Source organism: Homarus americanus, unplaced genomic scaffold, assembly GCF_018991925.1.
Source record: "Homarus americanus isolate GMGI-L3 unplaced genomic scaffold, GMGI_Hamer_2.0 scaffold56009, whole genome shotgun sequence".
NCBI classification, from domain to species: domain Eukaryota; kingdom Metazoa; phylum Arthropoda; class Malacostraca; order Decapoda; family Nephropidae; genus Homarus; species Homarus americanus.
The window spans coordinates 4,518,383-4,590,471 of NW_024739542.1; the positions used below are offsets into that span (position 1 = coordinate 4,518,383).

General features: G+C 42.7%; 2 protein-coding genes across 5 annotated transcripts; one reads left to right on the top strand and one right to left on the bottom strand.

Moving 5' to 3' along the window:
- Positions 1–10,071: 10,071 nt before the first annotated feature.
- Positions 10,072–42,106, top strand: LOC121874894. Its single transcript, XM_042379219.1, has 3 exons — positions 10,072–10,334; positions 40,397–40,537; positions 40,920–42,106. The coding sequence occupies exons 1-3, from the start codon at positions 10,107–10,109 to the stop codon at positions 40,995–40,997; spliced, it is 447 nt and encodes a 148-aa protein (XP_042235153.1). The 5' UTR covers positions 10,072–10,106; the 3' UTR covers positions 40,998–42,106.
- A 15,568-nt stretch (positions 42,107–57,674) lies between these two features.
- Positions 57,675–62,994, bottom strand: LOC121874895. Of its 4 annotated transcripts, none has more exons than XM_042379222.1 (5): positions 62,925–62,994; positions 62,157–62,507; positions 60,074–61,348; positions 58,862–59,064; positions 57,675–58,397 (listed from the first exon to the last, which is right to left on the bottom strand). In XM_042379222.1, the coding sequence occupies exons 3-5, from the start codon at positions 61,326–61,328 to the stop codon at positions 58,287–58,289; spliced, it is 1,569 nt and encodes a 522-aa protein (XP_042235156.1). In that variant the 5' UTR covers positions 61,329–61,348; positions 62,157–62,507; positions 62,925–62,994; the 3' UTR covers positions 57,675–58,286. The 4 variants fall into 4 exon arrangements, with proteins under 4 accessions (XP_042235156.1, XP_042235154.1, XP_042235157.1 ...); XM_042379220.1 differs by having other exon boundaries at positions 62,901–62,979; XM_042379223.1 differs by having other exon boundaries at positions 60,074–61,361; positions 62,901–62,979.
- Positions 62,995–72,089: the final 9,095 nt, after the last annotated feature.

Sequence of the window (72,089 nt, forward strand, 5' to 3'; positions counted from 1 at the left end):
AAAAATCACGAGAAATCACGGCATTTAGCACGCCTCTAGGCCACTTTGAGTTTCTACGAATGCCATTTGGTCTCAGAAATGCCCCACTAACATTTCAAAGAATGATCAACACCCTGTTTGCCGGACTAATTGGTAACACAGTCTGCGCTTATTTGGATGATCTAATAGTAGTCAGTAAGGACGTCGATTCCCATCTGATTAAACTGCGTGAAGTTTTGGCCAAACTTTCCACAGCAGGCCTCAAAATAAAACTCTCAAAGTGCGAGTTTTTAAAATCCAGAATCCATTTCCTTGGTCATGTAGTCGACGGTGAGGGAATACACACAGTTAATGATAAAGTCAAAGCTATATCTCAGTTCCCGCGTCCTACCTCAAATGATCATGTGCGTAGCTTTCTCGGATTATCTGGTTATTATCGTTCCTTTATCAAGGACTATGCAACATTAGCATCGCCCCTAACGAGGTTGCTCAAAAAAGATGCAGTGTTTATATGGGATGCTGAACACGAGGAAAGTTTTACGGCATTGAAGACAGCGCTAACCAATGCCCCGGTTCTAGCATTCTCAGACTACACTCAACCTTTCACTCTCTGTACTGACGCTTCCGGAATTGGAGTCGGAGCAGTGCTCATGCAAGAGGACACGCGTGGGAAGTTTAGAGTGATAGCATTTGCAAGTCGCAAACTAATCGATGCTGAAACACGTTATTCGGTGACGCATTTAGAAACGTTAGCCGTTGTGTGGGCACTTAAGAAGTTCAAAGACATTATCTTTGGCTACAAGATAACTGTTTTTACTGATCATGCGGCAGTCACCGAACTGTTCCATGGCAGAAACTTATCAGGCAGATTAGCACGCTGGTATCTGACAATTCAAGAGTTTGACCCCGAATTTAGGTATTTACCTGGGAGGGCGAATGTTGTCGCCGACGCTCTGTCGAGAAATATAGCACCAGTAATGCCTGTATCAACATTCACTCTTTCGCAGCTGGAAGATGAGCAACGACGCGACCCATATTGGTCAGCTGTTATTTTTGCTCTCGAATCGGGCGAGGATGTTAAACTCCCCAAGTTATTTCTACCCTTAAGTCAGTTTGAATTACGACATAACATACTCAATAGGACGAGAAAATCTCCTGAGGGTAATGTGTCTCAAATAGTCGTACCTGACACGTTGTGCAAAGCAGTAATGACATTGTTCCACGATGTCCCACAAGCAGGTCACCAAGGTCGTGATAAATGCTTAGCGGATTTACGAAAGAAGTATTTCTGGAACACTATGAAGAAAGACATAGAATTACACATAGCTAATTGTTTGGCATGTGCTCAACATAAAGGATCAACAGGATCACCTGCCCCGATTCTACAATATCCTACACCAGACCGTCCGTTTGACACAGTCGCTGTTGATGTGTTACAACTCCCAATGAGTCATCAGGGATCAGGATACGTCTTAGTGTGTGTGGATCATTTTTCCAGGTTCGTGGTCTTGGTCCCACTAAAAAGCAAAACGGCCGAAGCAGTAGCCTATGCATTAGTGATGCATCTCATATGTCCATATACTACGCCTAAAGTTCTACTCTCTGACAATGGAACAGAGTTCAAGAGCATATAGAGCATATATGTGCACAATATGGAATTAAACAAACTTTTGTGACAGCTTATCATCCACAGGCTAATGACCTTGTTGAAAGAACCAATCGTAAAATCCTAGAAATACTGCGTCCAATTGTTTGTGGTTTTCAATACGCATGGGAGGATTGGTTACCGCAGGTTGCAGCGTCGATTAATGGGTCAGTTAATAGCTCTACGGGCAAAACACCCTACTATATTGTCTATGGTACAGATAAACGTCTGCCTTACGACATCCTTACAGAGGCGCCATACCCGGTATATAATACGGATGATTTTGCGGCAAAACAAATTCATGTCTTTACAGAAATTCATAACCAAGTACGATCACAGCTAGCGGCGTCACGCACCGAAATGATCATCAAACAACATAAACATGCTAAACCTATCGCACTGAACGTTGGGGACGCTGTTATGTTACAGGTACCTGAAAGGAACTCTAAACTTTCGGCGAAATTTTCTGGTCCATTCCGCATAATCTCAAAAGAAGCAGGCAACAAATTCAAAATATGGAAGCCTAATGCACAGATCGCAGATGTCGTGCACGCGGATCGTCTGAAGAAGACCCAGATAAATGTCTTACCTCAAGTTGATGATAATGTGATTGATACATCCTTACAGACTGTTCAGAAGCAAAATGTTCCAAATGACTATTGTATGAAACTACATTCTGCGAGTAGAAGTTAACTCGTACTTTCGCGTCAGATGGAAAACGTCGACGGCCAACTACAATCAGCATTGGACATTCTTCATGGTCTCAGCACAGCTTCGATGAATTCGACAATAGTTTCATGGACGTTGTCGTTCAGGCTGTATCTCAACAAAATCGTGTTATTTCTCAAACCTTTCACGCGATTACTGCTCTAGAATCAAAGGTTAATGCAATCATAATGGAGTCTAACCAAGTTTCGAGGATTGTTACTAGGTTACAGAAGGCAATCCCGACGTTAGAATGGCTCCTTTACTTCACAGAATATTTGCATGCTGCTGAAATTTCAGTTCATAAAATTGTAACCTCTAAAAATGAACTAATAGACAGCATTGTAGATGCCGGGATAGGACGTGTGGACGCGAAGCTTGTGCCTGTGCAGACGCTTCTTGAAGCTTTAAAAATAGCCAAGTTGCAGTATCATTTAACTCCGATTTTCAATGACAATGAGGTTCAATATTATTACCCACTGTTGGAGTCAACCCTCACGCACAATGCAATTCTGATCCACATTCCTATGCGAGGGCAACATGAGTTTAATGCATGGCATTTAGAACCCTTCCCCTGGTTTGTGAACGACACACTGTATACCCTAGATAGGCCTAAAGAACTTTTCTTAGTAGATGAAGAATATTCATTGTTATCAATAGAGGATTCTGAGGTACTGTCACGGTGTAAGTCGTCTTATCTACACCTACACGTATGTCCAGCCTACATGTTTGCATTTATTCCTGCTGCAGAGGGAATATGTGAATTGGCAGTCATACAACCAAATGTACGCACAGCGTTAGCGCACTGCAGTTATAGGCCAGTTAGTCTAAAGACTGTGTTCCACGCTCACCTTCACAATGTACAGTATTTGTTCTTTCCAAATCTCACTACTGTAATTTAAAAATGCCAAAATGGTGTTAAGCAGCTAGTTGTGAAAGGGCATTACAAGGCTCCTGATTACTGTGAAATCACTTGTAGTACATTACGGACCTTGCCTACTCATCAGCATTTTGCGTTAAATCGAAAACTCAAGTCTGCTTTAATTCCACTTCCTATAATGAATTTCACTATCAAGGATATTCAAATAGTATCAGAGAAATTAAAAGTTTTAGCTTTCTTGAACGAGACACATTTTGCTGATTTGAATAATAACTTGCCATTTTACCTGTCACGGGAATTTGCACTACCAAGTCTTACTATTCCCTCTATTCTGTTAATTCTGGCAATTATGTTCCTGTTCTGTTATTACAGGGCAGTATCATCCAAATTCAACATTGTTCATAATATACTAACCCGTACGACACAAAAGTCTAGGTCCCCTGTAGTAGAGAATACCCCTACAGTAATATCCCCAGCTTAGTGTCTACATACTGTTTATAACATGGTTAGGGTTGTCTAGGTATGTACTGTACTCTGTGAGTTATTTAGGCCTCACGGAGCTCGAGCTGGTAGGTGACCGAGCGATGTAATAGGCCCCTGTCTCATCAACAGAACGTATTATATAAATGGGTCAATATATCTGATATTATATTCAGATTCACCACCCTGTAACTTTCCACTGTCTATGAGTAAGACATGAGACGGCCACGTGAGCGGGCAACTCACCCAAGAGGGCGAGACCCATAGCTCAGCATTTATGTAAGCACGCACTGAGATGCCCTAAGCTTCAGTAGCTCACCTCAACTCATATCGTAAGGACGTGACCTAACGTTTATTATACATAAACGCCGTCCCCTTCTCATTCACTCCTAGACAGTGAGACTTACGGTTGATATACACTCAGGAATTATATATACAACCTTTTATAATAAAACAAAGGAACTACCGTTTGGGTTTCGTTACTTAAAACCCAAATATAAATATGTGTGAACGGACTGGTTAATTGGACAAGCAGCCGATTCAATATCCCATATGAAAAAATATGGATTGTTTAGTAATAAACAGTTTGGCTTCATTTCCCGCAGGTCAACAGTCCTACAGTTGATTAGGCATTAGGGTACTAGACAGGTGGACGGAAATTATCGATGACAGTCAGGCTGTGGACATAGTGTATTGTGACTTCATGAAGGCTTTTGATAGAATACCCCACAAAAGACTATTAGAAAAAGTATCTAGTTATCGCATTGATGGAAAATATCTTGATTGGGTAAGGAATTTTTTAACTAAGAGAAAACAGAGGGTTGTGGTATATGGAGAAGTATCTGACTGGAGAGAGGTCACTAGTGGGGTCCCTCAGGGTTCTGTCCTCGGCCACCTGCTGTTTGTCCTTTTTATCAATGACCTGCCTGAGGCAATTAAACACGACAGTGAAGTATATCTATATGCGGATGACACAAAGATTTTTAGGAAAATAAAACGAGATGAGGATTGTGATATGCTGCAGGAGGACCTGGATGGGATCAGGGGTTGGGCTGAGAAGTGGATGCTGAACTTTCACCCAGAAAAAAGTAAATACATGAGGATAAGAAGAACGAAAGTTGCTGATCATGGATATCATATGTACACCACGATCAAGAAGACCACTGTAGAGAAGGATATAGGGGTAGTCATCGATGATAAGCTGACGTTTTCTGACCATCTAGCTGAGAAAATCAACAAGGCTAATAAAATAGTGGGCATTATTAGAAGAACTTTTGTTCATCTGGATGCACCTATATTCAAGGCTCTGTACACTGCTCTGGTTAGGCCACACCTTGAGTATGCTTATCAAAATTGGTGCCCATATCTCATTAAGGATAGTGAAGCAGTAGAGAATGTACAGAGGAGGGCTACCAAACTAGTACCACAGATCAAGGATTTATCTTATGAGGAAAGACTAAGGAAATTACAGTTACCGACACTGGCGTACAGAAGATCTCGTGGGGACCAAGTGGAAACATACAAGATAGTGTGTGGCATATATGACCAGGCATGTACAGCAGGAATGTTCCAGATGAGGGAGGCTGACACTACCCGGGGGAACTCAAAGAAGATCTACAAAACAAGAGCGAGGCTAAATCTCAGAAGACACTCGTTCACGAGTAGGGTTGTCAACAACTGGAATGGGTTACCTGAGTGGGTAGTGAATGTGGAGACGGTGGAAAAGTTTGAAGCAAAATTAGATAAATACTGGAAAAATCAACAACAAGTATACAATTATAGGGCACAAATATCCGCCACACACAGCCACCGTCTGAGTAGAGAAGAGGCTATTGAGCCCCTTCCAAAAGATCAGCTGTGAGTATCTGTGAGCATTTATTTTTTGTTGGCATCCACTCATGCATACAGACGTCTATGCATGAGTTGTTGTTTGTCTCTCGCGAAGAACCGTTTGGGGAGTCTACAGTAAATGCGAGAGTTTACTGCTTTCGTCCTGTTGTACGTATTGAAGATAACGTGAAAGAAATTATTAAAGTTCTTCCAGCAAGACCTTGTGTGAGTGTCTAATAAGATGGTGATCTTATAAAGGTTTCACAAGTTTGTTATGGGGGATTTTTTTCCACAAGTTTGCCAATAACGAAGTAAGACTTAGTGGTCCGTAATTACTTGATAACGATTGATTATCTTTTTTTTTAAAGACAGTTTAGACGTTGACAAGCTTTCTATCTTGTTAGCTGTTACCTAGTGAACGACTTTTTTTAATATTTCAGTAACGAATTTCGATGTTTCATATGCTATCTCCCTCATCTTCTTCCTTTAACCCATTCTTGAATATGATTGTCTTCTCCACGTCCCTGTCTTCAGCCTACTCTACCCTCATCCCAATATTTCGCATGTCTCTCCCAACCAGGTCACTCAACATTAACTTTTGTTCTCCACTTGATTTCCTTCCCCTGAGTGGCTCATTCCAGGCTCGCTTGGTCGCCATCTCTTCTATCGTCGAGCCACAAGTCAAAGCCCATTTCAGCTATCTCGTAAAACTTATTAAACCTGGTAATGTTATGAAGTTTTGTTATTTCTATGTATGCCTGTGTCTCAACAACTAAAGTCTTAATCTAATATTCAGGTGATACTAATTATTAACTTATTTTACAAGAGTGACCAAAAATTGCTCCTAGCTTCATTAACACGGGGAGGTGATCATACGCTTGGCGGCAGTGACGTGTGAGCTGTCGGGAAAGTAAATCTCTCAGTAGATCAGTCAGAAAAGGCGTTCATAGGGTTAGCTGACGCTGTAAATATGATTTGGAAACTCGCTGAGGTTAATACCCTGACACTAAACAAGTCGCTGAAGTTAACACCCTGACACTAAACAAGTCGCTGAAGTTAATACCCTGACACTAAACAAGTCGCTGAAGTTAACACCCTGACACTAAACAAGTCGCTGAAGTTAATACCCTGACACTAAACAAGTCGCTGAAGTTAATACCCTGACACTAAACAAGTCGCTGAAGTTAATACCCTGACACTAAACAAGTCGCTGAAGTTAAGATGATGAACCTGGGTGAAATTGTCCCAGAAAATAAGAAAACAACGTCGTTGATCAGAGGTAAAATGGGGAAAAAAATACGAGAAAGCTCTGACGTATGTCCCTGGAGAAATTACTTGTACAGGTCATGGAGGTATCTTGATTAAATTGACTATATTCGGTGCCTGAGTTCGACACTAAATGAAAGAAAGAGTGAAATAAAGAGATCGAGAGGTATAGCTTATAGTTATAACAAGAACGCTTGAATAACGGGTTATCCTTATCATCCATAATAGCTAGAAACGGTGTATTGGGTGTAAATTTTATACAGAAAAACAAACAGATCAACAAATTAAACATAATTATTTTGTGAGAGGAACGAATGAAGCTATACACGGGTGAAACTAAAAGGACGTGATATGGTAAGAACTATCCCTTAAGACGAGTTGTAAATAGTCAAAGAAAATTAATGTTCACCCAAGTTTCTGAGAGATAACAACAATATTTTATCTTAGTGACTCAACGATACGATGTATAAGAAGAGATAATGAGCACTAGTAAACTTATGTACACAAAGTAACCTTTTTACTCATACACGTTACTCTGAAGCGAGTATGATGATAACATTTAGTTCAATCACCAATTAAACCCTTGTTTAATTTAATTTGAATGAGATGATCGATTCGTGGGATTATTTTTCTTCTTTTCTCAGATTTGTTCTCAATATTTTTTAGTTTGACGTTAAATCATATTTTTGTTCGCTAAAAAAGATGTGGTTAGTTCGAGTCCTGGCTTTGAAATATATCAGTTAATATATCACTCATAAATATAAGCGTAACCTGTCAGGTTGTACAAATTAACAAGAGAGATAATCACGAAAGTTAACATACCAGCTTCACAAACTTACATATCACCTACATAACAGAAGGCAGTGTGTAAAAATTAACTCAATGCGTTAAAAAAAACTTAACACACGTTTTAGAAGTTAACATATTACCTATATTAACACCGCTACTATTAAATTTACCTTCTTATACATACAATGAACCTAGGTGTCTAGTCTTTACGTGATCACTTTTGTTTTATCCAGGACGACTTGAGCTAAAACCTTAAAAAAAAATTACTTATATATTTACACTTTAAACCTCTAACTATACAAGTACTACACTGAGATGAATGAAGTGCCCAAATTAAAACATTAAAACACTATCACCACATCAAAGACATAAACATTATTAACCCATCAACATCAAGATACTAAAATCTGTCAACGTCATTCCAAACACAAGATAAACAAGAGTTAGCAAGAATCAATCACCTAACCTGCACTTACGAAAAGAAAAACAAAACACATCTCGAGCGAAAAACATCCACCAGACAAGTGAGGAAAGGCGAGAGAATTTGAGGCTGACTTAACACAAGTGAGAAACAAAATTCAAAAACAGAATCGACTTGCTATAATACTCGGCTCTGACCAGCACAAATACCAAGTTTCCCTAGGGAATAGAAAATACCTCGGTATTTTATTCTCGTTTACATAAATTCCCTTATTTTTTCCTCAATTATTACATATGTTTTGACTTATTCATTAATTTATTTTTTCTTCTTATCTAAGTGTTATTTTGATTACAATAACAAAAGACAAAAGAACATCGCCATGTCTTGTGTCAGCTGATTCTTCAGAAACAGAAGACTATCGACGGTAAACACGGGATAAAATACTCCAAAACTTCCCCGGATATTCCCCCCTGGGTGTACAAGGCGTCTTTTATTGTCGACTTATAAAGCACTAGCTAACACGGCTGGCTCCAGGGGCGAGTATGGTGTATACTTACTGTATGTATAAATTGTATGAGGAAGAAATTTACAACTATTGGGTTGGATGTTATCGGGACGATTTTATTTTCTTTAATATTTTGGCTAAAGGAGTTAGTCGGGGTCGACAGTTTATCATATCTATCTATCTATCTATCTATCTATCTATCTATCTATCATGTCAGGACTATGATATAACCCTTTGATGACAATGGTTTAACCTAAATGGATTATGATTTAACCCTTGAGTACTATCATTTAACACTTTGATGAAGATGGTTTTGCCCTTTGAGAACAATGGTTTAACTCTTTGGTGACAGTGGCTTAGTGTTCTGAGCTTGAAGGTTTAACACTTAAAGGATTATCATTTGACTGTACCCATTGACAATAAGTTTTAACCTTTCACTAACAAAGAGTTTAAACAGGTGTTATCTGGTGTTATCCTCTTAATGTGAACACAAACACTTGATACCTTTTTGTTGGTACGCAGAAAACAGCTAAAGTTTGTAGTTAATTCACGCTAAATATTTATTTTTGTCTCAGGGAAACATAACGGATCAGTAAAACAATATCTGGGAATAACCCAACTTAACGCAGTGTAATGTACTTAAAGGGCTGTTTCGAGCTTGCTTCTGAAGGCTGTGGTAGCGTTTGTTTTGTTAGACTAAGCTTTAGAGAGAGAGAGAGTCACCTGCGGTGCTTCAGGCATGTGAGTCAGGTGGGTCTTTGTGTTCCTCGCAGACCAGAGACCGTCTGACCAAAGGGGGAGAATTCTTTTAGCTTCAGACTAACTGAGTCTTTCTTCTATTTTTTCAGCGACCTTTTGAAGTTTTTTCTTTTTATCGTGAAAGAAAGTGTCTTAAGTTTGCCCTGTGTCTCGTAGCTGAAAAAAGGAGATGTTTGAATTATATTTAATGAAAAAACAACGTAAGTAAACAACTATAAAAAAAATATTTCAAAATTACACTTAGTACATAATTAGTCGACACGGCGGGTTAAATGATTTTGGAAATCTTGCCTCGGATTCTAGGTTAAGGGGTTCGATACCAGCGGGGAGTAATGTTCACATCAAGTGTTCACTCTGCCTCACACGGACTTGTGATGGCCAGTCTTATCTTAATGTTGTTCTCAGAGATAAATAAGTAAAGGTGACGTTGATAAGCTGTCTTTAAGGTGTCATTTCAGGGGTTTATGTATTTAAAGAGAAGATGATAATGTATAAATGCTTTTTGGAAAGTGAATAGTTTGTCTATTTGTGTACAATAGGCGTTAATATTTATTTGATCTAATAAATTAATATATAAGTGAAAATTTAAGGTTAGGAGAGAGGCACTATTACTAGAACACAGGCTGCGACATACATTCGCCAGGCTAGAGGTCGCCCACACCGACCCATACCCTGCGTGTGCCAGACTGGCCACGCTCACCACCTGTTGCGCAAGACGTGCAGGGGCGGGAGCTTCGGCGACGGGGGCGTGGCTTGTTGGGTGGCGTGTGGGCGTGGCCTAGCTGCCGTCCTCTACTACAATACGGCGTGACGCCCCGTAGACTGCCACAGTTCTCCGTGAGCCATCATGTTCGTCAGGGTAGGAACCAGTGGGACAGCGACAACGACCGCCACCAGTCTTCCCCTCCTGCTGCCCCTCCTGCTGCCCCTCCTGCTGGTGGCGTCCGCAGCCGCACGCGTTCCCCAGCAGGCACCACGACCCCAGTATCTAGAGGTGGTGAGGCCCGTCCTGCCCAACACGGCCCTAGAACCCTTAGGGTCGCTCCAGGACGCACCCCAGCAGATCGCGGAGACGGTGAGTACCTGAGTGTTGTGGGGCTTCATTGATAAATTCTACAGGTGTTGTCATGAGTTAAAAGGTTCTAGACAGGTGTTGTCAAGAGTTAAAAGGTTCCAGACAGGTGTTGTCAAGAGTTAAAAGGTTCTAAACAGGTGTTGTCATGAGTTAAAAGGTTCTAAACAGGTGTTGTCATGAGTTAAAAGGTTCTAGACAGGTGTTGTCAAGAGTTAAAAGGTTCTAAACAGGTGTTGTCAAGAGTTAAAAGGTTCTAAACAGGTGTTGTCATGAGTTAAAAGGTTCTAAACAGGTGTTGTCATGAGTTAAAAGGTTCTAGACAGTTGTTGTCATGAGGTACTAAAGACAGTCTTCAAATGGACAGACGGCTTACCAGGAAATTTAGACATTGAAATAATAATCCTTGTCATAATATTTGAAGGATTGAACAGTTTCCTTCTCGTGCCATAGGGGCATTCGGTCAATAGGTGTCCTGTATGTCACGAAAAATCGACATACTATTTACTGTAACCTACGAACGATGAATTAACTATAAGAAATAGTCTACGATTATTATATTATGTTAGGGTTAGATAGATTAAATTTGGTCTGGTATGTTCTGCGTTTTAAAAGACCTTCATGAGACGCCGTATATGTATCTCTTAACAATATTGGAAGAAAACACTCTTGATTAGATTTTGTTTTCGTAATCGATGAATCTTCTTCCGTCACCTCACTCGAATTAAGTGGAAGATAATGCAAAACTTTTATTACACAAATTCAGAGCACAACATTATCCGCTACAATTGTAGTTTGGGAGTAAAAAGAGATAATGGGAAATTGAGAACAGGCAGACAGATAGACAGACAGACAGACAGATAGATAGACAGACAGACAGACAGACAGAGATAAGAACAGACAAACCCACAAGGACAGGAAAACGGACACACAAGAACAGATACCCACGCGCACAAACAGACAGACAGACACATTCACGAAACAGACATATAGTTACATTCAAAGACAGACAAGCAGGTAAACACACGGACAGACAAACAGGTAGAGACACTGACAGATCATACAGACAGACAGACAGACAGACAGACAGGCGGAGAACCAAGTTAATAAGAACAATAAGAACATAAGAATGGAGGAAACTGCAGTGGGTCTATTGGTCCATACTGGGCAGTCCCATATACACCCAACCCCTATCGCTCACATATCCACCCAACCTCTGTTTGAAGCTACCCAGCGTATTCGAGTTAATGATGATGGTAACTTGTTCCACTCGTACACTACTCTATTTACAAAACAATTCATACATGTGGTGTTATCTGTAGGTTATTCGAAGGACAAAACTAGCTCACCGATGGTTTAACCCTTTAAGGACGATGGTTTAAACATTTGAGGTCGATGGTTTAACATTTGAGGACGATGGTTCAAACCTTTGAGGACGATGATTTAACCCCTCGAGGACAATTATTTAACCCTTTAAGGACGATGGTTTAAACATTTGAGGACGATGGTTTAAACATTTGAGGACGATGGCTTAAACCCTTTAAGAACAATGGTTTAAACATTTGAGGTCGATGGTTTAAACATTTGAGGACGATGGTTTAAACCCTTTAAGGACGATGGTTTAAACATTTGAGGTCGATGGTTTAACCCCTTGAGGACAATTATTTAACCCTTTAAGGACGATGGTTTAAACATTTGAGGTCGATGGTTTAAACATTTGAGGACGATGGCTTAAACCCTTTAAGAATAATGGTTTAAACATTTGAGGTCGATGGTTTAAACATTTGAGGACGATGGTTTAAACCCTTTAAGGACGATGGTTTAAACTATTTAACAACGATAGTTTAACTCATCGAGGAAGATGATCTAACCCCTTGAGGACGATGCTTTAAACTCTTTAAGGACGATGGTTTAAACAATTGAGAACGATGGTTTAAACCTTTGAGGAAGATGGTTTAACCCTGTAAGGACGATGGTTTAACTCCTTGATGACGATGGTTTCAACCGTTGAGGACGATGGTTTAAACCTTTGAGGGTGTTTAATTCTTTCAAGATGATGGTTTAAAACCCTTAAGGATGAAATTTTATACAATTGTTCTCAAAGATCTGGTTAAGCATTATTTAACCCAGCGACCATTTGGGAGTTCATTTGACAAGCCGGGGGGTGCTGGTGGTAGAGTGGTACCGCACTTGCCTTCGCAAGCGAGATGTCACGGGTTCGATTCCCGGGCCGGTGGAAGTTGTTTGGACATACTTCCTAGCCCCCATTAGTCCCTGTTCACCTAGCAGTAAAGTAGGTACCTGTTGTAAATCGAAAGTTGTGAATTTGTATTCAGGGACAAGTTGTTGGAGCTTCCAATAACTTGATGACATAAACCAATGACTCTTTAGGCTTCTACGCCCTTGACTCATGAGACATAAAGGCAAGCATGAACTTAGCATGCTTCCCTGTTGGGCGCTGTAAACGCTTCTGCGCTTCACCTTACACAAGGATGTAGGGGAGTGCCCAATAAATAATAATAAAAAAAAATAAAATATTTGACAAGCCGTTTACGACAGGGGCAGTGCCAGCGAAGGCGGGCGGCCGTTCGCTTGAGCTGGTGCTGTTACACGTTTTACGATACAAACTATCATGAAGGACCATAGGATGTTCTTCACTATACTGCGTGTGTGTGTGAATACACAAATTGTAACACTGAAATTCAAATGGACACACACACACACACACACACACACACACACACAGATACTCTTACACTCACACGCAGAAGCACACACAATCTCACTGACACAAATTCAGGAAGGGACACTGTAGGTAGGATGTAGTGCTGTACACTTCATTATATTGTGTGCTGATACCGGCAACACAAAGGCCATGTTGAGGGGATTATAGTTGACTGTCAAATGAGAGTCTGAAGCGATGATGATGATGATGGTAGCAAGAATGATAATAAAAACTATAATACTTATAATATACGACTACAGTTACCAATAATAATAATAATAATGATAATAATAATAACAATAATAATAATAATCCACTCTAGGCCGGCTGGCGGGACTCGAATGAACAACAAGAACATTTATACAATATTTCGGCAAAACTTTGGTCATATTTTGGTGAAGTTTTCATAATATCGTGGAGGTAGTTTGGCGATATATATTGGCGATCTCTAAGCGACATTTTCAAGCTCAATCGTGATTTGCATAACTACAATGTGGGCTAGAAATTTATGGCATCTGGTCTCAATCTTTTAAAACGATGTCAACAAAGCTTCATGCTGTTTCCACTATTCATGTTTTCCAACTTCCTAAAATGGCCTTTTTTTTCAGCATTGATTGAAATTATGTTCAAGACCGGTTTTTTAAGCCATTTCATACAATTTATTCTTTAAGTTATTTTTAATCTAAATTCTAGGTTACATCGTTTCAGAAACTACTGTTAAGAGAGACGCTTAATAAATGACAGATTCCAATCGTTTTATCAGTCTACGGTCTTCTGTTTAACTCATTTATCGCCCACTACTTTCCTTCAGCTTTCTTTTCACTATTTTCTTTCTATGTACTTTCCACCGATTTCTCTCTCACATTCGAACACTCAGTAGACTAACATTCAAACAATAATACGCGTACGACTTTAACATTAACCCATTGAGGACTCTGGTTTGAGGGTCTAGGCATTGTCCTCAAGGAATTGCAGGTCCTACGGGTAAATCGAAATTCATCATTCACACAGCAAGAATTTAAAGCGATAGTAACATTCAGTATATGTAAAGTTAAACATTCTATAGATAAGTTCCGTCACCTTTTCAACATTCTAATTATTTGTATAAAACGCGAGTTCTGTAAACATTCATTTGATAACAGCTTGTTCCACTGAAAAGCTAAATATTTCTCGTCAAGGATATGAACTTAGATGCCGTTACGGTGAGGATAATGTGTAGTTTATACTTTACATTCACTCGGTTAGGATGAGATAGTGTGAATGTCTTGATAATATTCGGGTAGGAACTGCATAAGATTGTGGGGTCAGTAGAATGTCTATCTCTTAATAACATTCACACGGGAACTCAAACCTTCATGTGAAAAACTGATATTTATCTCATGGATGTGGGAAGAACATACTAACCAACATAACACACACTTCACTGGTTAAGTTACGTTAGGTTTGGTTGGTTCGTTTTACCAGTTTTTCTAGAAGTGGATGATGATTCCTCGGCCGCCATGATAAGATCCATGTTTACAAGAGGATAACTAACACCAGGTATGCAACACTGATCTGAGATTAATAGGTTTTCTTCAAGGAACAAAAACTCGAAAGTGGATACTTATTACGAGTCACTTAAGTAAACTATTTCTTTAGCTGAGTATGAGTCTTCTAACTTTACACTTTACATTAGAATTTCAAAAGCCGCTGCTCTTACCAGTACCCAACACGTAAGACAGATGGTGTAGCGTTAAGTGTGAAGGGCGACCACCTGAGTCTGACCATCCTACCTACTGCAGATGGTTGCCCAGGTATGAGTTATGGACGAATCAATAGGTGTTTGGCGACCTCAATGACAAACCCAGCCTAAAGTGGTCCTGGCTGGCACACTGAATGATTGGTTGTGGGTGTGCGTCGTCAGTTACCGGGAGGAGGCGTGAGTCGTCAGTTACCGGGAGGAGGCGTGTGTCGTCAGTTACCGGGAGGAGGCGTGCGTCGTCAGTTACCGGGAGGAGGCGTGAGTCGTCAGTTACCGGGAGGAGGCGTGTGTCGTCAGTTACCGGGAGGAGGCGTGTGTCGTCAGTTACCGGGAGGAGGCGTGTGTCGTCAGTTACCGGGAGGAGGCGTGAGTCGTCAGTTACCGGGAGGAGGCGTGTGTCGTCAGTTACCGGGAGGAGGCGTGTGTCGTCAGTTACCAAGTGGACTGAACTCCCAGCAGGCGTTTTCCGGTCACATACTCCGTTCTACTGAAGACTTTGGGGTAATGACTTATCGAATGTCAAGAGCTGAGATTCGTCTGGGTTCTCTCTACTGTGACGTAGTTTGTTGTTGTTGTCTTTGGTGTTACGCAATTAACCCCGGACACAAAGACGTTGGACCACCACCCCCTTCCTCCTCACTTCGCCACTACACCTATCAAATTAACCTTCACTACACAAACTTATTTCACCTGAACGATAACTAGTAAACAGAACTGTCCTCCTCTCCCGAAGTTCTCATCTCCTTCCAAGTGTCACTCGAAAACACTTCACTTAGATTAGCTTCTCTCCTTAAGTTAATACTCCAAAGTATCTCTTCCGTTTGATGTCTTCCTCTACGCCTCTCTGGGTTAACTTAGAAGAACTGGAGTGTGTGAAGGGGGGGGGGGAGTTCGTTATCTGTGTTTGCCATTTTCTATATGACAGGGGATTCAATACGCCCGACGTCCCATAATGGCAGAGTGTCGACACATGAATACTAAGGAGTCACTGTGTTCGGTTGGTTTCCTGTACTCGACCGCGTTTGCTTCCTCAACAAAGGCAGAATATGACGGGAAATTAGACAGGCATTAAGACAGGAAATTAAAACAGGATATAATATAGGAAATTAGAGAGGAAATAAGATAGGAAATTAATAGTCATGAGCTAAGGTCACTACACTTGGACAGATTACTGAGGTGGGCGGTGTAACTCCACCATCAGTTCAGCCACATACTCTCAACCTAACCTAACCTAACCCAACCTAACCTAACCTAACGATGACAACTCCCCGCCAAGGACTAACCTAACCTAACCCAACGACAGCAACTCCCCGCCAAGAACTAACCTAACGACAGCAACTCCCCGCCAAGGACTAACCTAACCTAACGACAGCAACTCCCAGCCAAGAACTAACCTAACGACAGCAACTCCCCGCCAAGAACTAACCTAACGACAGCAACTCCCCGCCAAGAACTAACCTAACGACAGCAACTCCCCGCCAAAGACTAACCTAACCTAACGATAGCAACTCTCCGCCAAGGCCTAACCTAACCTAATTTAACATCAACAAGATCAAGGAACAATTTTATGTAAAGCAGATAAAAATGGTCCACATATCAGGAACCTCAACAGGCAAACGGTCAGAAATATAACTAGATCAGTACTACACACCAGGAAGAACCCCCAAGCCTTGCGAGGAATGTGTTATGTGGTGGTGATACTCTCTCTCTCTCTCTCTCTCTCTCTCTCTCTCTCTCTCTCGCTTTCTTGGTTGTCTCATTTCTCGTGCAATTTCTCTCTATAACTTCTTTATCTCATTTTACTATTTATGTCTCTCCTTTTCTCTGACACTTTCTATTTATTCTTTCTTTTTCCACCACTTTTCCTTCTTTCTTTATTAATGTTTTCTGAAAATATATAGAATTCTTTATTTGAGAGAGAGAGAGAGAGAGAGAGAGAGAGAGAGAGAGAGAGAGAGAGAGAAAACAATAAAGAGAGAATTACATAGACAGAAATTTAACTTCATGTATATACAAATTAATAGTCACAGCCGTTGAAGTTTTAATGTTATTACTACACTTCAACACCCAGGGTCTTTTAAGTACGTAATAATGTTAGTAATTACACTAGTCCACCAACAATTAACTTTTAAGAAATATAACTACATTAATATATGTATGAATATTTGAACAAATTCATTAAAGATTATCTTATTTCAGTTATTCATCTATTTTATTTTAGTCTTAATATTTTGGTGTTGTTTTCATTTCAATCTGATTTGTATATTATTATTATTATTGAATTAATTAGTTACTGTGGTCAAGAAAACACAATAGGTGGTATTCATGGGACCTTTTCTCGTTACGATGTGTCAACAAGAAACTTCAGAAGACTCGTTTGATGATTCGAACTATTATCGTTTCACTCGCCAAAGCCAAACATCAAGATTTCAGTTCCCAGAACTCTTCTTTTACGCGCTAAAAAGACAAAGACACACACACACACACAGAACTCAAACAAAATAAGAGCCATTTCTGTTTCATTGGTTAGATCAAGGCGGGAAGGAGGTAGAGAGAGCGGAATAACTCAATCACTGGAGGGGAGACTGAAGAGACTGAATAGTGTTTTCGACGAGTACATCCGAGGTTTCTTTTTTGGCCCTTGTTGTCTTTGAAGCCGTTTTAACCTTTCATTTTTCATTATAACCATTGTATCGTCATTTTTAAACATTGTATCGTCTTATAGATTTTTTCTGTAGCCTTATACGTAAACATATACTTGTGGATTGTGATCCAGTAAACATGGCGCCTCAGATGACTTATATAGGGGTTAATGGGTCGGTGTAGATCACCATTAATTCCGGGTTAGTTTGTCGACGACACTACTGAGACCAGAACCACGAAGGTCACAGAAACAAAGTCCAAATTTAACTACAAAAAATACACCGACACCTCCTCAACTAAATACCTTCACTAGTCACCAGTAAGGCGGAAAAATCAAGGCAGAGACTTTACCTATACGTCCATGTGTCAAGACGCCTTAAGAAATACCATTAACAATTCTCCTTAAATCTGTATAATTATATAAAAATGCGTTGTGTCTGTGTGTCTGTATGTTCCTTATATATATATATATATATATATATATATATATATATATATATATATATATATATATATATATATATATATATATATACATGGTTTCACATAGCACCTACCCGCCACGTCACAGCCAAGGTGGGGGAGGACATGCACACATTCCCCATCTCAATCCCCCTACCAACACTAAGGAGGTTGGCGCCCCCCCCCCGGTTATGGAGGCACATAATGAAGGAGCAGGTCACGGCCCAGTGTGACCTAACACACAGTGGCTGTTGTGTTCACCGGGAGGAGACGGAGGTGATTTGGAAGAGGCAATGAAGTGAAGAGTATAGAACACACACACACACACACACACACACACACACACACACACACACACACACACACATATGCACATCTATATCACTACACGCACGTCGTCACTCGAAGCATCTGTTCAAGCTTTGTGAGTAATGTTTACTCGTGCTTCTGAGTCAGTGAAACATATCGTCTCGTTTTGAATGAAAGAGCGTGTTGATTTTTAAAGGGACTCCCAGTGGTTCATAATGCTTTGTTTTCTTTAACAAGTTGATTTACTGATTTTAACGTTTAGGTTGACCCTTAGTGACCCATAACATATTGACAGTAAAACTTATATAAATGTGGGCTGTATTGTATTATATGTTGTATTATATAAATTACAATACCCGAATTAACTAGATAATCCGCAACTAAACTTATCTTCCCACGTGTTGGATGGCACTCCTATGTCCTCCTCTGAGTGTACAGGTCATCACCCAGCCATCAGCGGACTTAACCCCTGTACCTCACACCCGCCAGACGTGTTAAGTGAGCTCTGTAAATTACCTCCTATATTCTCTTGTAAACGGAGCAGGTGTTGTATTAACTCGTTATTGATAACCATAGAGTGTTATCTTCTTAAAAATATATAGAAAAGCCAAATAGTGTAGATAATGACGAAAATGACGATGTTATTTACTTAGACTTTAGCAAAGCATTTGACAGAGTACCGCATCAGAGGCTTCTCAGAAAAGTTAAGGCTCATGGTATCGAGGGGAAAGTTTTAAATTGGATAAAATCATGGCTCACCGATAGAACGCAGAGGGTCAGCGTAGATGGTGTTAAATCTGAGTGGGGGCGTGTAACCAGTGGGGTTCCCCAGGGGTCAGTACTAGGCCCACTCTTGTTCATAATCTACATAAACGATCTAGGTACTGGGATCAGCAGTGACATAAACAAGTTTGCGGATGACACCAAAAGAGGGCGGCAGATTAATTCAGGGCAGGATGCAAATGCATTACAGGAGGATCTAAATAAACTGCAGGGGTGGTCTGAAAAATGACAAATGAAATTCAACACCAGCAAATGCAGCGTACTTAATATTGGAAGAACAAATACTGACGATGTATACAGCCTTAACAACATCAACCTAGAGAAGTCGACTTGTGAAAGAGACCTAGGGGTACTTGTAAGCCCGGACCTACGGCCTAGAAAACAGTGCGTTAATGTTCGAAACAAGGCAAGCAGAGTATTGGGTTTCATATTTAGAAGTGTAAGTAATAAAAGTACAGAGGTCTTATTGCAAGTATATCTTGCGCTAGTCAGGCCGCACCTCGATTATGCGGTTCAGTTCTGGTGCCCTTATTATAGAATGGATATCAATTCACTAGAGTCGGTGCAGCGAAGAATGACGAAAATGATTCCGGGACTTAGAAACCTTCCATATCAGGAGAGGTTAAAGAAACTTAACTTGCATTCCCTAGAAAGACGAAGAGTGCGGGGAGATATGATAGAAGTATTTGAGTGGGTGAAAGGAATCAATAAATGGGATATAGATAAAGTTCTTATAATATCCGAGCAGGATAGGACTCGGAGCAACGGATTTAAGTTGGATAAGTTTAGGTTTAGGAAGGAGATAGGAAGGAACTGGTTCACTAATAGGGTGGTGGACGAGTGGAACAAGCTTAGCAATTTTGTAGTAAGTGCTGGAACGCTGGAAAGTTTCAAAAGGAGGCTAGATAGATTCATGGATGATAGAGAGTGGTAGTAACTCTCGACAGGAGCTGCCATGCATAGGCCAACCGGCCTAATGCAGACTCCTTATTTTCTAATGTTTTTACTCTTGGGTAACTACAAGAATTACAAGGTACCAGTTAGAAGGAACAACAACCAGTACAAACTATAGAATTCATAAGACAATACTTGATTGTTTTCTTCATATGATTCAGAGGAAAAGTTTCATTAGCTCGCAAAATCTAAGAGACCTCCATATGAATTTATAAAAGTTGACCCTACCAGTCCTACTGATTCAGAAACCACAAACCAATTTGAATATTGTACAATTCATATATAAAACACTACCACTGACGTAAACAGGACAATAACAAACTCGGGGTTTATTAATTATGTCCAACGGGTCGAGTACTGTAACATAACTTCAAAATGCTTTGATTTAATTTAAAGAAGGGTTGTGTAGAGGAGAAAGAGTGAGAGAGAGGGAAAGAAGAGAGGAAGCTGAGACGGAAAGAAGAGGGGGAGAGGAGAAGGAAAGTGTGATAAAAATAGAAAGATGGGAGAGAAGGAAGAGGGGGGAAAGGAGATCGTAGGTAGAGATATATGAGAGAGAAGAGTATGGAAGAGGAAGAAGGAAAATGGGTGTAGAGGAGAGAGAAAATAAAAGTTAGAGAGATAAAGGAAGGAGGAGGGAGGGAGAGGAAAACAGATGGAATGAAAGAGAGTTATGGGAATAAAGGGAGGAGTGAATAAAAGCAATAAAAAATAGTTTAATGAAGACGGAGATAGAGAGTGAACGGTGAGAGAATGACAGGGAGATAAAGATAAATTAAAAGATAAATCAATTCATAGAAAGAGAAAGAGAGAAGCAGAGAAAGGGTGACAGAATTAGACACAGAAAGAAAGATATACTGTATAGATAATGAGAGAGAGAGAGAGAGAGAGAGAGAGAGAGAGCACGTCGTGGGGGGCTAAGAGGTAAGCTATATAACACACAGGGGGGCGAGGGAGGGAAGTAGTGGGGGAAGGGAGGGGGGAGGGGAGATGAGGGTCATGGAAGCTGTTGTTCGAGAGAGGGAAGAGTAAGGGGTAAGGGGAATGCCACGATTGAGAGAAAGGTGGGGTGTATGACTCTCCCATTCCCCTCCCTATTCCATCAAATCCCCACCCTTCCACCTCGTCAGTTCATCAGTCTTTCTACGTCCTTTTAAAACTAAAAATGTATATATATGTACATTTTAGGGCTTAGCTTCGGAATGTTTGTTTTGTGCTTGTAGCAGCTACCATCACCCAGAGATGAGCTGTACTGCGTGATAACGAGAGTTCACAAATATTCGCTCCAAAAGCTTGGCCTTCCGCTGCCCTATTGCTACTCGTGAGCTGATGGATAATTTGAGACGATCAGCACGAGCATTGAAGTTTTCACTGAATAGAATATTGCCGGGCACTCTCAGAGCACCTTTCCAGCCTACCACCTTCGAAATACAGATTTAACTGCAATGGCTTTTAACAATAGTACTTGAATATTATATTTCATTAAGTACTCGCTAGGCTATTATATATATGTATGAATTGCATATTTTTAATCGTTCGCCTCGCGCAGTCATTAGTAACCATTGCCAAATAAATAAATAAATAAGTTCTGTGCGCACCGTTTAAATGGCCAGAGGGCTATATACGTCAGTGGGTTAAAATGAGTAACTATATCACTAACATCGCTCAACAACGATGTTTTTACCCACAACTAAACCGCAGGAATGCTTTTTGTTTGCTTGTTATTTTAGTTGTCATTTTAGCCCCCCTAAGGAAATTGTTCTAAAATTTATTTGTATCATTAAGCAATAATAACTGCTTTCTGTTTGTTCTACCCATCAACTTAGCGCCCCCTCAGGGCTGCGCCCAATACCAACGTCCCACTCTGCCCCAAGGACACTACGACTCTGTTCCCATGGGTCACGAGAGGTCACATTATTCTACCTATATTATCATCATCATTATCCCATGTAGCCAATGAATTGAGGGGTGACATTCTTCTTGAGCACACGAGCGATTTTACTTGTTAAAAAACCACCAGTTCACTCTCTTGTCTTAGCGGACTCTATGTGGTGCGAGTTCCACTGTGTCATCCCTTACACCCACCAGCAGTCAACTTAAACTTGGGGTGCAGCTGCCCTACGAGGCGAGTGTCTGTAATTCAGCTGGACGGCCGGATGGCCTGAGTATATAGGACTGCCGTCCTTATGTAGGGGGCGTAAGTAAAGACCAAAAAGCTATAAAAAAAAGGTACAAGGGACAGCAGCTAAACACAGGTACGTCTAAACAGCCTTAAACACCAGCTCTTACAGGTTATATAAAACGATCGTAGCAATTATTACCTTATCGGTGATTGAGGAAGTGCCAACAAAACAAGTGACAGTCTGACTTGGAAGTGTAAGTGGAAACACCTGAAAATTAAACACCCCAGCTTATTTTACCTAAAGGTAAACTATCCTAACTCTAGCTAGGATGATTAGGTTAGGTTAAGGTAGTTAATCTCTGGTGAAATAAAATTGAGGGGACCTAATCTTCGGGTGATCCTATAGTCCATCTCAAACATCAATACACATAATCATTAAGGTACTGAATGTGTCGAGGGAATAATGGCCGCAATTCTACACATAAAAACACACCTCCTCACACACTGCCTTCAATAGCCATCACCGCAAGGTTCGCCACGGTTGACTTACGACAACTGAGTGAGCGACTGACACGACTGACTGAGCACGACAGAAAATAAGCATCGGGAACGAAACACAGATTGTGACAATGTTATTTCACGCCTGACTCATCTTATTGGGATGGTGAGGTGTGGAGCGCTGGCTAGATGAGATGCTGAGTGATGATGTGTGGTAATGGGAAATGATATGAGACGATGGGAAATAATACGGGGTGATGTGAGGCGATGTGTGGTGATGGGAGGTGATGGGAGATGATGAGATTGATGGGTCAAAAATGTATTAGAATGTATAGTTTAGTAGTGTGTTGTGTTGTGTTGTGTTGCGTTGTAAGCGCCCCATCTCTCTTTGTCTGTCTGTCTGTCACATACAAAGAGAGAGAGAGAGGGGGGGGGGATGGATAAACTTGATCTCTCCCTCCTTCCCTTACTCTCTCTCTCTCTCTCTCCCTCATGATACACTTCTGGTTCAATATTGACTGACCTTCTCATACACATGACTTGAATAGCGTCACCAGAACGGAGGCCCAAAATCTGACCATCCTAACATGCCGTGGTGGTCGACTAAATCGTTTACATACTGTGATTGATGAAACCCTTTGTATAGTGTGTTGCTGTGTACTGCTCAAGAGTTTGTGTGGTTATGTTTGTTCAGTACTATAAACGTTTTTGGGATTAATGTCTTGGCAATAAAAGACGAGATAACGATATTGTGTTTTATCTGTTGTACCGAAGGAAGTTTGTTTATTACGTTACACTTGTGTCTGTGTTATGCTTGGGTTGGTACAGGAGGAAATCGGAGACGGGAATCCTGTGATGTTTGGTAGGATAACACCCTTCTCATGTGTGTATACAGGCCCAGCAGGACTCCAACCCTGAAGATATACGCGCATTACCACTGGAACACCGACATTATTTACAATTTCTCCCCATACTCGAATTGTCACGTAACTAGGTATATTACGAGAGTATATAATGAGACAGAGGTATAACGAGACAGGAATATATCAAGACGAGATTATAGTGAGGGTAATAGTATAACGAATCGGGAATATATCAGGATTCCATCGATCAGAGTACAGTCCTCATCTCTGAGGGTTGGCGACCACAGTCCTCCACTCTAAACGTTCTCATGCTTTTTTTTTACTAATCCTCAAAGGTTTTGTGTCTCTCTGGGGAGCAAGTTATTAATTCCATTCACCCATCCCAGTCTCTGCCTTCCCCTGGCCCTCCTACCCTCAACTTTGCCCTTTAATATTTCTGTTATTATCCCCTCATCCCTAATTATATGACCAAAGTATCTCATTTTTCTTTTTCTGTACATTTCAAGTATACTCTTGGTGTTTTTGCTATTTTTAGTATTTCTTCTTTTGTTTACCTGTCAGTGTAGTTTAATCTTAGCATTCGCCCATAACACCACATTTCAAAGGCGTCCAATGGGGTAAAATATAACGAGACAAATATGTTACGAGAGAAAAGAATGACGAGAAAAGTAATTATGAGCCATACATTTTGCCTCCGAAGGGATACCAAATAAACGTTTTTTAGTTAAGATAATCAGCGTAATTTTACGTATGTACGACACAGTACACTCGCTACAGAAGGTATCTGGAAAGTGGGGTCCGGTGGATGTCAAAATAAACAAACACTGTGACTCCTTTTGCCTCGGTGGGGTCGTCAAAATCCTTCGTTCGTTGCGCCATATTGCAGATACCTTTTGTAGCGAGTGTACACTCACCCACATTGAAATTTAAATATTCTATTGAAAATAAAAAATTATTACTTCAAAAGAACAGGTTAGTGTACTTCTCCCACCCTCACTCTCACTCTCACCCACAAAAGACCTGTCGCCTCTCCTCCTGACCCACCAACCCCGAGATTCAGACTCGTGTACCCGAAGCATTAGTCACTGGTGTATTGGTCTGTCTATAAACACTTGGGAATCATGAGTCTGAGTGTCGGGGTTGGTGGTTCTGGAGGAGAGGCGACAGGTCTTTTGTGAGTAACTGTACATTAGTGACCCCTACCCTGACACAGGACTGATATCTCCCAAGTTCGACTTTTAGAATCACTTTAGTATTCTGCGCCCCAGCTTGTTACACCTGATGATTAACCTAACCTAACCTAACCTAACCTAACCTAACCTAACCTAACCTAACCTAACCTAACCTAACCTAACCTTACCTTACCTAGCCCCCCATATAAGCATTAAGATATCTAATCATTAAGTGAAATAAAGTGGGGGTGATTAATCGTCAAGTCATCCGTGTTTCCAACTATTAGCGTCTCTGAAGAGGTGTACAGCATCATAATAAAAAAAAAGACATAATTCATGTACAAAAATATATGCTGAGACGAAATGAATTTACACGTGAATTGAATACAAAAAAAAATCCCAGCAATCACCCAAACAACACATTGATGTACGACATAAAAACGATCAATAAATCTTCTAAAAGAGGAAATAGATAAATATGAGGACGGAAGAAAAACAGACTTCCCATTGATCTGTCTAAACAAAGTAAGAAAAAACATTTATTCCAAAGGGGTTTATGTCTCAATATGACCTTCTACTCAAAGCATCGAGGATAAACTCAAACAAATCTCAGATCTTACTTGGGGTCTATTGAACACACCTGGCGTAGGAGAACATTCTTACTGTGTTTAATCAAAAGGAAATAATAAATAGAAGATAATTATGTCTACACACCGACTCACTCACACTCACTCACTCACTCACTCACTCACACACACACACACACATACACACGACGCAGAACGCAATTCATATCACTCTCATACACTGACGTCAAGACAAATATCAGTTGAACAAATACACTTCCCCTTCGCCTGTTACAGATAATCCATGGCCGTCGTTAAGCTCCGCCTATATTACGGAGTGTGTGGCTGACCTTCATCTGATGTGTTTACTGTCATTTTATTGTGATTTTACCCGAATTCTTACGTGTTTTTGAAAAGAAAATGTATTGAACGTATAAATGAAAATTATTTAACTTTATTATTTTGATGCACTTGGATAATTATTGTCTTCAGCACATATTAAACGTCAACATCCATTCATCAAGAGTAATACACCTCTTACTGGATCAAAATTAGTAAATAGTAAACTCTAAACAAACGTACAGAGATGCCATAGAGTGTCTAGTGTTAATAAAGTCTCAAGTGCAGCCTGGTGAGTACCCCCATGTGTCAATAACATCATCTCTGGTTTATGCCAACAAAATGTCCTGCCGGCATACATAAACCCCAAGTGACAAGGGTTCAGTGGAAGGACAACAGGTGGATTGAAGTGAACAGTGGGAGTAGAAAAGGTGCCGTAGCTTAACACAACACGTCTGGTAGTACAGGCCGGTCGGTCTAGATGGAGGGAAGAGAACGTTAATGGCTCTGAAGATACAAGAAGATGTAAGAGTAAGGTAAGGTTAGAAGAGGGAAGTACAGGGGGAGATTGAAAGCGGGTGGACGAGATTGTGGTATACCTGGCCACTCGACGGCGACGAAATAAATAATGGTCCATTATCATAATGACGATTCTACCAAATCTACTCTTACTTTTGTGCAAGTTATGTAAAAAAAAGGATCATAATTCTAAACAACAGGAAAGGTAATCTGTAAGCCTTTATCGGAAAAGTTAATTATTTTTTTCCATAAAGACGATCAAAGACGGTGGCGGCAGTCCTCAGCAACAGACACTGCCCGCTACTCTTAGGGGAACTCTGGTGGAGTCGAATCAAAGAACTCGACTCAATAGGGAGCTTTTTAAAGATATTCACTTTAATCTTTTATTATTTCAACTTTTTCTCTTTGATATACATACAGGAAAAAAGAGGCATCGTCATACCAGAGGCCAGGTGGTCTCTTTCTTTACAGGATACATAGTCTATGTCTCCTTAGTACGAATTATGTATATAGCAATATTTCTTTGTAAATATTCTGAGTTCAAGTCCTATATGTTTGTGTCTGATTGTCTACGAGCTTGTAAACAGCCAAGAATGCTTAGAGCGACAGTATACAGTATGTATACCCCCTGTATGTATGTGCGTTTGTATGTATAAACTATATACACGTGTATATATTTCACAGTATAGTATACATATATATATTATTTTTTATCTAGTGTTAAAAAAAACCAATGGATGGTGTTAAGTCTCTTCCCATACCTGAGACACCGACCTGCTGCAACGAGTCTACCAAATATTTATCTAAGTGCTGCAGTGTTTCATTCTGTGTTTAGTATATACACACACACACACACACACACACACACACACACACGCTCAGCAGACAACATACACTCACCAAAGTTTGCATCACACCTTGCAGCATTTTACATTAATCTGTGTACGCTAAAAACGTTTTTCTTTACCCCTAACATAAGACCAACACGACACAGAGCAACTGAGACACGCACAGAGGAGAAAATTTTGAACATATCCAAGAACGCTCGCAACCCCGTATATATGACATTGAACTCTATATTAATGCCAGGTTATGAAGTAGTGAGCAGAGCTTCTTGGTACAAACAAACGGGGGGTTATTGTTTGCTTTTTCAATAGGAATCTTATTAATGAGATAAATAAGGAGTGAGAAATGGCACAATTGTGAATGACAGTCAGGGTCAGTGGTGGGAGGAGAGGGGAAGGGAAGGAGAATATGAGATGGTTCAGTGGTGAGGTGGTGATTGGATGTGACGTGTGAGGTCGTTGTGAGCAATGGTGATGAAGGATAGAGAGAGAGGAGAGACAGGCGAATGAGAGGGGAGGAAGCAGCATGTTAAATAATGATGATAATAATAATAATAATAACAGAAAACACGAGTTGATACTATGAGGTGTTCATTAGTTCTTAATCGAACATGTCGGGTTGGAGATTCGGAGTCTGGAGTCGAAACACCTGAACAGAGAAGCACAGGATCGAAACTTGCTGTTTTGGTCGAGTGGCTTATAATAGTTAGCTCAACACTCGCTTCTCCTTACAATCTCACCGACAATTTTTTTTTCCCGTGTGAGGGAGTTTTTTTCCAATACCCACTACCTTGTTTCCAGTTTGCGTAACAATAGCAAAATTTCACACCTTCCATACACTAAAATAACATAATTATTAATTTCTAACATTCATTTACAGTTTATGGAATCGTTCAATGGTGATTTTTTTTTTCAAAAATTAATAATTTTAATCTGTATTTGTATTTGTTCAATTTTATTATGAAGATGAATGTCTGTACTAACGAGGAGCTTTTGGTGAACATGGAAATAAAATTGTATTACGGAGGACTTGTGTTCAACAGGGAAGCATTATCTGTGTTAACGAGGTGTTGTGGTGAACATGTGTGTGTGTGTGTGAGAGAGAGGGGAGACTCTCTCTCTCTCTCTCTCTCTCAGCAGTTGAAAATTCTGAATACAAACAGGAATCCACTTGGGGGTAGGTACTGCACCACAAGGTCCCGGGGGCGTCCATAAGGGTTCCTCACACACCTACAAGATGTGTTGAATTACTGTATTGTGATGTGATCGAGATGTGTTGTGGACGAGCGAGGACTCACAGATTAGGATTATAGACGAGTGTAGGTGGCCTCTAGGTGGCCTCTAGGTGGCCTCAAGCGACTTAACTTCTTTCCATTCTTCCTCATCTCTCCCGTCCCACCTCCTCCTCCTCCTTTTCCACGCAGGCGAGATGTACAGAAGGAGGAACTGAGGGTCAAGAGGAGGACGTGGGTGTATTGTATCATGTTAACCTCCTGTCACTCATCTCTTCCCCCCTCTCCATACCTCTCCCACGCACCATCCCCCTCAGTTAACCACGGCGGAGTGGGTTGATCTTTTAACCACGTCACCCAAGGACGACGGCCTTTGACGTATATCTCTTATGATGGAATATGTAAATACATAGATGGCGATACAGTTTTATTCAACAACATGCACAAAGGATCATGAAATTCCCTGGACACTTGACAATATCTGGTCACTTTTCTTTGGGTCAGTGTGTGTGTGTGTGTGTGTGTGTGTGTGATTGCTATATAACTGCGGAACACTATAACTCATGTGATAGTTAATTTAAGAAAATATTATATAATGCTAAGACAAATCTGGCCAGAGGTTGACCAAAAGTGTCCAGGGAATACTGCCCACACCTGTACACTAGTCCGTATAAGATTACTCTTAATAGACGCCCAAAACCAACAGAGAGTTTTATATCTTATAATTTTCCAAATGTTGTTAGAATAGTATTATTACTAACCATCGTTGTTCAAGCGCATTAATAACATTATAACAACAAAAGTAGACGTGTATTTGTGGTGTACACTGTATTCGTGGTGATTCTTGACAGATATTTAAATTTATGTATGTATCGCTCTCCCCCTCTATACATACATGCATATATATCCATATCCCATCAATACAAATTATTCAAAGGCCGAAGCTAGAAATCCTTCAAGAGAAATCATTCCATCACATTCTTTAACTAGATGAGAAACACTGTATCTCTCCTCCACTCCTCACAACACCAACTACAGCCGTCCCTAGACACACAATAAAGGTCTAGGAGCCTTATAACGCTGTATGATACTATTCTTGATAAACTGCGTACACAAACTTAATACAATATAGCGACTCACTTGAAAATTAACCTCCCTAGCACATTTCACCTCATGATTAAACACAGTAACGCTACCTGGTGGAGAGGAGGAGAGGAGGTGGGGGTGTAAATTAGGTTAGTATTAGGTTAGGTTAGGTTAGGTTAGGTTAGGTTACATTAGGATAGATTGGGCTAGGTTAGGCAAGGTTAGCGTTAGGTTACATTTGATTAGGTTGGGTTAACGTTAGATTAGGATAGTTTAGGTTGGGTTACATTAGGTGAGGTTAGGTTAGGCGAGCATTAGATTAGATTAGGTTAGTTTAGCGTCATGTGAGATTAGGGTAGCGTCAGGGTATAATCATCAGGTGAAACAAGGTACAGAAGGGCTAATCTTCAGGTGATCCATTTACATAGAAATTATTATCACGTTACTAATGACTCGCCAGTACTAAGTTACTAATGACTCACCAGTACTCAAGTTACTAATGACTCACCAGTACTCAAGTTACTAATGACTCACCAGTACTCAAGTTACTAATGACTCACCAGTACTCTTATTAACTTTCTATTTCGTTATTCTATTTCCCATCACGTTATGCCTCTTATCTTTAGACTGACTAAAGAAATATTTATAATTACGAACAGAATTATACATCGCTCTTTTAAAATCATCCAAGGTAGGAGAATTACACCATGAATCGTGTAACTTAAGTGAACTGAATAAAAAAAAAATATTGCAGCCTTTGTCAGGAGGATCAGAGGGTAAGAAGGAGATCCGGTGTATTTTGTTGAAGAATCTAAACTAAATATAGAAGACTCAATAGGATTCACCGTAGGATTTGAATGGTTTAAACAGTTAATAAAGGGTTCCAAAAGCTTTCCTTCTCACACACATACATATGATGAGCCTTTGTCACGTTTCTCAAAGGGTTCAAACTAAAGAATAAAGGTTCCAATAGCTTTTTTCTTGAAGGGTTCAGAAAGATAAAGGGGTTTTAATAGCCTTTGTTGGAGGATAAACTTCTTCCTTATAGAGTTTCAAGCCTTCTTGATGTTTGTTGAGCAGGATATTCTCTTGTCCAGGGCAGGGGGGGGGGATGTATGTATGTGTGTGTGTGTGTGTGTGTGTGTGTGTGTGTGTGTGTTGACGTCTATGTGCGTGTGGTGTATATTTATGTGTTTACCTATACTTTCCTATACACATAATGTATACATATACATATTCGCGCCAACATATACATCTATACAGTATACCAGCACAAGTATATAACCCCCCCCTCTCCTGCCCCCCCCCCACCCCCCAACAAGGGATGATGGCTTCCTAAAGACCTCTCCCATGGGGTCATCTCACTACCATAGGTCACCAGAAGAATGAAGTCAACTTGTACTCCCCTGTGACGCCATCAGGTGAACCGCAGGGAATATAGGTCAGGGAGATAATTAAGATATAATGACTTAATGACCACGTTCAGTCCCCAATGGTACAGTGAAAAGGTTAAGAGGACGGTTAGGTAACTTGTCTCTATCACTACTGATTTTTTTTTTGTATGGTATCTCTTTTATTCTGATTATCTTACATACTTTCCGACATCTTTTCATTTATTTCTTATCATTCTCTCTCTCTCTCTCTCTAATCACCCCGCACCAATGGGATATTTTACCCGGGGTGACAAGAACTGTTTCATTCTACCGTTTATTTATGACTCCGCTACTCACCTCCCTTACTAAAATATTCTCTTCGATAGGACCTGGTTTACCTGCTACGCCCACTACTGCTCTAAATATCTTACATGTTGTCTCTTCTTGGACACTAAGACCGAGTGAACAGTACTTAATAATCCCAGCAGTTGTAGCGCCTAAAACAAAGGCCAAAATACAATAACAAGACCGTGAAATAACTGAGAATTTTATTCCTTGAAGCTAAATAATTATTTCTTCATAGAAGAGTGCGGGGAGATATGATAGACGGATTTAAGTGGGTGAAAGGAATCAATAAAGGGAATATAGATAAAGTTCTTATAATATCCGAGCAGGATAGGACTCGGAGCAACAGATTTAAGTTGGATAAGCTTAGGTTTAGGAGGAAAGATAGGAAGGAACTGGTTCACAAATAGGGTGGTGGATGAATGGAACAAGCTTAGCAACTTTGTAGTAAGTGCTGGAACTCTGGAAAGTTTCAAAAGGAGGCTAGATAGATTCATGGTTGATAGAGAGTGGTAGTGTGGGGTACAGGGATGTTTGGTTCACACTCAGGATGGGATGGAGAAAGGAAACTCACAATGTGCTCTCTGTATACATGTTGTATTGGATGTACAATGCAGCTTGGTGCTGGGAAGTGGCAGCATGGTTACAAGCGTTGAGTAGAGAGAGCTGGTTGGTGAGGGTGCTCAGAGGAGGACAAGCTTGTGGGTCGCCATGCTCGCCGGCGGGAACGAGGGCCGCCAGGCAGGAGGAGGTGTTGCTGGCTGGTTGGTGTAGGTAGAAAAGAGGCAGGTCACTGGGGAATTCGTGGGGTCGGCTACTCAGCGACAAACAGCGTTTGTAGGGGAGAAATCCACTACAGTAGTAACTCTCGACAGGAGCTGCCATGCACAGGCCAACCGGCCTATTGCCGACTCCTTATTTTCTTATGTTCTTATGTAATCCCGACTTAAAGTTAGTAATGATTCACCCCTTCTTCTTCTTCTTCTTCTTCTTCCTTCTTTTTCTTTTCCTTCCTCTTCTTCCGTTAGGTTAAGTTTACGTAATAAGGGGTGGGTTAGGTTAGCGTTAAGGGGTTAGGTTAGGTCAGGTTAGCGTTAGGGGGTTAGGTTACGTCAGGTTAGCGTTAGGGGGTTAGGTTAGGTCAGGTTAGCGTTAGGGGGTTAGGTTAGGTCAGGTTAGGTTAGCGTTAGGATGGTTAATCGTCAGGTGATCCAAATTATACTCCGGGGCAGTGGTCATCGTTCCAGTATTCCAGAGACTGTCACAAGCAGCTGAGACATTCATAGAGGTGTCCAGGCCGGTCATTAAGAGGCATGAGTTTGGAGGTGTGACCCGCAAACCTGGAAGTAGGTGGAGCTGACCCACCCACTCCGTGTGGTTGGAACAAGAGGTTTATCTTTTATTCCAGAATTGTTCAATGTATAAATCAGAAACTGAAGTAAAGAAGGGAAAATATGAAAATAATATACAGCCAAGAAAGATGGAATTTGTGATAAGGGAGGAATTCTATTACAATTTGAATATTAATGAAGGAAGAGAAATTCAATAATTGAAGAGAAGAAGGAAATGGTGAAACAAGGCAAGGAAATGTCTCCAGTTAGTTGTGAGAATGTCTCCAGTCAATAGAGAGAGAGAGACAGAGACAGAGAGAGAGAGAGAGAGACAGAGAAGAGGCAGGAGACGAGAAGGACACAGTATCGAATCAGGATTGAAACAGCCTCGAAACAGGTGTAAGTTGCATCACAAAACAGAATATAGAACAGGGTATTTGTGATTATTAAGGACGTAGTGTAGAATAAAAGCAAAAATGATTCGAAACACTTCATGAAACACAAGGGAAGATAATAAAGAGAGAGTGTCGAACAGGGGCAATATCGAGATGGTAGTGTCGACAAGGATTCTTTTAATGTTCAGCAGTCATAACAGAACAAAGTGAACCTTGCTTAAAGAGGAGGAGGAAGAGGAGGAGGAAAGAAGAGGAGGAGTAAGAGGAGGAAGAGTAGGAGGAAAGAAGAGGAGGAGTAAGAGGAGGAAGAGTAGGAGGAAAGAGGAGGAAAGAAGAGGAAGAGTAAGATGAGGAGGAAGAGTAGGAGGAAGAAGAGGAGATTGTGTTAATTATTGCCATTGTCTCTGTGTTTTGTTTATATATATATATGGAAGATGGCAGAAGTAAGGGTGACAGACGGACAGACAGACAGATATTGTAGAGATAGATAGATAGATAGATTTGGAAAAGTGTTAAAAATATCCTCTCTCTCTCTCTCTCACCCCTCTTGGTCTCCCTATTAACCCCTCCTCCTCCTCCTCCTCCTCCTCTTCTTCTTCTTCTTCTCCTCCTCCTCCTCCTCCTCCTCTTCTTCTTCTTCTTCTTCTTCTTCTCTTCTTCCTCCTCTCTCCTCCTCCTCCTCCTCTTCTTCTTCTTCTTCTTCCTCCCTCTCCTCCTCCTCCTCCTCCTCCCTCCTCCTCCCTCCTCCTCCTCCTCCTCTCTCTTCTTCCTCCCTCTCCTCCTCCTCCTCCTCCTCCTCCTCCTCTTCTTCTTCCTCCCTCTCCTCCTCCTCCTCCTCCTCCTCTTATATCTCCCTTTCCTCTTCCCTAGCGAACATGAGAGATGGAGCATAAAGAGAAAGGGAGGACATAGCATAACATGATGATAGAAAGGGCAACAGAAGGTTAAATATCTCCTGCAGTGAAACGTCAATACAGCACATATAGAGAAACAGACAGACATGGAGAAAGAGAGAGAGACAGACTAACAGACAAAGATAGACAGAAATATACGCAGTTTTGTTGATATAGTAAGAGAGAGAGAGAGAGAGAGAGAGAGAGAGAGAGAGAGAGAGCAACATCACAAGCCAGGAAGTGGACAGGTAGTATTAGTTAATGGCAGGAGAGCTGAGCTTGGTTTACTGTTTAACCTCTCGACCTCCCCCACCCAGCTCTCTCTCTCTCTCTCTCTACACGTTCATTGCTTCATTTACTCAGTTCTTTGTTATTAGAGTTGACATGTAACAATATTCTTCGGTTTCTCAGTGTGTGTGTGTGTGTGTGTGTGTGTGTGTGTAAAAAAAACCTATCAGTGTAGCCAAGACGCGATAAGACCCTTAAAATTCCACCAAAATCTCACACTTTTGTAAATTTCTCCCATAACATCTTTAGACAACGCAGCCAGTCGTGACCTCAGCTCCTCTCCCTCTCAATCTCGAGGCAATAATGGCGCCAGAGAATTTGTTTTGCAGAGTTATTATAATCTATACAAGGGCTATCGTAGACTCCGCTTACACAAGGCATTTCAACGGTGATAGTCTTTTGTTTTATGTTTATTATCGTAGGGAAAAATATATCGTAGGATTTTTAATAATGATGCCGTAGGTCACATAAGTCTAAGTGGTTTTGGATAGGTGGGTGAGTGGATAGGTGGGTGAGTGGATAGGTGGGTGAGTAGGTGGGTGGGTGGATGGTTGGTTGGTTGGGTGGGTGGAGTACGAGGTGGAGGTGTGGAGATCTCGTCCCAGGTAGCTAAGACCTCCGCCACCAGAGTATCATTAAAGGTGACAAAGGTAGTAATTAACCCTTGATGCTAATTAAACTTAAAGTCTAATGGCTACTCCACTAATTATATAAACGACAGAAAGAATTAACAAAGTCATTATTTAACAAGTCCAACATAATGCTGCAGGATTCTCTCTAGCCTCTTGAGTCTAGGGGTTAGGTTAGGTTAGGTTAGGTTAGGGTGTGAGTTCAGAGTTGACTGGATATTGTATATTTGCTTGTCTGCTTTTTTTCTTAGTGTTTATTTGTTTGTTTATATGTTTGTGCATGTGTGTGTGTGTGTGTGTGTGTGTGTGTGTGTGTGTGTGTGTACAAAATTTTACCCAATAACTGTTTTTAACCACATTCCTACCTGTTCCTGACACCTTCATTAATTTCGTGGCTCTAAGATGTTAGATATAATACAGAAATTATTCTTAAACAAATAAAAACAATAACAGTTCCCTCGCTATCACAGGGAGGACTATATAACTCTTCTACCCTTTGTTAAACTCTACACGGTGGACGAACTACCAGATCCTTGAGACTCTTTCTCAAAATACGACACCACTAAACTCCGCTATTCCTTAGAGTGACAGAAAACTTGGATCTTGTACAAAAGTTGTTTTTTGACAGGGTCGTCTCAGTGGGTCAGTTACACGCCTTTGCCAAGAGATACTCCTGTAGTGTTTAATGTGTGGGAGGTCGAGGAAGCGATCAAAGGTGCGAAGGGTTTGTGTTTTATTTTTCAGCTATTTTATTTATTTATTTATTTTGCCGTTTAATTTTACTTATGATGTTATATAGGATTAAAATTATAAACTTGATAGGATTAATTTCTGTCAGTTTTTCATAATTATGATATAATTATTATTATTATTATTATTAAAGAAACATGCAGGTACTCATACAGGTACAATACAGGTATATGTATTTCAAAGCAATAACAATACACACACACACACACACAATAATGTTTGCACCTCGTGTACGAGGATGGCCGCCCCTAGGGTCCCTAGTCACCTACACAACAAGTCAACAACCACACCCTAAGTTAACGAGCTGTACGACCCAGTGTCAAGGAATAATCCGAGAAGACCTGACAACTCGCCAACTGCACTGGCTGACAGCCTGACACCCACGTTCTCAGTTACTGCTGGGTAGACAGAGATGAGCATGCTGACCATTACACACACGCGCGCGCGCACACACACACACACACGGTATTCGCTAACCCTCACATTAACGAAGAGGGACTTTTAACGAGTCATCATTACGTGGGCGTATAACGAAATGAGGCGTCCCATTTATTTAATCGTACCTAACCTTAACTTTAGTTTAAACGAACCTTAAATCCTAGTGATTGACTTTAAACAGAACAATTGTCTCTTTAATCTGGCTACACTTTGAGTGGAATCTATTAGATAAAACTGAAACAATAACGAGGAACCGAAACTGAATTTACCTATTAAAATCGCGGATTTGGTGTGTGTAATAATAATAATAATAATAATAATAATAATAATAATAATAATAATAATAATAATAATAATAATAATAATAATAATAATAATAATAATAATAATAATAAACAGTTTAGTGAAAGAGCATGGCAGCCAGAAGGCTGAAAATATACAGTTACATAATTGGGGAACTGGTCACTTGATTGACAAATAATATACAAGTAACATAAGTGATAAAAATGTGATATATAATAATGTGGCACGAAGGTCATACTACAGGACATTTCAACATAGTAACAATGCAAAGGGGTAAGATTGGCTGGGAGTGAATACACTGGTTGATTACGAGTTTTTGATAATTTTTACAATGGCTGGGACTGGGCTGTTCTTATAGTGATCAGTACGTCCTCGTACGGGCTGGATGCGGTTGTGGTGTTGAACAACAAATTCGCGGAAGAGGGATCTCGGGTGGAAGTGGGAGCCGGTGTCGAGGATGGTGCAGAAGCTTCTCACCAAATTTGCAGATGAGTTCGTGGTGATGGTCAGAGAGAGCCGAGAGGGTCAGTGTGTTGAGCGCTTCTTGATATGTGGAGTAGGAAGGGGAGAGAATAATCTTGCATGCCCTCTTTTGCACTTTTTCGAGGTGCTTCCGTTGGCATTTAGGGAGGAAGACCAGGCAGGGGAGGCGTAGGTGAGCTAGAGAAGTATTTTAAAGGTGTGTGTGTGTGTGTGTGTGTGTGTGTTCACATTACCTTTAAAATAACACCTTAATTAACTCATCAGGAAAGGTAAGGTTGTCACTCCCACCACCTAATCATCGTCCTAATCAACTAGCCCAATCCTCTATCCAAAATTATGAGGCTAATCTACTATATAATCCAAGTGTCCAATCCCCTACCCACTGAACAGAGCCCAATCGAAATCTAATCCCAGACCAATTCCAACAAACCAATCTTCCATCTACCCAATTAGATCAATCTTTCGTCAATATTACTACATCACTTCTTTAACCCGTTAACCCAATCCTCCATACACTATATTAAAACCATCCTCCATACACTATATTAAAACAATCCTCCATACACTATATTAAAACAATCCTCCATACACTATATTAAAACAATCCTCCATACACTATATTAAAACAATCCTTCATTCCAATCCTCCTCTGTCATCTATTACATAAGAACACCCAGAGCTTTTCATCCCCCAAAAATCACTGTGTGTAAGAGTGAGAGAGGGAGAGAGAGAGAGGTGATTAAGAGAAAGATTGGGTGTGATTAGGACCCGTTTGTCCAGTCATTGTCGACCAATCACTGGATAATGGAACACCATCACCCTGCCCCCCCCCACCCTCTCTCTCTTTCGGAGGCCAACAAGAAACAACTGGTGACTATATTCTTTCTTTATTGGTTACAAGCTATGAAGGTGTTGGCATCACAATCTATCTTTGATGTTTTCGAGACAGCTTCACCAAGATGGTTCGTTGTCTCGCTCATACCTCAGCACGACACCCGCCAGCGAGATAGGAGCAAAGACTGACTGACGTGTATGTTGACGTGGCTCTCTCTCTCTCTCTCTCTCTCTCTCTCTCTCTCTCTCTCTTTAATGATAATCATCGCCATTCGGTTTATGTTTCGCATAAAGTCATTAATTTACTTTTCATTTCTTTCGTTTGTGCAACTGAATGTTCAACACTACTAGGATCTAATCTGCTATAATGTGTTTTTTCTCTCTGTTACCTCCACCTCTCACAGCTCTTTTTAATCCCCTAACCAACACCCCACGACAAAACTGTTCCAATGACTTGGTTGAATATCACACTGAACCATATTCTACCCACACCACAACCGCTTCCTGTACCTCCATCTCACTTCTTCATACGAGGAACTGCTTCACTATGACGTTTCATTGTTTCACTTCAACGATTTTATTCAGATGACAAGAACACTTAACATTCATAGGATTAGGTTAGGTTAGGTTAGTAATGATACTAGTTCTTTTATGTTGTCATCCTGTTCCAAGGGTTAAGACTTTTCTTCCCCACCACTACAACAGTAACACGTAAACTTTGGTACATTGTTGCTGCTGAAGATTGGATCCTAATGGTTCTTACTCGCGAGTAAATTGACTTGTGCTCGGTGGGAAAGGGGGACAGGAAGTGACGTCATTTTATAAAACATTAAGTTGTGTTTAAAAAAATCTTATTGGTGTGTTTGTTTACCTTGATGAGCCAGTAATCACAACGTGGCCTAACCATCCAGGGTCTAACACTTCAATGAGAGAGAGAGAGAGAGAGAGAGAGAGAGGTGGAATAATATTGGATGGAAGCAGTTGATGGTTGGATGGATAAGGGGGTACACGTACTGGAAATTGACCCCAGCCTTGTCAATCATCAATTATATCAGTTACAGTTGACTCACAGAAACCTCATCACCTCTAGTGGCCGCCCAGGGAGGAAGGGCGTGAAGGAGGGAGGGAGAGAGAGAGGGATGGAATATGAGAGGGACGGAGGGAAGTAGGGAGGGAGATAAGGAGGAAAGATAGGAGGGGGGAGAGAGGGAGAGAAGAAAGTAAGGAAGAAAGAACGGAAGGAAGAGAATATGGGAGGAAGGGAGAGAAGCAGGGAGGGGTTTAGGGAGAGAGGGAACACAAGAACATAAGAATGGAGGAAACTGCAGCGGGCCTGTTGGCCCATACTGGACAGTCCCGTTTACACCCAACCCCTATTGCTCATATAAGCATCCAACCTATGTTTGAAGCTATTCAGCGTATTCGAGTTAATGATGATATTTGGTAACATGTTCCATTCATCCACTTCTCTGTTTCCAAACCAGTGTTTACCTATTTCGCGCCTAAATCTAAATTTGTCTAATTTAAAACCATTGTTACGAGTTCGCTCCTGGTTGGATAATTTGAGTACCTTTGTAATGTCCCATTTGTTTAACCCTGACTTCCATTTATACACCTCTATCAGGTCGCCCCTCGCTCTACGTCTCTCCAGGGAGTGCAAATTAAGATGCTTTAACCTGTCTCTGTACTCAAGGTTCCTAATGCCCGGGATTAGTCTTGTCATTCTCCTCTGAATTCTTTCCAAGGATTCTATATCCATTCTGTAATACGGTGACCAGAACTGAATTGCGTAATCCAGGTGTGGTCTCACAAGAGCAAGATAGTTTAGGATAACCTCACTAGTCTTGTAACTAACACTCCTTTGTATGAACCCAAGTACTTTATTAGCCTTGTTACGAGCAAAAACACATTGTTTACTTGGCTTAAGGTTCCTACTTATCATTACTCCTAAATCTCTCTCGCAGTCGGATTTCTCTATGGCATCGTTGTTCATCTGGTATCTGGTTTCCCTGTTTACATCTCCTATACTGAGTACTTTACATTTGTCCACGTTGAATTTCATCTGCCATTTTTCAGACCATTCGAAAAATTTGTTTAGATCTTCCTGTAGTTTTGCGAGTCCTCGTCAGATTTAATAACACGTCCTATTTTAGTGTCATCAGCAAATTTACTTATGTTGCTGTCTATGCCGATATCTATGTCGTTTATGTATATAATAAATAATAATGGTCCAAGTACTGAGCCTTGGGGAACTCCACTAGTGACGTTGCTCCAATGGGACTTAGTGCCGTTAATGCTCACTCGCTGTTTCCTGTCCTGTAACCACGCCCTAATCCATTTAAGGATATTACCTTTGATGCCATGTGCTTCTACCTTTCTAATTGGTCTTTCGTGGGGAACTCTGTCGAAGGCTTTGCTAAAGTCGAGATATACCACATCATAATTGTGCCCCTCGTCCACCGATTCGAAAACACACTCTAACGCACCTTCTCACTCCCCTTCACACACTCTGACTCTCCTTCATACTTTCTCACTCTCCCTCGCATTATTGAAAACCCCGCTTTCAATCTTTTACTTTCCCTCATTCTTCCACGCCCCCTCCCACACACCCTCACTCTCCAACACCTCTCACACACCCTCACTCTCCTACACCTCTCACACACCCTCACTCCCCTACACCTCCCACACACCCTCACTCTCCTACACCTCTCACACACCCTCACTCCCCTACACCTCCCACACACCCTCACTCTCCTACACCTCCCACACACCCTCACACCTCCCACCTCCACCTCCCACACACCCCTCACTCTCTCCCCTCCCACACCCTCACTCCTCCTCTCCCCTACACCTCCACACACACCCTACACCTCCCTCCACACCTCTCACACACCCTCACTCTCCTACACCTCACACACCCTCACTCCCCTACACCTCCCACACACCCTCACTCTCCAACACCTCTCACACACCCTCACTCTCCTACACCTCCAACACACCCTCACTCTCCTACACCTCTCACACACCCTCACTCTCCTACGCCTCTCACACACCCTCACTCCCCTACACCTCCAACACACCCTCACTCTCCTACACCCACTCTCCCTGACTCTCCCTCACTCGTTCTTCCTGACTCTCCCGCAGGTGTCCACACCCCGGAAGCGAGCAGCCATCGTCCTCGACAAGCTGATGTTCGCCCTGCAGAAGGCCCTCGACGATTCACCAGCAGCTCCACCCGGCCAACCTGCCCCTTACTCCAGGCCCAGGACCTACGCTGCCGGCCCCGTGAGTCTCTCTATCTCTCTCTCTCTCTCTCTCTGTCACTCCGCCTGTTGCGTCACAACAATAAATGACATTAGTATCTACATTAATAACGAATCATTTACATTACCATATCCATACAACATTGTTTTTGTTTTTGTAATCAAATTGTTTTTCACATGTTTTTCAGTGTAACCTGTTTATATAATGATGGTTTATAACCCCCTGAGTACGATGATAAACTCCATGAATATAAAGAATTAACCCACTGATTACGATATCAGCGATAGTTTATAACACTTTGATTACGATAACTTTGAGTTTGATCCCTTGAGTACGATGCCAAAACCTTCCTCGTCACTTGGCCCGAACAGCGGACTAACTTGATAATAATCCTCCTCCACAGATGGACCTTCAACGGCGAGGCAATGGTGACGGACGACTCTACTGGAGGTGTTACTTCAACGCCGTGTCGTGCTTCTAACCGCCCCACCCAGCCACCGCCCTTAGCCGCCGCCCCAGCTAACATCCACAATACAACGTCTAATATATACTATTTACCCAAAGTGTCGAGCCACGGGCCTTACTCTGTTAAAAGGCGAGCCAGGGGTCAGTTTTACAATCTAATGGTCATGTTTGTGTCTTGAAAATGTTTACCTTGTCATTACTGATTGATCTGTTTTATTTTGTTTTACTGGAAAGAATTAACAAATATGTTTATGTTCTGTCGATTGTCACCTGATGATTCTTATTCTGATACAAGATTTATTATTATTTGTAGTAAATTAATCCTGACAGAATGACGGTAATAAATTTTCTTGGCTGTAATAAAAGCTGAGTTTGTGTAGTTGCCAATTATTGTCCTCAAAGTTCAACTGTACACGTGTTGTTTGCCATACTCTGTATATACATAATAAACTACCTACATAATAGTATCCGTGACATCATTTGGTCACTCAAGACGACGATTAAAAATGGTTACAGAATTTAATCAGTTCCCACCCAGAGGACCGATTTCTGTGATCAATTTAGGTAGTGACTTCCCAATACATGGAAGGTGATCTATGGTGCCGCGATGGCTTAAAATATTATTAAACAATATTAATGGTATATTTTGTCTTAACGGTTGATATATTATATACTCTAGTGCTATTTCAAACATGACTTTAGAGCAGGTTCAGTACCCGGGCGAACAGTGTGGTGAAGGTTATTGAGAACCCAAGAGACAAGGAAAGGCTGCATCTTGCCACTCACGCTACCAAGTGAGGTTTTATTTTCTTAGGAATATCTCCCAACTCTTACATGATCTACATTGATTTCTTTGAGTCTCGTTTTTAATATTACCATTACTTTAATATCAATAACCCGGAAAGATATTATATACGTTTGGTTCACAAGTCCAACAATGGAACAGTGAAAGAAAATTAACAGAGACGTAAGTGGCTAGACTGTTGTTGTCTCTCGAAGATTGTTGTCCTAGTGCCGAGTGCTGCATCGCTTACCTGTAACACTACATACAGCATTTAATGACAATCTTTATTATTACTGCTGTGAGATGTTGAAAGTTATCCAGAAATAAAGATTCAATTATTCTACAGTTGTCTCCTTACCCACAAATATTATGTTGTTTCTTCCTCTACGAATATATATGTACGTCTGATACGTTATAATGACAAACACAACCCAGTATTACCAGACACCCATAACCGCAATGCCTCAGTAGTGCCAGATACTCACCACCGCCACACCTCAGTGTTACCAGCTACAGTCACTCCTCTTCAGGCCAACATCACCATATTCATCCAGACTTTTACTTGCAAATGACAAATAAGAATATTCTCGACCTCAAAGGCTTTCTGTATCCCACCGAAGGCGCTTTCCCCCTCCCCTCAGGACACCCTTAGCTACCCCTCCCCCATGACACCCCATAACACCCCTCCCCTAGGACACCTGGCTAACCCCTCCCCAGCACACCCATAGCTACCCCTCCCCCAGGACACCCTGGCTACCCCTCCCCAGGACACCCTAAGCTAACCCCTCCCAGGACACCTTACTACCCCTCCCCCAGGACACCCTTAACACCCCTCCGCCAGGACACCCTTAACTACCCCTCCCCCAGGACACCTACCCCTCCCAGGATACCCATAGCTACCCTTCCCAGGACACCCTTAACTAACCCCTCCCCCAGGACACCCTTAACTACCCTCCCAGGACACCTTCCCCCCACTCCCAGGACACCCTTAACTACCCCTCCCCAGGAGCCCTTAGCTTCACCTCCCCAGGTACACCCGCCAACTACCCCTCCCCCAGGACACCCTTGCCTACCCCTCCCCCAGGACACCCTTAGCTACCCCTCCCCCCAGGACACCCTTAGCTTCTACCCCTCCCAGGACACCCTTAACTACCCCTCCCCAGGACACCCTTGCTACCCTCCCCAGGACACGCCAACTACCCCTCCCCCACGGGACACCCATAACTACCCTTCCCCGGACATAACTACCCTTCCCCAGGACACCCTTAGCTACCCCTCCCCAGGACACAGCAACTACTCCTCAGGACGCATAACTACCCCTCCGCAGGGAAGCCCTTAGCTACCCGCCCCACGACACTATAGCTACCCCTCCCCAGGACACCCATAACTAACCCTCCCCAGGAGGCCTTAGCTACCCCACCCCCAGGACACCCTTTAACTACCCCTCCCCAGGACACCCTTAACTGCCTCCCCCCAGGACACCCTTAATTGCCTCCCCCAGGACACCATGCTACCCCTCCTCCAGGACACCCCTTCCCCCTCCGCCAGGGGAAACCCCGCAACTCCCCTCCCAGGACATCCCCTTAACTACCCTCCCCAGGACACCCTTAACTACCCCTCCCCAGGACACCCTTAACTACCCCTCCCCAGGACACATAACTACCTCCCCCAGGACACCCTTAACTACCCCCTCCCCAGGACACCCTTAACTACCCCTCCCAGGACAGCCTTGCTCCCCTCCCCAGGACACCCTTAACTACCCCTCCCCAGGTACCCATGTCTCCCCCTCCCCAGGACATAACTCCCCTCCCCAGGACGCATAACTCCCCTCCCCAGGACACCCTTAACGACCCCTCCCCAGGACACCCATAACTCCCCTTCCCCCAGGACACCCCTTAACTTCCCACTCCCCCAGGACACCCTTAACTCCCCTCCCCAGGACACCTTAACTCCCCCTCCCCAGGACACCCTTAACTCCCCCTCCCCAGGACACCCTTAACTACCCCTCCCAGGACACCCCTTAACTCCCCCTCCCCAGGACACCATAACTACCCCTCCCCCAGGACACCCCTTAACTACCCCTCCCAAGACACCCTTACCTACCCCTCCCAGGACACCCGCCAACTACCCCTCCCCAGGACACCCTTAACTACCCCTCCCCGGGACACCCAGCTGCTTCACCCCTCCCCCAGGACACCCTTTAACTACCCCTCCCCAGGACACCCCATGCTACCCCTCCCCAGGACACCCTTAACTACCCTCCCACAGGACACCCATGCTTGCCTCCCCCAGGACACCCTTAACTACCCCTCCCCAGGACACCCTTAACTACCCCCTCCCCAGGACACCTTAACTGCCTCCCCAGGACACCCTTGTACCCCTCCCCAGGACACCCTTAACTACCCCTCCCACAGGACACCCTTAACTACCTCCCCAGGACACCCTTAACTACCCCTCCCCCCAGGACACCCTTAACTACCCCTCCCCAGGACACCCTTAACTACCCCTCCCACAGGACACCCTTAACCACCCCTCCCAGGACACCCTTAACTACCCCTCCCCCAGAACACCCTTAACTACCACCTCCATACTCCCCATCCTCCTTAGCCCTCTATCCTCACTACTTCGGCATCTTCTACATTTACTCCCCTCCTTATCTCTCCCCCTCTCTCCTTCGTCGTCTTCTCCATATCCCTCTCACTCTCTCCTGTCCATCTTTAACCATCATGCAACTCTCTGGCTCTCCTCTACTAGACCTTTCCACCCACCTACACCCTCTCCCGCCCAATCTCCCTCCCGCCCACACTCCCTCCCGCCCACACTCTTAACCCTCATCCCCACTGTGTATAATAAACGCCCAGCACTTTATCTCTAATAGCAAGATAGCTGATAAAGTAAAGCTGTATCCACATTTAGCATCTAGTACCTTAGTAAACTTCTATGTACTGAACTAAGTAAACAATGTAATGTACTGGAAATATTCTGCAACACTCAACACCACAATATACCAACTACTGGGATCTGATAAGCAACCTATGTAAACTTTTTTTGTGTGTTTGCTACCGCTCACAGGATGATTATGGGGTGCACAATAAACTAGTTCCTGTCCACGGCAAAAAAAAAAAATCCACTCCCATCTTCATCACCCGCACACCACCTCCTCACCCTCCACCACCCCTCCCTCACACCACCTCCTCACCCCTTCACCACCTACCTCACCCCTCCACCACCTCCCTCCACCACCTCCCTCACCCTCCACCACCTCCTTCACACCACCTCCCTCACCCTCCACCACCTCCCCTCCACCACCTCCTCACCTCCACCACCTCCCTCACCACCTCCTCACCTCACCACCTCCCACCACCTCCTCACCCTCCACCACCTCCCTCACACCACCTCCTCAACCTCCTACCTCCTCACCCTCCTACCTCCCTCACACCACCTCCCTCACCCTCCACCACCTCCGCTACCCTCCACCACCTCCTTCACACCACCTCCCTCACCCTCCACCACCTCCCTCACCCTCCACCACCTCCCTCACCCTCCACCACCTCCTCCCACCACCTCCTCACCCTCCACCACCTCCCTCACACCACCTCCCTCACCCTCCACCACCTCCCTCACCACCTCCCTCACCTCCACCACCTCCCCTCACACCACCTCCCTCACCTCTACCACCTCCTCACACCACCTCCCTCACCCTCCACCACCTCCCTCACACCACCTCCTCACCCTCACCACCTCCCCTCCACACCACCTCCCTCAGCCTCCAACCACCTCCCTCACCCTCCACCACCTCCTCCCACCCACCTCCCTCACCCTCACACCTGCCACCTCCCTGCCCTCCACCACCTCCCTCACCCTCACACCACCTCCTCACCCTCCACCACCTCCTTCATCCTCCACAACCTCCTTCACCACCTCCCTCACCTCCACCACCTTTCTCACACCACCTCCCTCACCCTCCACCACCTCCCTCACCCTCACACCACCTCCCTCACCTCCACCACCTCCCTCACACCACCTCCCTCACCCTCCACCACCTCCCCTCACACCACCTCCCTCACCCTCCTACCACCTCCCTCACCCTCCCACCACCCCTCCTTCACACCACCTCCCTCACCTCCACCACCTCCCTTCACACCACCTCCCTCACCCTCCACCACCTCCTTCACACCACCTCCTCACCCTCCACCACCTCCTTCACACCACCTCCCTCACCTCCACCACCTCCTTCACACCACCTCCCTCACCCCTCCACCACCTCTTCACCCTCACACCTCCTTCACCTCCACCACCTCCTCACCCTCCACCTCCTTCACACCACACTCCCTCACCCTCCACCACCTCCTTCACACCACCTCCTCACCCCTCCACCACCTCAGCCACACCACCTCCCTCACCCTCCACCACCTCCCTCACCCTCCACCACCTCCCTCACCCTCCACCACCTCCTTCCCACCACTCCCTCCTCACCCTCCACCACCTCCTTCACCCTCCACCACCTCCTTCACACCACCTCCCTCACCTCCACCACCTCCCTCACCCTCACCACCTCCTTCACACCACCTCCTCCCCTCCACCTCCTTCCACACCACCTCCTCACCCTCCACCACCTCCTTACACCACCTCCCTCACCCTCCACCACCTCCCTCACCCCTCACACCACCTCCCTCACCCCTCCACCACCTCCTTCACACCACCTCCTCACCCTCCACCACCTCCTTCCACACCACCTCCCTCACCCTCTTACCTCCTCACCTCCACCACCTCCTTCACATCACCTCCTCTCCTCCACCACCTCCCTCACCCTCCACCACCTCCTTCCCACACCCACCTCCCTCACCCTCCACCACCTCCCTCACCCTCACACCCTCCCTCACCCTCCACCACCTCCTTCACACCCTCCCTCACCCTCCACCACCTCCTTCACCACCTCCCTCACCCCTCCTGCCTCCTCACCCACACACCACCTCCTCACTCCCACCACCTCCTTCACACCCTCCTCACCCCTCCACCACCTCCCCTTCCCACCACCTCCCTCACCTCCACCACCTCCCACACCCTCCACCACCTCCTTCACACCACCTCCTCTCCCTCCACCACCTCCCTCACCCTCCACCACCTCCTCTCCCTCCACCACCCCCTCCTTCACACCACCTCCTCACACACCACCTCCTCACCATCCACCTCCCTCACCCTCCACCACCTCCTCACCCTCCACCACCAACTTCACACCACCTCCCTCACACCACCTCCCTCTCCCTCCACCACCTCCCTCACCCTCCACCCACCTCCCTCACCCTCCCACCACCTCCTTCACACCTCACACCACCTCCCTCCACCACCTCCTCTCCTCCACCACTCACCTCCACCCACACCTCCTCCCTCCCACCACCAACTTCACACCACCTCCCTCACCACCTCCCTCACCCTCACCACCTCCCTCACCCTCCACCACCCCCTCCCTTCACACCACCTCCTCACCCTCACCACCTCCTTCACACCACCTCCTTCACCCTCCTACCTCCTTCACACCACCTCCCTCACCTCCACCACCTCCTTCCTACCTCCTCACCCTCCACCACCTCCCTTCACCTCCACCACCTCCCTCACCACCTCCCTCACCCTCCACACCTCCTCACCCTCCACCACCTCCCTTCACACCACCTCCCTCACCCTCCACCACCTCCCTCACCCTCCTGCCTCCTTCACACCACCTCCTCTCCCTCCACCACCTCCTCACCCTCCACCACCTCCTTCACACACCTCCCTCTCCTCCATCACCTCCCTCACCCTCCTGCCTCCTTCACACCACCTCCTCACACCCTCACACCACCTCCCTCACCCTCCACCACCTCCTTCCACACCACCTCCCTCACCCTCCACCATCTCCTTCACCTCTCACCCTCCACCTACCTCCTTCACACCACCTCCCTCACCCCTCCACCACCTCCTTCACACCACACTCCCTCACCCTCCACCACCTCCTCACCCTCCACCACCTCCCTCACCTCCACCCACCTCCCTCACCCTCTCCACCACCTCCCTTCACCACCTCCCCTCACCCTCCACCACCTCCTCACCCTCACACCACCTCCCTCACCCTCCACCACCTCCCTCACCTCACACCACCTCCTCACCCTCCACCACCTCCCTCACCCTCCACCACCTCCTTCACACCACCTCCATCACCCTCACACCACCTCCTCACCCTCCACCACCTCCTTCACACCACCTCCCTCACCCTCCACCACCTCCTCACCCTCACACCTCCTTCACACCACCTCCCTCACCCTCCACCACCTCCTACACACCACCTCCCTCACCCTCCACCACCTCCTCACCCTCCACCACCTCCTTCACCACCACCTCCCTCACCTCCACCCACCTCCCCTCACCCTCCACCACCTCCTTCCACCACCTCCCTCACCCTCCACCACCTCCCTCAACCTCCACCACCATTCACCCTCCACCACTTCTCTCTCCCTCCACCACCTCCTTCACACCACCTCCCTCACCCTCCACACCACCTCCCTCACCCTCCACCACCTCCTTCACCCCTCCCACCACTTCCCCTCACCCTCCACCACCTCCTTCACCCACCTCCCTCACCCTCCACCACCTCCTTCCACACCACCTCCTCACCCTCCACCCTCCCCTTCCACACCACCTCCCTCACCTCCACCCACCTCCTTCACACACCACCTCCTCACCTCCACCACCTCCTTCACACCACCTCCCTCACCCTCCACCACCTCCTTCACCCTCCACCACCTCCTTCACACCACCTCCTCACCCTCCCACCACCTCCCCTCACCCTCACCACACTCCCTCACCTCCACCACCTCCTTCACACCACCTCCCTCACCCTCCACCACCTCCTTCACACCTCCCTCACCCTCCACCACCTCCTTCACACCTTTCCTCCCTCACCCTCCACCACCTCCCTTCACACCACCTCCCTCACCCTCTGCCTCCTTCACACCACCTCCCTCACCCTCCACCATCTCCTTCACCCTCACACCACCCCCTCCCCTCCACCACCTCCCTCACCCTCCACCACCTCCTTCACACCACCTCCCTTCACCTCACACCTCCCTCACCTCCACCACCTCCCTCCCCACCTCCCTCACCCTCCACCACCTCCCTCACCCTCCACCACCTCCTTCACACCACCTCCCTCACCTCACACCACCTCCCTCACACCACATCCCTCACCACCTCCCTCACCATCCTCACACACCACCTCCTCCCACCACCTCCCTCACACCACCTCCCTCCACGCACCTCCTCCACCACCTCCCTGCCCTCACACCACCTCCCTCACACCACCTCCTGCTTACCTCCTGCACTGCCTCCTCACACCACCTCCCTCACCCCTCCCACCACCTCCCTCCACCACCTCCTCACCCCTCCACACCACACCTCCCTCACCCTCCTGCCCTCCCACACCACCTCCCTCACTCTCCACCACCCCACCATCACCGCCTAGGGGCTCCCTCCCACAGCATCAACACCTTCTCTCACTCTATAGTTATGCCTCTCATATAGCCTCAAGAGGTGTTATAATGCTCTCAGTGCGTGTCAGCAACTAAGGTCTTTAACCAGCGTAATAAGATTAATAATTAATTATACTTGCGTCAAAGATGAAGGAGAGAGGGAGGAGGAGAAAGGATGGGAAAGGTATAAAATAGACTGTACGGTTGAAATTACCTCCCATAGGCATGACAGTGTGGGTACTAACCTTCGGAACACAAGGAGGTACTGCACTTGTTCACCTTCACCTCTCAACTGTAAAATTTGGCGCCCATTTCCTGCTGAGTAGAGTGGGAAGAGTCCTGTAGGATCGAACTAATGACCCTTTAAGACAGAGAAGCGAGCATTCTATCCACTCCACCACCATAAACCTGAACGATAGAAAAGAAGCGGTAATTAGAAGGATAATGGGAGGTAAGAAAACAGAGGAAATGGAATAAAATGGAAGATGTGCTCACAGAAAGACGAACTAATATGACAGAAGACAAGATAAGGAAATATAGGAAAATAAATCATAATATAGGAGGAGGAAATAAGTCGGAAAAGGGAAGGAAACTAAAGCATAAGATTTTTTTTTTAGCCACAAATATTGCAAATTTTGAAACTTAAATATTTCATTGTTTACCCTTAATATTAGTCGGTTTTTTTTTTAATTATATGTATTAAAAACATTTGTACCGTGAATAGTATGTATTTTGAGCACCGATTAAAAAAACTCTGAAACCCAAAATATTACAAATTCTGAACCTCAAATATAATCAAATTTGAACCCAAGAATATTAAAAAAATTTAACTTTGAATATTACAAACTCTGAACCCCTGATATTATAGGTTTCGAACTTAGGATATTACAAAATCTTGAACCCAGACAATTGTCAATTTTGAACCCCGTAATAATACCAATTTCAAGGCTTCTAGAACTCTTATACACAATCCACTTTTTGTATCCATCCGGCCAAATTACATAACCCATTACACCCGTTTATTACAGTATACGGTGGAATTACGTTCAATTTGCAGGTGAGTTCAGGTGTGTGTGTGTGTGTCTGCCAAACATTCTTTCGTTGTTAAATCTATCATTCTCAACTATCATTAGTACACACACTTGCACACATAAACATACACATACTCATTTCCACACACACACACACAAGGTCATTACAGCATTACATTATCTGCTGACTGAAATATCATAACATTTATATACATATTAATTAATTACGTTAAAATATTCACGCAATAACAACAGTCCATTTTGTCACCATGTTTATATGTTAATAATTTGGTTGGTGTAACGTGTAGTGAGGTGCTTACGCGTTTATGAATATATATAAATTTAATTAATAAAAAAAATGTGCCATGTATTTTTTCTGATTGTTAAATTTACAGGATGTTAATGTGACCTGTGTGTTAACTGCACGGTTAAGGTCAGGGGTGAGTATTGGATTTAACGTGATATATTAACTTTGTATTAAGTGGTGAACGTCGCAGGTTATCATTTAACTTAAAATGATATAATAAATCTGCATTAACTGGCCAAAGTCAAAATTATACTCCTAAATTTATAGTATTAAAAAATATCCATAAAATGTTGCGCAGTCGTAGGTAAAGTTTATACAGTACAATATTATCTTTAACTAACGGAGAAACATTATGTGGTAACAGTGTACATAAGAACATAAGAATGGAGGAAACTGCAGCGGGCCTATTGGCCCATACTGGGCAGTCCCGTTTACACCCAACCCCTATTGCTCCTATAAGCATCCAACCTATGTTTGAAGCTATTCAGCGTATTCGAGTTAATGATGATATTTGGTAACTTGTTCCATTCATCCACTACTCTGTTTTCAAACCAGTGTTTACCTATTTCAAGCCTAAATCTAAATTTGTCTAATTTAAAACCATTGTTAAGAGTTCGCTCCTGGTTGGATAGTTTGAGTACCTTTGTAATGTCCCCTTTGTTTAGCCCTGCCTTCCACTTATACACCTCTATCAGGTCGCCCCTCGCTCTACGTCTCTCGAGGTAGTGAAAATTAAGATGCTTTAACCTGTCTCTATATGCATGGTTCCTAATGCCCGGGATTAGTCTTGTCATTCTCCTCTGAATTCTTTCCAAGGATTCTATATCCATTCTGTAATACGGTGACCAGAACTGAACTGCGTAATCCAGGTGTGGTCTCACAAGAGCAAGATACAGTTTTAGGATGACCTCGCTAGTCTTGTAACTAACACACCTTTGTATGAACCCAAGTACTTTATTAGCCTTGTTACGAGCAAAAACACATTGTTTACTTGGCTTAAGGTTCCTACTTATCATTACTCCTAAATCTTTCTCGCAGTCGGATTTCTCTATGGCATCGTTGTTCATCTGGTATCTGGTTTCCCTATTTACATCTCCTATACTGAGTACTTTACATTTGTCCACGTTGAATTTTATCTGACATTTTTCAGACCATTCGAAAAATTTGTTTAGATCTTCCTGTAGTTTTGTGGAGTCCTCGTCAGATTTAATAACACGTCCTATTTTAGTGTCATCAGCAAATTTGCTTATTTTGCTGTCTATGCCGATATCTATGTCGTTTATGTATATAATATATAATAATGATCCAAGTACTGAGCCTTGGGGAACTCCACTAGTGACGTTGCTCCAATGGGACTTAGTGCCATTAATGCTCACTCGCTGTTTCCTGTCCTGTAACCACGCCCTAATCCATTTAAGGATATTACCTTTGATGCCATGTGCTTCTACCTTTCTAATTAGTCTTTCGTGGGGGACTCTGTCGAAGGCTTTGCTAAAGTCGAGATATACCACATCATAATTGTGCCCCTCGTCCACAGATTCGAAAACTGATGAAAAGAATGTTAATAGATTAGTTAGGCAAGAACGTCCGCTTGTGAAGCCATGCTGGGAATCATTGATCAATCGGTGCTTCTCCAGGTGATTTCGAATAGGGTTTGAAATGATTGCTTTCAGTAATTTGCCTACTAATGATGTTAGACTGATTGGGCGGTAGTTAGAGGATAGTGATCTATCCCCCTTCTTGAAAAACGGTATTACATTCGCTATCCTCCAGGATTCTGGTACTACACCTGTTTTTAAGGACATGTTAAACAACTTTGCTAAGGGCATACTAAGCTCTTCCTTACATTCCTTTAATACTCTGGCAAATATCTCATCGGGACCAGGTGACTTATTAGGCTTTAGTTTGTCTATTTGCTTACTAACATCGTTACTAGTCACTACTATCTCGCTTAATTTGTTTTCTTCACTATCTCTGAATAAAGTCGGTGCCCCGGGTATCATGTTTAAATTTTCGGTGGTGAAAACTGTTGAAAAATATTTATTCAAATTATTGCTCATTTCTCTGTCGTTATCAGTGAGCTCGCCGGTGTCTGACCGTATTAAAGTGGCCGAGGTCAACTTTTTATTTTCATTTAAGATAAAAAAAATTATTATAATTTTTTTAGGATATTCATTCACTGGGTCTGTTAACATCAATTAAACTCCTAATGGCAGTTACGTCACACTAATGAGCTAAACTACTATGATATTCAGCTGTAATAAAGACACAGAAAGAGCTATACGTTATGTAAAGTGCTCTACAGGTATGCTCATTGTGATACGGCGGCAGAGTGGATATAACAATCTCCTCCTGTCTAGAAAGGTGGCTGGTTCGAGGCCCGGGGTTACTCACAGTCCACCTAACTGTGAATGGATACTTGACGTTACAGCTGAGGAAGTGAAGGTGGTCGATTGCAGTGTCAGCTATAGTGTACGACAAGTTTAGTATTTGTTTTCATGTTTTTCACTTTTCTCGTTATCCTTATCTCATTCTGCTTTCCTTTTATCTCCTCTATCTTCACCGTCTCTTCCTCTTAGACTTCTTCCTATTCATCAACATCTTTTTATCTCCAACACATTTTCCCACTTCTTTCGGCAGCGTTATCGTTGTCTACCATTTATGTCTTCTTCATTTGCATTTTTTTCTTAGTCTCTTTATCATCCCTTCATTTCACTTCTGCGCGCGCGCACACACACACACACACACACACACACACACACACACTTTTCTCAGTATCGCTGGCCCAATATTCTTCATCAGTGAGTTGCATCTTACTAGTAAGTGTTCCTCCGCTGGTTTATAGAGCGTTAAATACACAGATGTATAGAGTAATGTTCCTGTCACTCACACACACACATACACAACCTCACACTCATACACCCACACACACATCTTAGCGTCCACGCGTCACGTCAAACCTATGTTTTAATAAGTAAAATATGTCTTGGTTATAAAGTGTGCTCAGGTATTACCTAACCTAACCAAACCTAATCTAACCAAACCTTACCTAATCTAACCTCACTTAACATGACTGTCCTAACCTAGCCTAATGTAATAAAAGGGGCGCCCACGCACGCCTAAGGCCTCGAGAGCCAACCGTTAGGAACTTGAAAATTGACCTGTGGGCTCCTGTGTGTTTACAGTGACTGACAAGTGACAATTACCCCAATTCATCACCATTCGTTATCCCCTCAGGAGTAACCAGATTCCTGCCTATACCAAGAGCCATGAAAATAGCTCCGCCCATAGAACTGACGTGACTACGCTCATATTGTGAACTAGCCAATCAGTGAAAAAAGACTGATTGGACACTCAGAATATGCTCCCTACAGCTAATACATAATGTTTAGCGTTGGGTGTGGTGTAGTGTGGGTGACATCTGAGTGGGCTGACGACAACCATACTGGGCTGGGCGGTAAGGTTGTGGAATGTTTTCTCTGTAGTCGTACGGGTGTATGGTGAATTCCCTCCCACACGGTATATCTACTTAGAAATAGGGTTAAGACACATAACTTCAGATCACGTCTTTTGTTGAATATATTTAATTTGCCAGATATTTCTTTACATTTCCCCTGACTAATATAATAACAATAATGGGTCCCCAGTAAGAGATGGATGAGTACAGGTAAAGAACCAAGTGAACCACCTTTAATTTAACTAAAGTGCCGTCACATGAGCAATTAAAGTAAATTTAATACCACCTTATGTTATCATCATTAGTAGGAAGTAATAGTTTTTTTTTATTATTATTATTGTTGTTGTTGTTGTTGTTGTTGTACATTAGGCAATCACCATCGCTATAATACTGTATATATAACAATATCAACAACAAATAAGTAAGCAAATAACAGTGAGAAATACTGTATAGAAAAACTATTAAACAACACTTAAGTATTCCCCATAATATAATAAAGACAATCTGTAGGAAGGGGCCACCTTTTACAATCTGAGATAGAGACGAATTTATTGACGAGTCCGCCAACAATAGCTGCTTTCCGCTACATCTACCGCCACCCGTCGTTATTCTGGCTATATTGAGCGGAAAAAGTGGCTATGCTTCCCCCCCCCGTGCTAAATAATTACATCGACCCACGCCTAATCCTACCACGTCTGTCAGTACATTGAACATGATCTTGTGTGCTGACGTGCCGCGCCTGTCTGTGAATTTATCATCTACCTTACTCACATACCATCAGTCCAAACCCACCCATACAAAAAAAAAAAACACACACACACACACACACACACAGAACACAGCAACGGGGAAGGAGCAGGTATCAGAGGAGGCAGTAGTCGTCACCTTTACATAAGTGATGAGAACAAGGAAATATACTTAATGGTTCGAACTGGCTGAGGAATTGTATGACAAGGAGAGGGAAGGAGAGGGCGTCAACCTGTATCTCTAGGCCCTAGGGAGAGGTGTTGAGAGTTGGTGGTGTCAGAGAAAGAGAGTTTTGTCCCACCAACATTATTAAAGGTCATATATTCCTTTAAATCACTATGAACAATATAAGACAACCCTATTTTCATTATTAATTTACCTCAATAGACACTAATGAATCTTTACCGAGGGTTAGTGTATGTCTCAGAATATAATCAGTGTTGTGCGTTAATCAGTATACAGAAAATCACAATATACATACAATATTGAGTGGGTCGGTCAGTATACAGAATACATAAGATTCATACAGTGTTCTCTGAGTCGCCTCTTTCAGGAATAGGCCACCACCACTGACTTGGCCTGTATTGAGTAAGTGACAGTGTATTTCGGTAAGAATAATGACCATCTGTAGTAGTAGTAGTAGTAGTCGTAGTAGTAGTAGTAGTAAAGAGATAGACAAGCAGACCGACAAAAGGTTCAATATATCCAAACTGTTTCAATACGTTCTATCCCACACGATAATATAAAAATGAACATTCAATAATTACGTTAAAAGGTGAATGTGCCATCTATAAATGATTGTATAAGCTTATACAAATTCCCTTTATAATATTGTCCTTTGATAATGGTGATCTATCTAGTGACGTTTTTACTTAATAAACATTGATCTACGAGGGTTTCTATAGCTACCTATCTATTTACGTATCATCTATCTATATATCTATCTATCTATCTATCTAGTGCAGACAAAGATAGCACAGGGGGGAAGGGAGGGGGGGGGTTACATACAGCACCTCAGTAAGGGGTATTTTAGGTCACCAGTCTCCAGGATTATTTTCAGAACTAAAAAATCCTTTACACTCGTCATCTCTCGACCAACCCGTCCACGACACTACCGAGTTCCCCTCAGTTCTCTACTACCACTACACTACCACCACCAGTACACCACCTATGACGGTTCCTCAAACTCCAGGCTGAAGGATACAGACCAAATAATATTCATTTACAACATAGCTAGTGCTGGTGAAGACGTAGACACACCGTCGACATCTTTACGCTATTTAAATGAGCTTCCCTCCTTCCTTCCTTCTCCCACTACATGAAAACCTCTCATGTCATTACTTAGTCAATATCCTATCCCTTAAAATAAGATTCTTAGCATATAGACTATTATAACTATCCTATATTATACGATATGGACACTGGATTGTATAATTGGAGTGGCAATTTTAACAAGTATTTCTGTTGGTTCATGTCTTATTATATTTGTATCTATTTTTTCCAATATAAGTAGGTAGTTGTGGGGTTTGTTTGGGTAAAAGAATTATTTAATGGCATCAGTTTTTTGTTGTGTACACTGACGCTGTTTTGTTTTAGTAATTCGCATGTGGATAAACTGACCGTCAGACAGACACCACACAGTCGACACTCTGCCAACATTTACCTTCTCTTAAACTTCCATTATTGCTGAACGTCGGTGGGTATACTTCTGTTGTACCCTATCTTGATTAATGTGTTGAATTGTTCACTCAGTTCAACAGAGCGTGGAAGATTTATGGTAACTGGTGATTCTACAATTACCCTGTAGTTTTAAAAGACAGTTGTGTTTATTACAGTCTACATTAGTTATTCATTGAGTATTCTTAAACTGGCCATAATAACAAAATGGTAAGGTTATGGAGGAACTGTTAACATTTTACACTTACCAACTGACGTCAAACAGTCACAATGCGCCACGCTGACTCGAATACGCTTGTATTATTTCAACAATGACCACCGTTCAGTTCCTTGAGACGGCAGGTGAGGCACTACAAGTATAGTAGTTACTGGCTAGGGCATTGTTTCCCAGCTGAGATATGCCCCGCCCCCTCCTCAAGAGTTACAGCTGATTGGCTCTTGCCTCTCTGTCCGATTTCGTCTTGAAGTTATTATGTATTTCTAAATGAGTTTATTCATAATCGTTGGGATGACCATTTCTGACGAGAAAGATATTTAGTTAAATTATATAAATATGCATACATTCATTATAGCAAGCATGAGCACGTAGGAAGTTTATCAGAAGTATCATACATGAATTAACTGTTAAACTCTGGTAGCAAATGCACGCTTTCGGAGGACGCATTTAATATATACTTATTTTTACCCACAATGAGGCATACTAAGGCAAATTACGTATTAGTCTTACTACATGATGCAAAAACTAACACTTAAAAAGATCATAACCACATTGAAATATTACACGGTTGTCAGAAGAGGCAGGAAATATGACTGCGAACAACTTCTATTTTCAGCCTCTGCTAAAGGGCCGTGTAATATTTCAATGTGATTCTGATATTTTAGAATTTTAGTTTTTGCATAATGTAGTATTAATGATACGTAATTTGTCTTAGTATGCTACTTATTGAGGATAAAAATAAGTACTTTATATATTAAATGCGTCCTCCGTAAGCGTAAATTTTTTACCAGTTTAACAGTTAATCGTGCATAATACTTCTGATAAACTTCTTACGTGCTCATGTTTGAAATAACGAATGTATGTATCTTTACAATCTAGCTAAATATCTAGTTATCAACAAACCCAATTCTCTCGTTCAATGGCTCCTTCAGGCCAACCATCATCCCTCTGAGGTTAAGATGAAACAACTCTTCCCTCAACTTTCATTTATTGGGTGATTCTATAATATGGTTATGTAATAGTGAAACATTTTATACTCTTCCTGAATTAATAGTAAGGGCCTTAGTAATAATATAATGACCTTGTCTTAAGTTATAATATATCCTATGAAAAGAAAATATACTTAAAGTTACTCAAGGAAAGACTAAAAACGAGTGAAATTTGACAATGTGTGTGTATGTGTACTTACATTTATACGTATGTTTGCCTTTGTGTGTGGGAAGATATGCATGTGTGTTTAGGAGTGTATGTATGAATTAGTACCAGAACAGTTCTAATGGGTCTCATTCATAATAGACCCCAATTATAATAGGGCAATGTCCTAATAGGCCCAAGTTCTACTGTACCCTAAGGCCTCATCAAGACAGGGACTCATCTGAACAGTAAGACAAGCCAAGCTGCCAGACAGTACCAGGCACGTCACATTTCGATTGTGAAATCTTAGTGCGGGCTTGGTGTTAGTTCTTGGCGTGGGCGTGAGGTCCTTGGTGTGAGTGCGGTGTTAGTTCTTGGCGTGAGGTCCTTGGTGTGGGTGTGGTGTTAGTTCTTGGCGTGGGCGTGAGGTCCTTGGTGTGGGCATGGTGTTAGTTCTTGACGTAGGTGTGGAGGGCGAGACGGCGCGAGAACTCAAGTATAAGTGTAGGCGCGTGGGAGGCCACACACGCCCACGAAGGCTGGGCCGTCACTTCCGCTGCCTGAGGATAGAGAATGTTAATATTATTGGAGCCTGTGTGAGAAACTCAACACCTGGTGGGCACTACTTATTCTTAGAAACACATGCCAGTTAAATACTCGTTTCGTACACAGGTCATTTCGAGTGCAAGATTGAAAGTATTTTTTTTAGACCAATAACGACCATTAATGTAATGTAAGGTTAGGTTAGGTTGGGATGACTTAGGATAGGGCACGTAAGTTGGATAGTATGGTGTAGTAAAGTATGGTGGTACAGTGAGTGTAGTGTAGTAAAGTATGGTGGTACAGTGAGTGTAGTGTAGTAAGGTATGGTGGTACAGTAGCAGTGTAGTGTAGTAAGGTATGGTGGTTGTGTATGGTAATGCTTCTCCAGATAATGTCTGCGTCATATTCCAGTTTAATGTATTTATCTGGACTGTTGTTTTGTTGTCGTGCCAAGTAATGATAATTTCACAGAGGGACGCACATGGGTGAGGGCGTACTGAAGGGTGGCCTCTCGCAGCGTGGCGGCACCATATTTGTCCGCCAGCCGGAGCAGCTCGGGGGCTGTGTTGGGCGTGAGGGCAGCAGCTAGGTGCTCCTCACAGGCCCTGGCCAGGTCGAGTACGCCGTGACGTAGACCTGCCACCATCAGCGGTCTTGCCACTCCTCCCAGGTCTCTACACTCTCCTGTATTAACAGATAAAGAGAGAAATATTAGAAAAAGGGACAAATCGTTGTAGTAAATCTTGTCAGCAAGCGAGAATGTTCATGTCACCGCATCAAGTAGGACCCGATGCTCCCACTCATACTGTTATCTCCAACAGTCACTCAATGTATCCTGCCAAGGTTATGAGATTTCATTAGTTATACATATATAGTCATCAAATTATTGATGTGAATTAATTAAAACGTATTTTGAAGACAAATTTTTAACTAGTTCACCATAACCTTCAGATTAGTTGAGCAACACAATATATCTGGGTCTTGATCCTCAAAGTTTCGTACGATGAAAAGGGTTCATGGTAAGTGAAGATGTAACAATATACTGTAGTCAAAGTAAAAAGTCGCATTACACTTACCATGCCAATGTTCTGAAACCTCGAAGTTTCGGTCACTTTACTCAAATTCTTCGTCCAGGGATTCAGTACATAAGGCACGGTAAGTATACTGTACACTATATTCAAAATAAACTTTGCCGAGAATCCCCAGGCAGCAGATAACACTTCCACCAACTGTTGACCTTCAGTCCAGTCACAATACGACGCGTTGGTGGAAAGAGCGCCACCTGTGTTATGACTAGCAACATAATACTGGCTGGAGATTTTCGGCGAACTTTTGATTTTGACAATCTAATTCTACTAAGACTCTACCTTAACTACAGCAATTCCATTTAATACCAGTTAGGAATCAAGGGATGGAACCTTTAATGATTCTCAACATCCTTGTGCTTCTAGTTAAGTTAGTTACTCTATCAGTAGAATTCTGAATGTTATTTGTGGACATAAGTTTTTTATCTCAAGTCAACCAACTATACGTCTTACATCTTCAGTTACGAGAAACAAAGATCGTATGAACCTTTGTTAATTTGGTCCAAACTTTCAAGAATGGAGAAGTAGCTAAAGGTGTCGTTATTGTCCAGCTGTGAGATGGAAGACATTACATTATTTAAGAACCTGCAATAAACTGTTTTACTAACCCGTGTAGATCCACTCCAGTAGGTGTTGGGTGACGGAGGCCGACATGTTAACTCTCACAGTTAACTCAGCGGCGCCGTCTACACGCGTGTTGTTAACTTCCTTCAGTGGGCTCCTGGGTGTGTTGCTGCACTTAGGCGAGGGACAATTCTCGTGACAGTGAAGGTCGTTCTTGGTATCTTGGGTGTGCAGTTGGTTCAGTCTCCTAGTTACCACTTCCTTTGGGGTGTAGGCACGCTTCATGGGGGAGTTGCTGGGGGCGTTCGTTCGTTTGCTAGGAGACGTTGTGCTGGAAGCCAAGAGACGTTTGCTTTGGGTAGCTCGGCTAGGACTGAAGACCCGTTCAGAAAATGTATAAGAACACTTTACAGGGGAGGCGGTGGTGGTGTGTGGAGCGAAGGTCACCTTGGATGGTGTGCCCGCCGGAGTGCGTGATGCTTTCATGGGTGACTTGTGTCCTAGACAGGGCGACGCCATATTCCTACAGGTGTTGCTGTCGGAGGAGTCTGGAGACAGGGAGGCGACGGACTGGTACCCTGAAGATATACTGCCAAATGTGCTGTTGATTGGGGTCTCGGGTCTAGTCAGGTGACACTCAACTCTGGGCGTGTCCGGCTCTGGCAGAGGCGTATTAGCTGTACTGTCGGTCTCACAAAACCTCTTACCAGATTTAGCCTCCTTCAGGAGGTTGGAACGTGTGCGTAGTACAGCGCGATGGGCAGGGAGCCTCACCCCGTCACTGGTGATGACCTCCACGTCGCAATACCGCCCACTCTTATATACTTCCTTCATTTGACAACTCAGGTTTTTCAGGGAATCCACTGCTCTCGAAAGATCTGTCCCAGGCACCAGGAAGCGCAGGTTGGCTGTCAGCTGATCGTCGTCCAGAAGCTTGAAGATACGAAGCGCTAATCTGGGAACCAAAATCCCCTCCCACATTAGTCCATCATTGCTCTGAGTGAGCTGCTTCTCATGCTCGTCTCGGCCCGACACACTACAAAACACCTCAATACCAGGACGATTGATGTTGCATTTTAAACATTCAAGAGATATACCAATGTTGCGATTTATTGGGTCGTCGCTACCACAGCCGTTTTCTCTGAGGAAAGGAGTCACAGTTAGTCGCCAGAGGGTACGGAGACCGTTCAATGAAAGCGGGAAGTCCGTAGTGAAGGTGTGACTCAACTCCTTGTAGGTAGACAGCTGGGGGATCTTCACAGTGTAGTGCACCTCGGCCACAGTCTTCTCCACCTCCATGATGATTCCAGATAACAAGCCTGCAACACGTACCTGATAATGGTTTAAACTGTTCACATAAATATTTCTTCAGTAAAAACGTATTTCAAGTTCACACTGGTTCAGCGTGTGTACAATAATAAACCACACCCAATTACAGAGTTGTAAATATTCACATGTAATCATGAAACACAGAATGCACAAGTGGTGTCATAATTATAACAGTCTTGGTAAAATCACACAGGAAAAGGGGAAACAATGGAGCACCTTACCTTTCTCTTCAGAGGCAACTGAATTACAGGGACTGAGAGAGGCTTATGTACACAAGTGACCTTACAAAACATGAGGTCTGTTCCAAAACATGACATCCACTAGTCCACACACCAACACAACCGCAAACAGGAGGAGCTTAGAAAAAAGGGCGACGTAACTAGTCATGTTAGGTCAGGTCAAAAATATGAGACCCACTAATCATCTATCCTACACTTCACCACTATCACCATAACACTACATCATTATCATCTCCCACACTACACCACTATCACCATAACACGACACAACTATCATCCACACTAAATAACACATAATTATAGATCTACACATATATAATTACCAGTATATATATATATATATATATATATATATATATATATATATATATATATATATATATATATATATATATATATATATATATATATATATATATATATATATATATATATATATATATAACAAAGAATATTTGAACGAATAAATAACCAGGGATGGGAAATTAACATATAAATTAGGTAACTTTATCTTTATTAATTGTTAATATATCTACGCTGTTAAAATGTATAAACTTACCAATGTCCTGTTTGGAATTTGTCTGGCGATAAGTCTTCGCTAATGTCTCGTTGATATTGTTTTCCTCGTTATTGTTGTTGTTTTGTTATTGTCAATGTTGTTTGCCTTGTTATTTGTCTTTGCGATTTATTGCTTTTTTTTCTTTTGTTAATGCTTTTAGTTTTCTTTGGTAATGTTATTTTCTTTATAATTTTCCTTGTTATTGTTATTTTTAATATTATTTATTTTTCTTTGTTATCATTGTTGTTTTTTGTTACTTGCCATGTTATCATTATTTTTCTTTGTTATTTTCCTTATTATTAATTCCTCATTGGTCTCTTTTCCTTAGTGTTTTACTAATTACGATTTGTACTGTATTGGAATAGAATAAATCCATATCGATAATTAGTAATTAACAATAAATAACATCAATAACAATTACAAGAGATAGTAAATTGATATCAAATGACGATAAATAACTAGTAATAAACGGATTGAATGATCGTTGAATCATGAATAGCATTGAATGGTTAGATAATAATCAATGACGATAAACAAAAGCGATAAGTAAAGATTTTTAAGAACACCAATAGTGTCAGTTAATAGTAAATAACAATAAATAACGTCCTTACTAAGAGTAATAGATCATTTAACTGAACATCCTTAATAACAATTATAAATAACTTATCCCCGCTATGCCATGGGAAGACTTCACATTCAACACCACTAATTCCGTTATTTACACTTCTCGCTTGTAATATTCACTTGAAAAACCAAACAAAAAATCACAGGGAAGTACACCAGGAACGACACTGCCACGCCAATAGTTGTACGTGTACTGGGAAGTGACGGTGAGAGGGGTAAAGGTATACCTCTGGTTTGAATATAACGGATATGATATAACCCGTAGGTTGTTTTAACGCTTATTACGAGTTCCTAGCGAGGTATTAAAGGTTATGTATATCGGGTTGTTCATTGATGCTATTGTCGTTACTGTGGGTAAGTGTGACAGGAGGTATATAGGTAAATAAAGGTTAAAACTGCCATCAACTGTCATACTCCTTCAAGGTTACCGCCCCCCCCCCCCGTCTGTCTGCCACGATGTGCGATGTTGGTAGTATATCATTATCGTTTAAACTACTAACAACTAAATATTTGGTATTTTTATCTTTTTAAATTATTTCATAAACTATATAGAATTTCTTTAAATCCATGTATTTTTCATAGTGCATTCATACTCAGGTGAAAAATCGCTAACCTATATCAAAACTAGGCACTAATAAAAACGACAACTCTCTATTTTTATTAAATATTTTTTATTGAAGAATTCTGATAAAATACTACAAAATGTTAATATATACATATATATATATATTCTAAAAGACTAATTCACTTTATGATTTATACCCGAGTCAATTGTATACGAATTTGGCATAACAATGTAAATATACTGGCAACAATATGATAGAGTTACACATTTGTGACTTTTGCTACCACAATTTACTCTGACGTAGCCTAAGTTCAACAGATTTTTATTCTCTTTATACACTCGTGAACGGTGTAGTATAATTACTACGGCGGCCAAAATACCTATATATAACAATACAACAATAACAGCGTCTGCATGTATGACGGTCGACTGTTATGACTCACCTGGTGTAAACAGTAGATAGATAAATAGAAATACTGTACATTGTGTTAATTTTTTTTATGTAAAGTCAAACTACTTCACTGTGTCCAGGAATGAACGTTATCATTAGTTTGTTCTAAGACATATTACTACAACAGAAACACCAATACAGTAAAGCGAATAATAATAATAATAACCTAAAAATTCTCCACTCGAGATCATTCCACCTAACCTAACTTAAACTCAGGTCATCCAAGCGTGTGCGTCAACTGAAGGGTCAAGTCAAGGTCACACAGTCATGCCTGTTTGCCCTGACCTCATCTACTATTTGTAAACTTTGTGGTCAACCCGAATCTCACATCCTCACTTGCCCTATGACCTCCTCCTCCAGGTCCCCAGCTGATGACACTAAAATTGGGCGTGTAATTAAATCTGACGTGGCCTCCGCAATAGACAATACAGGTATACAATGTCAAGGCTAATAAAGTACTTGGGTTCATACAAAGGAATGTTAGTTACATAAGAACATAAGAATGGAGGAAACTGCAGCGGGCCTGTTGGCCCATACTGGGCAGTCCCGTTTAAAATGGGACTGACCAGTATGGGCCAACACTGCAGGCCCGCTGCAGTTTCCTCCATTCTTATGTTCTTATGTTAACAAAGATGCCTTACCTAGAACTCTGAGAAAACATCCTTAATTTGAATACTTTAATCACATATTTACTGTATAATTACTGTATATGTATCACTTTGGTGTAGGTCGTAGGATGTTTGTGTACCTGTCGCTTTTGGCGTTACTGTACACACACACACGATGAACATGGTGTGCACGGTAAACTAGCTACTACGTGGCAAACTAATAAAAAGACACCCACTAACCACAACAATACTTACCATTGTCCAGCCCTAAGACTGAATTACACATTAAATTAAACAACATGGTGACCATATCATTCACTGTGAGGGTGCCTGGGTGATGCCCGTCCATACAGTGCAGTAGAAGGTCAGTGTAGATGGGGTGTGAGGTGAGATTGAGGCGGTACAGGTCCTCACACTCCAAGATCCCCGCCAGGTTGAGAGGAAGGCTCGAGTCCCACCACCAGAGACCTGGAGTAATATCGCTGGGTGTGAGATAGTCCTTCGGGATACTCTGGGGGTTGTCTGGGGTCGTGGTGGTCAGGTCTTTAGCGTTATGTGGTCTTTTCTGGTGGTCTAAGGTCGTCATGGTCGAGTCGCTGGGGTTATGGAGGTCGTCCTGAGTCATGGTGGTCAGATCTCTATGGTTATATGGGTTGTCCGGGGTTGTAGTCGTCAGGTTTCTGGGGTAATAAAGTCTCTGGGGGTCGTTTGAGGTCTTGGTGACTTGATCTGTATTATCCACCTGCTGTTCCTCTCGGTATGGAGGCCAAGCAAGGGTGTGTGGCCAGCGTGGCGAGCCTCGTGTGGCCCTATAATGACGCAGCACCTCTAGGAAGGCCATCTCTCCCCAGTCGAAGTTAGAAGGGCTGTACGCCCCCTTAAGGTTGGGTTCCATACGGGAGTGTGGTCGTAGACGGCTCTGGGACAACACCAACACCCTCGACCACCGTGAGATCTTGTTGTAAAAAAGAAAGAACTTTAGGCAAAAATACTGTAATGGTGTTATGAAGGTGTTATGTGAGAGACAAACACACCGAGAGTTAACATGAAATGAAGAAAGAGAGAGAGAGACTCACCTGGTCCAGTAAGGGCACCACCGCCTCGTGCATAGTCAACAGCAGGTCCAGCACGTCATGTGGGAAGTTCTGCGAGTCTTTCAGTTTCAGCTCCGCCACCTGCATCATCCAGGAGCTATATCCTGGTGGAGGAGAGTATATGATTAATGACACTAGCTGACAATTAAGCTAACACTAGCTGACAGTTAAGCTGGCAATGAAGCTGGCAAAGACGCTGAAACTGAAGCTGACACTGAAGCTCACCTAAAACCAGCAGGTCAGGAGGAGGAAGGTCGCCTAACGCCCATTGCTTCAGCTCTATCAGTTCCTGTGTTGCGCTGTACAAGGAGCGACGAGGTTCACTAAACTCTCTGAAACTATCACAACAACGAGAGGGTTTTGACGTGCTAGTGTTGAGGTGATGGAGGAGATAATGGTGGTGGTGGGGATGGTGATCGTGATGGTACTGGTTGTAATGAGAAGATTCGAAAATATAGAGACGAAAGAGAGTTATTTGGATGGCTTACAAAGTTAAAAAGTTGGTAGCGTGGGTGACCTGGTGATCACTTAATCATCACACGGGTTATATGTTAATACGTATGGTGAGAAAACATAAAATTAAGTATACGTAATTAATTTATATATGGTTTGAAGTCTTATCAATAAACATTAACTCATCAAACACAAAGACCATAACTGCAGTCATGTGCCTCGTAGCCCCTCCTCAGGATTTTGCAATCACGCTGACTGTGACTGACTTACCTGTAGGTGATGTTCAAGCCAGGCTCCAGGCTGGTGGTGGCCGACATGTCCCGGTAGCGGATGTCCCGATGGTTGCGTTTCTCTACCAGCACTGACCATGGCTCGCTCACACCCTGCAAGAGTTCTCTGGAACCAACAACAATTTGGCGGGCCGAAAAACTCGCGAATTATCAGGTGTGACATGACATATCCTGAGGCTTGTTCTTTATTTAGATGTTATTTTCTCCCTTCTTTCCTGTCTTTCTCTCTCTCTCTTTCTTTCGTAAGATTCTTTTTGTGATATGCATCCATATTTTAATTTTCCAGATTGAGAGCAGCCAAACTGCAATTTCAAAGTAACCCCCAGTGAGTGTTAAGGCATTTTCAGATTTTGTCTAGCCCATTATTCCGTTAAACGAGTATGTACGTTTATCTGGTGGATGTAAAAGAGAGAGAGAGAGAGAGAGAGCACTACAAGGCATATCACCAATCTAGTAAGTTACTCACCACGTAGTTGATCGTGTAGTGATAAAAGGGGTCGGTGCGGTTGAGGATGCTGTCAAACACCTGCCTGATCTTGGAATCCCCCATGAAGTGGATCCACAGATGTGACCTCCGCTGTAGCCTCTTCCTGACACAGACGGTGAAGGAGGTTAGGTTACCGTAGGGGTGGATCAAACAGGGGACATATGGCAAGACGCCTCCACTAGCAATGATTCTGCTTCTCTTGGTGAAGAATGGAGGTTGTTTTTTCTTTGCATGTTTCCTCAGCTGTTTATTTCGATTTTCTATCGGTTGGATTTTCTCCTTACTCTCAGTTATACTTTCGCAGGCTTCGCTGTCACCGAGGAACAACAGCTTAGGGAGAAGTTCAGCCAGAGAATAATAGTCGCGGGTGGAAGCTCCAGCCGGGGACGTCTTCCTCTTCACCAAGTGCTGCACTCGCTCCCTAAGCAACCTCACATCGGCGTCCTTCACACCAGACCCACCACCACCAGGATCACCTTGGCTGTACATTATGCTGTTAATAAAATCTTGTGAGTCGTTGACACCGAGGTACCAGTGATAGTGGGGGACGTCACTGATGGTAAACAGCGATTGACAAGTGTCTGTAGGTGTATCAATCGTGTGAATGGGTATATCCTGGAGGGGTGTCGCAGAGCGCGTGCCTCCTCTGCCGCCAAGGTAGTAATAACCCATCAACCAACACACAGACACAGCCACCACCACTACCACCCGACGCACCGGTGATAACTGGCGGGAGAGGAAAGCAGACATGAGTGAGGTGCCTCGCGCGTCTACACTGACCCAGGAACACTGTCTCAACTCACAAGGAAAACCTCAAGAGGAAATACTGTACTGTATTTATTATCAACATCAAGTTTTCAATTATCGTTAGCTTCTCATAATACTTAACACTATCTACTAATCGTTATTGTGCACTTGTTGACGTAGCCATAACTTGTTCACTGACTATTGACGTATATAGAACAGGCATTACTGATCTTCATATCCATGTGATTGTACCGCGTGTTAGCTTTAACAGAAGAAAATAGAGCTTAACCTGCATTTCAATGGGTTACTTCCTCTGGTATGAAGACATGGTTTACGTGTGAAGCTTGCCTGCAGTTTGTTTTTCTAATGTGAAGGGTACCGCTCAAACTTTTTTTTTTTTTTTTTTTTTGCAAATACGGTTCAGAACTCAGAAAACATTGTAATGCATCGCGTTGAAATTTGCCACGATTTATAACTTCTATACATGTGTATGGAGTTCTATAGACCTTGGTATAAATAAGATTTCGCTCAGATACAAGCACACCACCGTGTCCTTATTTTTCAAACACAATTAATAATTATTACGGATCACCTGAAGAATCTCCAGCCCAGTCTATTTTACCTAAAGATTAACCCTTAACACGATTTGGATGGACGAGGTTAGGATAAGTTAGGTTAACATTTGGAGAGTTAAATATTTAGGTGAAATAAGCTGGGGTGGCGATTCTCCAGGTGTTCTAATATTACTTCTTTTTTTTCTTTTATCCTCGTTAGCCGCTTGGGCGATCGGCCACGTCTCTGTTACGCACCGTTGGCAAGTACTGGGCATGTAGTGGATTCCACCCCTACAAACGCTGTTTGTCACTGAGTAGCCGACCCCGCGAATTCCCCAGTGTATGCCTCGTGGTCTAGGTCAACCAGCGCCGCCTTCCATGACGGAGGTTAACTATTAAGCCACGCCTACCTCCGCTATATTAGACCTGACCTCGTGGTGACCTACCTTTCTTTTCTACTTACAGCCACCAGCCAGCAACACCTTCTCCTCCTCCTGCCTGGCGGTCCTCGCTCCCGCCGGCGAGCATGGCGACCCACAAGCTGGTCCTCCTCTGAGCATCCTCACCAACCAGCTCTCTCTACTCAACGCTTGTAACCATGCTGCCTTCCCAGCACCAAGCTGCATTGTACACCTAATACAATATGTATACAGAGAGCACATTGTGAGTTTCCTTTCTCCATCCCATCCTGAGTGTGAACCCAAACATAACGTACCCCACAGGCATGCACCGGCTCCTGAATGTACCTGAACCTTATGTTGTTTATTTATATTATATGTTGGGGGGGATCTTCATATGAGCGCGACTGGGGGGGGAGGATCTTCAGTTGGATACTTTGGGGGGGAAGATCTTCATATGATCCGTATATTTTAACGTACTCATAATGACGTTAAAGTTAAATACACACACAAATTGCCATATTCGTTTGCTGAGTGTTTTTGACACTAATGACCTGAGACATTACGGCACTAAATAGCATGTAGGCCTATTTTGGAAAGATGGCATATGCCAAACTAATCTAGCCGGATTTTATTATAAAATAATTTAAGAACGCTATGATAATTAAGATTAATTTGCTCCTCGTTGTCTTTCATAAATTATTAAAGGCCCTGAACACACTATCAACAATTATTTTTTTAAATCTTCAAAGGGTTTAAAAATAATTTTAATATACAGTATTTGTTTGTAATATACTAAAATTCATATTAAACATAAAAATAACCGTAATTTCTTATTTGTGGATAAATCACAAGAAACACTGATTTATGGCCAACTAAAATAACATTAAAGTAGAAATGAAGTTATTCGGGATTAGTAAAATTACACACTATACTGGCCCATAAATGCAGGATTCCAGTATTAAAAGGAGACTACATTTAAGGTTGTAGATTCATTTATCTGAGCCATAAACATAGAATCCATTCAGTACAAAAAGTGCATCGCAAGATTTTGGTTCATTAAACTGAAGCAGATACATTGTACAATTGTACTTGCGATGCACTTTTTGTACTGAATGAAATCTATGCTTATGGCTCAGATAAATGAATCTACAACCTTTAATGTCATCTCCTTTTAATACTGGAATTCTGCATTTATGGGCCAGTATAGTGTGTAATTTTACTAATCCCGAATAACATAATTTCTACTGCGGAAGCTCCACTGACACTATCACTGCCATTGCTCACTGGTACACTTATTTGGCAGGCTTTAACCTGCCCTGCATTGGCTAATGAAGGAAACTCACTGTGGCTGTTGACTTCGGGTGGTGAAGGTGACCCGGCAGCATTGGAGTTGTCGTCACTGAGTGTGACCGCTGTTGTAGGTAGTGGTGGCCTCCCAGGACAATCAGGGTGCTAGGCCGTCACACCTTCCTCCCTACACCTGGGACACTGCCTGCCGGGTGGGGAGACCCTCCCCGAGAGGCAGTTTACTTGGTGGGGCAACTCCTCGTGTTATGCATTCCTGCGCAGATACTGCAGATGGCTGGCTTGTGGTAGTATTTCGCCACATGGTTGTCCCTGAAGCAGTTGTAGCACACCACAGGGGGAGGAATCCACCGTCTGATATTACTAGGGGCATCATACTCGCTGAAGAAGTAATGTTGCTTAGGCGGTGGTTCCTTCCTGTTCCATACAATGATGATCCTATTTAGTGGAGCATCATCCTTATAAGTCCTTGCTCTGTGGATGCCCGGAAGTAATAAGCATCACTGGGGGGAATATCTTTGGGGAAGTGGGTGACAAGGTATTCCTTCATTCTTTTGGGTCAGACAGATTCATCTCGCTTAATGAGATGTAGTGAGCCGACTTTTCCACCAATGATGCGTTGGTTAGCAGCCGTCTCCTCTTGACCTACATAGACAAAATGAGGGATGACAACATTCAGCGTAGTTGTGCGATATTCCTCATTCAGGATTCTCAACCACTTAACCTTCATCCAACTAGTTGTGTCCACAGGAAAAGCAAGATGCATTTATTTAGCCTGGAAGGCAATGGGAAGGATGCACCCATTGCCTCTTCTTTGCTTCCTTCCCTGGGCCCTTTCAGCAGCACTTTTCCTCATTTTGCGCTTCTTCCTACGCGTCACAGCCTTCTGAAAACCAGCTTCAGTGTCCTCATGACTGTCCTCATCTCCTTCGTTTCCTTCATCAGGACAAGACTAAGTTATAAAGGATATATTGTAGTAAGATTGAATAAGGCCGAGAAGATGGGAAATGATATAAATGCCTAAGTATATTGATTTGCTGTAATTATAAGATGAAGGTCTATGACACTTAGGAAATAGGCTTTGGGAAAGGTGTGACCAATAATACAATTCAAAAATTTTAATTTAATTTCTTTTATTAACATTTGACAGGAACATGGAATTATTGTCAATCTGTCAGTTGCACATGTACAGTATCTGGCACACACAAGACAGGATAATCTTAATGCATGACTGACAATAACAGCTAAATGTCAATAATAGTAACAAGCTACATGTGTAAGGAAATATGTCTGTTAAATATACATCAAAACTGAGGTAATAATTTGAGAGATAAAAATGAAGAGAAGCTGGCATTTAAGTCCAACACTAAACTTAATACCCAGAGATATTTTTATTTTCCCTCTTGTAAACCTTCCTGGAGTAAACACACTCTCCTTTTATGGATTACCGTCCATTCACTCATCCTGGCGTGACATCCTGATAAACCACTTGTTGTCGCGTTCTCCTGTGTGCACACACACACGCATACACACCCATACATACATACACGCACAGCCGCTTCCTGGTGGTCACCCCTGTCAATTTTTAGTGTGTCGTTCTATTATCCTTTCCATGTCCGTTCTACCAACTAACTCTCAATTATACTGTGCAATCATCTTTCATTTCCAATTCTTTCAATATATCAAAACACTGGTCATCTCTCTTCAACAAATCTGTCATTCAAAAAACATTTCACATATATAATCCTTCTTCTCTGCATCATAATTACCCCCACATATTGCTCTCAAGAATATTATTTCAGTGTTTCTAATTTCTTCCTCCCTTTGCATCCTGAGTCCACACCTCACACCAAGAGAGGACCTGTACTGTACTGCCAGCTCAGCACTTCCCAGTGATATATGCATACAGTATATATATACAAGTATATATATATATATATATATATATATATATATATATATATATATATATATATATATATATATATATATATATATATATATATATATATATATATATATATATATATATATATATAATTCATTAATAATTATACACTCATGTAACTTTAAATAAATTTTCAAGTGTTATAAACTATTAAAAAACCTTACTAAAGGAAAGGAACCATTTTTCCGGCATCCCGGTATCTGGAGCGCTCCAAAAACCACCTATGTTCTGGAACAAATTATTAAAAGCAATTCCCGGGCTGAGCAGGGATATTTCCAACCATTCCCCACCTGTGAGCTACCGGTATATGTTATGTTATGGTTAATTTTCAACTCGTAATTCAGGTAGACAAAAGAAATTTTTTTCTTTTTCTTTACTCAATTACATACACACTCAATCTTACACA

What these genes read in the sequence shown, in the direction of transcription:
- LOC121874894 (XM_042379219.1), top strand. Translation starts at nt 10,107, where the DNA reads ATGTTCGTCAGGGTAGGAACCAGTGGGACAGCGACAACGACCGCCACC. An exon ending in CCCAGCAGATCGCGGAGACG is followed by an intron (nt 10,335 to 40,396) that starts GTGAGTACCTGA and finishes ACTCTCCCGCAG; the next exon opens with GTGTCCACACCCCGGAAGCG. An exon ending in GGACCTACGCTGCCGGCCCC is followed by an intron (nt 40,538 to 40,919) that starts GTGAGTCTCTCT and finishes CCTCCTCCACAG; the next exon opens with ATGGACCTTCAACGGCGAGG.
- LOC121874895 (XM_042379222.1), bottom strand. Translation starts at nt 61,328, where the DNA reads ATGGAGGTGGAGAAGACTGTGGCCGAGGTGCACTACACTGTGAAGATC. An exon ending in ACTGGAGTGGATCTACACGG is followed by an intron (nt 59,065 to 60,073) that starts GTTAGTAAAACA and finishes CTGTTAATACAG; the next exon opens with GAGAGTGTAGAGACCTGGGA. An exon ending in TTCAGTACGCCCTCACCCAT is followed by an intron (nt 58,398 to 58,861) that starts GTGCGTCCCTCT and finishes CTCTATCCTCAG; the next exon opens with GCAGCGGAAGTGACGGCCCA.